The following is a 72,089-nucleotide window of genomic DNA, read 5'->3' as shown; positions in this document are numbered from 1 at the left end:
ATGAGGCACTAGAATCTCTTAAAATTAAAGAAGAGGTCTAGTTAAAATGCCTTGATGTTTCTTCTGTATTCAAACTGGGTGTTTATTTAGATTTGGCTTGGAAGCATTCTAGACTTTCTGTGGAGAAATACTGTTTAAAGAAATACTTATTGGGCCTGCTTTGAGATGCTACTTTGAGTCTAATGTGTAAGGCAATGTTTCCATTTACTTGTATTCTAGGGCACATTTAGAACCTGATCAGAGCCCCAAAACTTCCCCACTGAGCTACAAATGGTGTCAAATGAAGATGTGATCATTTATGAATAACTTACGTAAAGGACATCTTAAAAAAGTTCTCTTGGCCTTCTCCCCCTGCCCCCCCCCAGCAGCAGATGTGGCATACTTAAGAAACCTATTCTAACCTGTAAGACTTCCATGCTGTGTTTTTTCTGGCTATATTTCCTTTATCTTCCTAGACTGTTAGGCAAGTGTTTTCTTCAAAAGCTACAGTCCAAAATTAAAGGATTGTAAGGCTCTTTTTTTCTTAGAGTAATCTACTATTCAAGAGAAAATGATAGTTCTGATTAAAAAAGGTATTAAAACCTTGTCTTCAATCCCAGATCTGCAATGAGTAGTTATTTTAAATATTAAGGCATGCTGAACATGAGCAGCAGTATTGAAAAGGAGTAAGCACATCAAGGGCCTCAGTACCTGAAGATTACCTTCATAATATCTTACCTTTAAAAAAGTTTGGTGATGATGAAAAACAACGTTATTTTAGTGAGCACAGTTATACGGAGGAAGTAAACGTTGGTAAAGAAATCACTGTGCTGAGAATTAGAAATGAAGGTAAAAAATTATGAAATGAAGGAGGAAAAACCACCTCTAGCCCTCAAATCCTGTAACATACAAACAAACACTCTGTTCCACAAGTGCTGAGGAATTCTAACTCAGCTAATACCTTAAACTATCATGCCCAATAGCAGATTAACTGTATACAGGTGATAAATATAAGGCTGTTTTACTTTCACATCTCTTTTTGACTGTGCTGCACATTAGCCACTATGCAGCTGGAAGTATAAACTGTCTTTGCTGAAGTAGAGTGAATGGATGACACGTACTTACTCTTTGGGCACACTGTTCCCTCACACTCAAGCAGTTATTATATTAATTATAGCAGTGGTAATTCTGACAGCAGCAGGTGCAAATCTTCATGGTAACTGCTGGCTACCTCTTTTATCAGGACTGGGGACAATTCCCCAATACCCTTGGTTAAATAAAACAATATAAATGGCACCAGTTTCTAAAAGGGAAAACTACTGTATATAAATTAAGATCTACTGTTTGTCCTTGACAAGGGCAAATCTAGAGGACAGATTACAGATAACCCAAGTACCTTAGGCAGGGAAATAGGGTTCTGCTCTTGACTTCCTTATACAAAGGCAAGGGCCAGGATTTCATTTTGCATGTGCACTGCAGGGGACATGCACAAACCTCTTTGTGGAGTGCAGTTACGTATGAGTCTGAAAAAGTCACAGAAATATAATGTACAGTAAAGACCACTATATCCTAGATGCTATTGCACAATGAAGGAAGGGTTATTCTTTGCAGATATGTCCCTCACAGTGTGCCTATTTGCTTTTTGAGATTTATTGATGTTTCCTTCCCACCTCAGAATGTATCTGAACAAATGGAAGTACAGGAATGGTAAGGGAAAATGGTGCACTGAAGTTAAAAACTCTACCCTCCCAGTTAGGAAATAGAGGATAATTAGAAATAACGTCACTGTCAAATAATTGCAGTGATCACCCAGCTTGTTGTGATTACTAACTCTCTTTTCTTTCTCCCAAGGAGAGAAAGAATTAATTACAAAATAAAATTCAGAAAAATGGCACCACAGTGTACCCTTTAGGAGGAAACCTATTACTCGAAGATTTTTTTTTTAGAATAGATTTTAAAACAAGAGAATTTTAAATTAAATGTTAAGTGATGCTGTGATTCCTACTGCCAATAAAAAAATTAAAGAAGCTATGAAACTCTAGAGGCAGATTCTTAAAAAGATTATGAACTAAAACATGAAGGGGTGTTGTACTAGCCTGGAAAATTTAGAAGGGTGATCTTGGCATTTTTCTAATGCATGAATAACAACAGTGGAGGTACTCAGTGAAAAATGCACTCATCAGAGCTACAGAATTTTTTTCTGGCTATTTTATGTGCAGCACCATGACACTCCAGAAGTATGGTGAGCTTTCTGTTCTAGATTTGAAGAGCCACAAAAAGAAGGCAGTTAGGTTGGGATTCATCTGATTGTTGGCAGATGTATTTGAGCTAATGTCCCAAAGATCCCTTCCTAGTCCATGAAGAAAGACTATCTTCTCTAAGCTGAGCTCATCTTATCACAAAGTGGGTGACTATTACAGATCAGAAGAACCCAGCTTTTTCACTTTCACCTAAGATGACTAGCTCAGATATAGATGTCCGCAATGTAAACATCCACAATTAGGTGAAATGACTTTCCCTTATAATTTTGATATTCTGTGTTCAACTTCTGCCATCTCCATACCCCTCCTTTCTTCTTGCAGAAGTTAGACATTTGGTATTATGTGGACAAACACTGATCATTTGTTTTCAGTATTGAAACTTTTCATCCAGAAAGGAAGGTCTTGCACTGACTCGTCTGCGTGAAGGAAGTGGAGGGAAAATAGGAAACGTAGTCTGGTCTCCTTGAGTCTCTGTGGCTTTGATGTCTATTGGAGTAGAGTTCAAGAAATTTTTTTTTAAGGTGGGCCAAGTTTGCACTGCATACTGTTCTAATAGGTCACCCCTGTAGCTAGCACAGTTCAATGACCATTGATGTTTCTGAATATACTGAATTTAGTAGTCGTGTGAGTCACTAGTATAGCCTAAAAGTCTCAAAAGCCTTCCTGATCTACAGCATATCCTTTGGGAAGAGGGGAAATCACTGGAGAAAAGCTTTTTCCATTCCATAGTGGAAGCATGGTTTGTCTTTTGGTCACGTAGGCTTTAAAAGCCACCCTGAAGTCACGGTGAAGCCAGGGAAACCTGTTAGTGACCCCGGCAGTTAACGAGGATGCATTTGGCCTGTTAGTTGAGGTCTCTCTACTAACACAACTCCAACAGAATTGGGACTGATCAGTGTTGACAGGTGTCATGATTTTGGGGCAGGAGAAGAACAATGCTGGTTGTGTATTACTGCTACTTTTTCTGTCTGGATTTTTTTTTTAAGTTATAGTTTAAAAACTTATACCTCCTAGTATAACTTGGTTTAATTTATTGACTCTAATACTATGAAAAAATAATCATGTTCTTCATAAAAATATAGGCTGTTGTGGTGCTTTTATATCTATCCCAAGTGACTTTGTTAGTCACTTGGCATGTAAAGTGACTGGATTTAATTCTGTCCTCTCCTCTCCTTCAATTCCTATCCGACTGTTTCTCTCACTGTCAAGATGAAGGTACAAATCACCAGCCTGGAGGTCTTTCTAGAGTGAAGAATTGTATGGTGAGTGTGTGTGGGATACTTTCCATCTGTCTTATTAAAGAGATCTCAGTTTCCATTAGATTATTTAATATCCTTTGGCATAAAAGGCAAAAAAATTGCCTGGGTACTAGATAAGGTACCTACCTGGAATAACAGAGACCAGTTTCTCCTTCAATGAAAATTTATGTAAAAAAATTTAAGATTCCCTAGAAAGTCATAACTAAAATAAAAGGAGTGCTGTTGAATGCTCCTATAGTATCTTAGAGGGCTGTCTTAACTATTTTCATAACAAAGTGACCACCAAATGAACATAAAAAAATCGGAGAATATTCATAACTCAGAAAAAATGTATGCATGAGTCAATGTTTAATTTTATAAAGGGGTTATCTTAGTTATATTTTAGTCATAACTGACATACATTAGACCTAGTTCACTTTGATACACAAGGGATAACTCTGGCATAAAACTGAAGCAAAAGAAGATAATCATGCCCCTTGATTCCTCTTATCCTAACTTGTTAACTCAATCCCTGGTATCTTTTGAACTTTAGATTTTCATCACTGCCCAATGGTACAGTGAATTTCAGCTCACAACAGAAAGATATGTCTGAAAATTAAATTACGCTCATATGCCACTGAAGTAAAGCTTTATTAAGCAGGGAAATAGAACAATAGTCCATAACCTTTAAGTGTTCTAGCTGATTCTACAACAACATTTTCTACGGCTGTTAGGACTAATGTCTCCCTTCTATCTCAGAACATTTTTATAGTATTGATTTTATTATTATTATTTTATGCTCAATAAATTTCTAGTTTTTTTTTTTTAACAATTACATGTGGTTTCCGTGAACGATAGATAGTCTCTCAGGAAAAGGAGGCTTTAAACAACTCTGAATGTGCTGCATACCAGAGAGATATACAGAGTCTATTATGTAGCTATTTCATTTCAACGTGCACTAGGAAGAGACAAGAGCGTTTTGTTTGATTGATACCATGCAAGATCTACTATCAAAATATTAATATCTTTTAAATAGGCGTACCCACTTATTAAATGAAATATCATCAACTTTCTCTATTGCCAGCATTGCACTATTTATCTGTTTCTCTGGTAATAGCTATAATTCTATGACCTAAAGAAATAAAACACACATATGATAGGACAAGGAAAATGATTTGAACTGTCTACTTCCACAACACTTTTTTTTCTTGCATTTATTCTTTCAGGTCTTTAGGAAGACTAAAATTGCAAAATTAAACAAAACTCAGCTGTAACCACAAATGGATAATCTGGAAACTGCCCCTTGGAAGTGAACATAACAAGAAGAAAAGCATACCTTTCTCCACCCTCTACAGAATGTTCTGAATACAATACTGTGCATTAGGAACAGAATCTAACAGTAAAAACATAGTAACCCCTAAGTTTACAATGCACGTATCTCCATAATTCTCACGATACTGCTTCAAATAATATATGCACTCAGAATCTGGGATATGATACAATATAATCAAAATTCAAGGCAGAGAGGGTTATGATCCTTCAGAACACAGGAATCGGGTGACTAAACACCAAGGAAAGAGGAGGCTACTTCAGCTGAACGACAATCCTGTCATACTGATAAAAAGCTGAAAACTGAGCATCACTTTTTGCTTGGAAATTTGAAAGGCTGTGTGTACTTCCGTCATCTGTAGTTGCTGTTTAGATCCAAGAAATAAAGTAAGAAGATGGCCTGAGACAGCCTTGGAACACAGGGGTTGTTCCCATGTATCTGGGGCACTATTTAAGTGCCACATTTTTGCCCAGCACATTGGATTTTCCATTCCTGAGGCTACAATAGGAGAACAGGAGTCTGGTGATCCACACCTTGTAACTGGTTTTGTAAAGGTCAGCAGCTTCCTCATACCCAGAGGTGCCAATGGTTGGTGGAGAACACCTAGAAATGGCTGAGACTATCCAAGTGAGCACCCCTGTGCATAAGGATGAGTGCTACATTTTCTAGGTGTGCTCAGAACAGTCCCATACTGGCAGTGCCTGATGACCAAAAAGCAGAGTGCTTTCATTTAATATAGCAATCCACAGGGGTTTTATACTGATTCCAGCAGACCAGGTTCTGTTCCTCATATAGCCTATGAGGATTCAAAATTACACACTCTCTTTCCCATATCCAAGGACAAGACCTCAAGACCTTATGGCACAGGTCAGAGAAGGCAAATTTCTAGAGCTCTTTGCTGGGAACAAAATGCTACAGACTTTGACTTTGCTGTGGACATTAGTAAGACCAAAGCAGACCAATGATACCTTTATCAGGTATCAAAGCCTTTTGTGGGCCTTGTTGGAAGTTGTGGATCCCCGAGGAACTAGACGGTGCTTGCTGCTAGCAGGAAGGGAGAGCTGGGCAAGGACTCCTGCAGGGGACCTTGACTTAACTTCTCCTGGGAAGGTCTAGTTAGGTGGGGCTGCTGCTAACGAGCTCTCTGGGCTGCCCTGGTCAGAGGGAGTTGGGGCTTTTGTTTCAGGTGGCTCCTGATTGGGTGGCTCAAGCACCCTTGTGAGTCACTGCTAGGCAGAGGCCTATGTAAGAGCCAGGCCTAGAGTGCAGCTCCCAGAGTGCAGTGAACAGATGCAGTGGTTTGTGCAGCAGTTTGTGCAGAAGGGGGCCAGAAGGCAAAGAAGGTGCCTTCATTTTCTGTAGTGGTGTGTCCTTTCCCTGGGGCATGGTCATGACATGCTACAGAGCACGTTCCCCAGTGGCTGCTGGAGGTGCTGCATCAGCTGTGTCTGAGGCTTCAACCCAGACAGACCCTCGGACAGCAGATGCAGCTCTACAGGTGTCAGGCTGCAGGGAGTGCCTGGGGCCTCTCTGTGGGGCCTGGGCTGACAGTCAGCTCTCCTGCATGAGGTGTGCTGTGGTTGGCCAGTTGCATCACCAGATAAAGGAGTTATGGGAGGAGGTTAGTAGGCTGCGTAGCATCCGAGAGGATGAGCGGGAGATTGACAGGGCGTTCTCAGAGACTGTGCAGCTCCAGGAGTCCCCACCCTCCACTGCAGCAGAGTTGTCGGAGGGCTCTGAACTGTGTGTAAAGGTGCATCATAACGCTGTTGAAGAGGGCTGGAAGCTGGTGACCTCTCGTAGAAGGAGAAAGGCTCTTGCTCCTCCTCAAGACTTATCCTTGAAGAACAAGTTTAGCGCCCTCCAAGCTGAGGAGGAGCTGGGTATGGCTCCAAGGGAGGCAGCTGGCCTGGCAGACCCTGTGCCGTGCAGGAACCCCCGGAAGAAGCGGCGAGTGATTGTTGTGGGTGACTCCCTGCTGCAGGGGACAGAGGCACCTATCTGCTGACCTGACCTCTTGTCCAGAGAGGTTTGCTGCCTGCCAGGGGCTTGAAGAAGAGATGTCCTGGAAAGACTGCCAAGGCTTGTCCATGCATCAGACTACTACCCTCTGCTGCTCTTCCATGTGGGCGCTAACGACACAAAAGGCAAACTGGAAACCATCAAAGGGGACTTCAGAGCTCTGGGAATGGTGGTGAAGTGTCTGGGAGCCCAGGTTGTTTTCTCCTCAATCTTGCCTGTGAGGGGAAAGGACGGGAGGAGGAGAGACGAGTTTTCCAAGTTAACAACTGGCTGCGCCGCTGGTGTTGGCAACAGGGCTTTGGTGTCTATGACCACGGAACCGTGTTTGAAGAGCGACAACTGATGGGGAGAGATGGGATCCACCCCACGAAGCGGGGCACTCGCGTCTTTGCCAACACGCAAGCTTGGCCAGCCTGGTAAGGAGGCCCTTAACCTAGGAAAGATGCGGGAAGGGGAGCGGTATAGTGGCAGGGGAGTCAGTAAAACACCGCTCAAGTCAGGATGCCTCCAGCGGGTGCCTGCAGCCAGGGGAGACAGCATGGAACATGGCTATGGAGGATCCTCTTGCACCTCTCCTGGGAAGCCTGCGTGCTTGACTGGCTCTCTGAAATGCATGTATACCAATGCACGCAGCATGGGGAATAAACAGGAAGAGTTAGAGATCTGTGTGCGGTCACAGAGCCATGATCTCATTGCATTTACATGCATGGTGGGACAGTTCACATGACTGGGATGCTGTCATGGATGGCTATGTGCTTTTTAGGAAAGACAGGCCAGGAAGGCGAGGTGGTGGAGTTGCTCTTTATGTGAGGGAGCAACTAGAATGTGTGGAGCTCTGCCTCAGGGTGGATGAATAGCAAGTGGAGAGCCTATGGGTAAGGATTAAAGGGCAGGCTAACATGGGTGACACTGTTGTGGGGGTTCACTACAGGCCACCTGATCAGGAGGAAGTCATAGATGAGGCCTTCTACCGAAAGCTGGAAGTAGCCTCACGGTCACAGGCCCTGGTTCTCATGGGAGACTTCAACCACCCTGACATCTGCTGGGAAGACAGCACAGCTAGGCACAAACAGTCAAAGAGGTTCCTGCAGAGGATTGATGATCATTTCTTGACCCAGGTGGTGGAGAAGCCAACGAGGAGAGGTGCAATGCTAGACCTTGTACTAACAAACAAAGAAGGCCTAGTTGGAGATGTGAAGGTTGGGTGCAGCCTTGGCTGCAGTGACCATGAGATGGTGGAGTTCAGGATCCTACGAGGAGGGAGCAGGACAATGAGTAGGATCGCAATGCTGGACGTCAGGAGAGCTAACTTGGGCCTCTTCAGGGACCTACTTAGGGGAATCTCCTGGGGTAGGGCCCTAGAAGGAAGAGGGGTCCAAGAAAGCTGCTTAATCTTCAAGCATCACCTCCTCCAGGGATGCTCAAGATCAGTGCATCCCTCTGAGTAAGAAGTCCAGCAAAGCGGGCAGGAGACCTGCCTGGATGAGCAAGGAACTCCTGGCCAAACTCCAACAGAAGAAGGAAGTGTACAGAATGTGGAAAAGGGGACAGGCCACTGGGGAGGAATACAGGGACGTTGTCAGAATGTGCAGGGATGCAACAAGGAAGGCTCAGGCCCAGTTGGAATTAAATCTGGCAAGGGATGTCAAGGACAACAAGAAGGGGTTCTTCAAATACATCAAGAGCAAAAGAAAAACTAGGGAAAATGTGGGCCTGCTGCTGAATGGGGCGGGTGCCCTGGTAACAAAGGATACAGAGAAGGGAGAGTTGCTGAATGCCTTCTTTGCTTCAGTCTTCACTGCTAAGGCCAGCCCTCAGGAATTCCAGACCCTGGGGACAAGAGAGGAAGGCTGGAGAAAGGAAGACTTTCCCTTGGTGGAGGAGAATCAGGTTAGAGATCTTTTGTCCAAACCTGACATCCACAAATCCATGGGCCCTGACGGGATGCACCCATGAGTGATTAGGGAGCTGGCGGATGTCATTGCTAGGCCCCTCTCCATCATCTTTGAAAGGTCCTGGAGATCAGGAGAGATACCTGAGGACTGGAAGAAAGCCAGTGTCACCCCAGTCTTCAGAAAGGGTAAGAAGGAGGAGGCAGGCCTGTCAGCCTCACCTCCATCCCTGGAAAGGTGATGGAACAGCTCCTCCTGGAGGTCATCACTAAGCATGTGGAGGACAAGAAAGGTGATCAGGAGTAGTCAGCATGGATTCACCAAAGGGAAATCATGCTTGACCAATCTGATAGCCTTCTCCGATGGAATGACTGGCTGGGTAGATGAGGGCAGAGCAGTGGATGTTGTCTCCCTGGACTTCAGCAAGGCTTTGGACACTGTCTCCCATCACATCCTCCTAGGCAAGCTCAGGAGGTGCAGGCTGGAGGAGCGGAGGGTGAGGTAGATTGAGAACTGGCTGAATGGCAGAGCTCAGAGGGCTGTGGTCAGTGGCACAGAGTCAAGTTGGAGGGCTGTAGCTAGTGGTGTCCCCCAGGGGTCAGTCCTGGGTCCAATCCTGGTCAACTTATTGACCATTAGTGACCTGGAGGAAGGCACAGAGTGCACCCTCAGCAAGTTTGCTGATGATCCTAAACTGGGGGGAGTGTCTGACACACCAGAGGGCTGTGCTGCCCTTCAGAGGGACCTGGACAGGCTGGAGAGTTGGGCGGAGAGGGACCTCCTGAAGTTCAACAAAGGCAAGTGCAGGGTCCTGCCCCTGGGGAGGAATAACCCCCTGCCCCAGTCCCGGCTGGGGTTTGACCTGCTGGAAAGCAGCTCTGCAGAGAAGGACCTGGGAGTGCTGGTGGACAACAAGGTAAGCCTGAGCCAGCCACGTGCCCTGGTGGTCAAGAAGGCCAATGGTATGCTGGGGTGCATGAGGGAGAGTGTTGCCAGCAGGTGGAGGGAGGTGATCCTGCCCCTCTGCTCAGCCCTGGGGAGGCCACATTTGGAGTACTGTGTGCAGTGCTGGGCTCCCCAGTACAAGAGGGACATGGCACTACTGCAGAGAGTCCAGCAGAGGGCTACCAAGATGATGAGCGGACTGGAGCATCTCTCCTCTGAAGAAAGGCTGTGAGGGCTGGGCCTGTTCAGCCTGGAGAAGAGAAGCCTGAGGGGTGATCTGATCAACGTGTACAAGTATCTGAAGGGGGAGTGTCAAGAGGATGAGGCCAGCCTCTTCTCCGCGGTGCCCAGCAACAGGACAAGAGGCAATGGGCAGAAACTGAACCACAGGAAGTTCCCCCTAAACCTGAGAAAAAACTTCTTCACTGTGAGGGTGACAGAGCATTAGAACAGGTTACCCAGGGAGGTAGTGGAGTCTCCTTTGCTGGTGATATTCAAAACCCACCTGGAGATGATCCTGGGCAATATGCTCTAGAGGACTCTGCTTGAGCAGGGATGTTGGATTGGATGATCTGCAGAGGTCCCTTCCAACCTAAACGATTCTGTGATTTTGGAAAATGGTCAACAGCAAGTGCATATGGAAATGTAAGAACTTGATGATGTGATACTTTCCCAAAACATTATTCCAGTCACCAAACACCAAAGTCACGAAACCTAAGACAGTTTCTATGTGTTTCAAAGGTTTTATCTTCCATTAATTTGACCCTTTGAATCTGGATAATCTTATAATATCTGCAAAACTCAGTAGTTATAGGCTGCGTGAAGGAGTATCTTCTTTTGATTATCTGAATCTGCCACTTGTCAATGTAATTTAATGCCCCTATATTTTTATATTGGAAGAGACAGTGAACAATCAATCACTATTCACCTTCTTTACACCACTCATGATTCTGTAGACTTTTATCATATTCTCCTTCGGTCATCTTTTTCTGGGCTGATGAGCTCTTCTTTCTGTAACTCAACGTTCTTATGGAAGTTATCCTCTGTAGCTCTTTCCAGGTTCTTTTCCAGTACTACTGCAGTACTTTACCCCATATTCAGGACAGGGCTTTACTGTAGTTTTATACGGCAGTGTATGGATGTTTTCCAGTTTTGTCTCTGTTCTGTTCCTAATAATTCTTAATATTCTATTTACTTTTCTGACCACCATTCAGCACAGATATTATACAGATGATATTTTTATAAAAATTATCTTTATATCCCAGGATTATAGCCTCCCTGTTCTTAAGAGCTAATAATCAGCTCAGTCCAGGTATAGGTAAAATCAGAACTGTATTTTCCCATGTGTTTAATTTCATTTTTATCTCTTCTGAATTTCATTTAGCCTTTTGTTGCCCAGTCACTATCAAAAGATACTTTTTCAGACCTTCCTGGTCCTCAGATTTACTAGTCTGAATAACTGCTAACCTCCAGATTACTCCAAACTGTTTTACCTGTCTATTCAACCCCTTTTTCAGATCACTTGCAGATGTGTTGGACACAGATCATGATGCAGAGGTGGAACAGTTTGGAGGATAGCTGTTTCCTATCTTTTAACTTCGAATTCTATTCATTTACTTTTTTTTCCATTATACTTTAGCATGATACTTATGTGCCTTAATGCAGAGCCCCATCTATGGAACAGTAATTAAAACACTAGGTAACTCCTTTTCTGGGGCATATCCCACTCAGGCGCAGACATAAGTTCCTCTGTTTATTCTCTTACTGGTACTAGGAATCGCACAGTCATTACTGCAGGTGCTTTAATTTGGAAGCATTAATTTCCTCCTGCTGCTTAGTTTATTCCATAATCTAACACAAATCTCGGTCCTATCTGCAAGAGAAGTTTTTAGCCCAGGAAAACTGATGTCAATTTGGTGTCAATCTCATAGCTGCAATCAGATCCACAACCCAGAAGAGATGGAAGATTTTATTTTTTGGATTTTTTCATCATTCCTAGCAGCTACTAACTAACTATGCTGAACTTCGTTCCTGGGCAGATAATGCATTTACAGCACTCGAGCTTATGAGGTCCACCATACATTGTGATGCCTAAAGCTGTGCTCAGTAACACCTCGGTTCTTTTCTGAACTTGACTTTCACAGATAACACAAATAAAAGCTGCCATTTTTTGTTCATCGACAGTTTGCTCATAATCCTTGGCAAATCCATGACATCTCTTATTCCCTAAAAGATCTTAACTTAACAACTTAAGTAAGCCAGAAACTCAAACACAGAAAATTTAAGAAAGCTGGAAACACAAACCACACTTGGCACTCAGAAAAATTATTTTTTTATGATTTTTCTCCTTATAGGTCATGTTCAAAAAACTGTTGGTCACTCTTGAGGCTAATAGACAGCATTAACTTGAGCTGGTGAAGTTTATGATCTCGCTATACGTCTTTTCTAGTCGGATGAGTAGGTGAATCTTCCAATTCAGAAGTACTTTGTGCATAAAATAGTGATACTTAAGATGATTGACACTGTAAAAGATGTACATGGTCACCCTAGAAAAATACAACAGTTGTGTAACTAATGAATAAAGTGTTCTCCAATAGAAGAATGTAGTTCTAGTGTTTGCTACTTACCTTTGTTTTCTCCCTACCAGATTATGCCATTCATCACATCCTTTCTCCTTTTGTCAAGTGCCACTCCTGGTATTTATTACTGTTTAATATGATAAAATAGTACCTTGGACAATCCTTCTTCCAGTCCCTCTGGAAGAATTGCCTGACTGCAAAATGTTGCAGTCTTGTTCATTGAACTCCTTATCTCTTCTCCATGACTTCAGCAAAAAAAACTTCTTTTATATTATTCCCCTTCAATCCTTTCAGAGGTTTCTCAGTAGAGAAGGCCAGTAACAGAGCTCTTATGAAGAAATAAAACTCACTCCTCCTTATTCTCAGCTGCAGAGAGTGTTACAGCAGGGCAGAGCTCTATGAGCTCTGAACCAGCATGTTTTATGATGAGCTTTCATATGACTGGTAGAGGGATTCTGGTCAAAGAACTGATACAGAAAATCTTTGTGCTTCACTTGTTCATCATTTTATGAGAGAAAAAAAAAAGCTGTTTTATGCATTGTGCCCTGACTGAATGTCACTTGGAATTTGATTCTTCCCTCCTCTGATAATAAGGGATTGAGTGAGGATCAAAATCTGAAATGGTATCTAGAAATCTATTGGCATAAAATAAAAAGAAAGGGATCATTTACACTACTTATCCCTTATCCTTTATCCCTACCTAATTACTCATTTAGCACATATTCTTGTTATATAGAAACCTGGGATGCTTAAAATAACTCTTCCCTGTTATTCTGTTTGTTCAAGTGGTCTTAGGCATTATTAATGGAGAGGATGAAAATAGCAAAGCCTTAATGTGATACATTTTCATCAGAGTGCCATGAAAAAAAGCTATTTTTTTCAAGTGATAGCACATTGTTACTTTCACTGCATTTAAATGCACAGCTAGTCATTTCACAACATTATTTACATTTTAAAGCCCTTAGTGCCATTTAGTGCAATTTTATATTACAATACTAATGTTATGCTAGCACTAAATTCAACTCCTTTTTCAAATGCAGCATTGAATTGCTCCTCTTTCCTTGAACTGATCTTTCTCCTACCTCATTTTCAATAAATTCTTGTATACATTAAGTATGCTACTGCTGCTCTCACAGAAATACTTATATGGCACTTTCATTCTGTTTTTAGACTAATAATATGACTTAATTATAAATGATGCCAAAATTATAAATGATTGGGTTGTCTTCTGAAAATGCAAATTAATTTATCCTGCTTTTTCTCCCGCCTCTTTCCAAAATAGACTTTAAGTTCCAGGCTGGAACATCTGTTTTCAATAAAGTCCTTCTATATTTTACCAAATGATTGCACTCACAGTGTGGGGATTTCTTTCATTCACATCCATTTCCATACTTTTTCCTCATCTTTGTTTTCACATTTGTAAGAAGGGGAGCTATATCCTTGTACGTTTTATCCATTTTGGTGTTTTCCTTGGGATGAAGGACTGAGCGTAAAAGTTGTTCATGACAAGGCATGAGCCTTTCCTAACAGGTCACCCAAGAAGCGTGAAGTCTGAGTGAGATCTGCTACTATAGCTGTGGGTCATTTCTTACCAGGAGGAGGGAACAAAGTTAACTACTAATTCTCGTTACAGGGAGAATTCCCTCTCGTTAGGGAGGGGAAGAGGAAAAACACTTGGGTAGAGTGAAGAAAGGACTAACATATATTTGAGCTCCTTTTGCACAGAAAAGCCTTCTAAACCTACATTGTCCTCATACCCATGTCAAGGCTAGTAAATAAGCCAGACAGTCAGAAAAGATCAAGTTGAATGTGGCTGTACCTATGTATAGACTTTTCAAGTGATTTCTGGAATGTCAATTTATAAATCTGCCAGAAAAGCAAAACACAACCCCCTGCAAAAAAAAATTGGATTTAAATACATTCTTTTTATTATAATAGCTTCCAAAGAAAGTACCTACGGAAAAAAACCCTGAGACCGTTTACAGTAGCACTTTAAAGTGTTAGTGTTCCTTTATCTTTCAGTTTTATTTCTTCCTGGCTTCCATCCCAAGCTCTTCATGTAAGCTAGATGCAGGCTAAGCAGGCAGTTGCCTGGAGCAGCAGAGCAACAACAGCTTCAATATGTATGTTTTCTTTGAAAAAGCCTTGCAGATCTTTCTACTGAGGAGAGGACAAAGTATTCAGGGCAGTCGTCACTAAGCAGCAGCTGCTAATTCCACCTCTTTCCTCTGTGCGGTCCCAGCAGGATGAGACTATTAGGCTTTTAAGACCTGTCTCCCACCTTCCCCATAAACTCTATCAACTGTTCAACCCAGCTTTCTCCCTAACTTTGCCACTGTAAGGAACAGCCCTAACACAACACTCCTGGAATGGGAAAATTCAGTTTTGCTCACTCTTTTGGGAATCACTGAACCAATCCCAGACTCCTGAAAAAGGAAAAAGGAGGAATCCTTTTTTTTTTTTTTTTAAACTCTGCACTGCTGAGGTTCTGCTGTGCATTTGCCTTTTGTTCTGCTGTTAGCCAGATGATTTCATTCTCCAAGGCTACACTCTAGAAACTATCCTGAACAGCAATATTTGTTTAAAATGCCTTTACACTTTTAGTATCCCCTGACTTGCTGATCAATTCCCAGTCTGTTGCTATATATTTGTCACCATATATCTGTACCATATAATCTTCTCGTGATGTTTCATTTAATAGGCTTTTTTCCATACAGTTGCTGTCTTTATTGAGTAATACAATTTCTAAGAACTTTAGCCATAAAATTCCTATCATATACTCTCATTTGCCGAATACCAAGAATTTAGTTTTTCTATTTCCATTCCTCTCTGCACGTTTAAAAAGAAAAAGAAAATTGAAGAAATAAAATACTGGATCAGTGAATCAGCCAATGAAGAACATGTTAATACTAGACACGTTTTGATTTTGTGGGAATAAATAGTTAAATACAGTCCTAGATATTCTGATAACTATTTGAATTAAAAACTAACCATAATCAACAGAAAAATTAAGACAACTTTGCTGTCTTACCAGCACAGTGCATTACAGCACAGTGTATTGTGTAAATGAATTATCTTTACAACTTATTAGTACCATGACCACCTGCTCCATTCTCTTGTGCTGCACGTAAATATCAGGAGTCAGCGTGCTTCCACCTTTGGAAGTGCCTGGAAAGTTACTTTCCCATGGAAAATCAGAAAACAATGGGAAAAGCCAGAAATAGAAGCTGGCTGAACTGCTGTGTTTGATTTCTCTGGTTTTCCTTTACTAGTAACTATTCTTTCCACTGTTATTTTTCAGGAAGGAAAACAGGATGGTTTTAGATTTTGCACCATATTTCCTTCCAATATTACTCTGTTTTGTTGTGATTAGAATTTTACATTAAGTGTTAAGGCTTTTTACTCAGAAACAGGTTATTTGTATCATCTAGTTTCAATTAACTCTAATAGAGTGTATGTATAGCTTCAAAGTCTATTGTGCATGTCCTCACATAGATGGGGAAACAGAGTAAAAGCTATTATTTTGATGTCCTGATAAATTATGTTCCATATTGTGTTAGATTAGCAAAATGCATGACTAATGTCCCATGTACACATGAGCTGTGACAGCTTTTCTGAATGTTAATAAATCTGAGTACTGGCTAATGTCCAGTCCTTTTTTTTTATGACTAATGCAAATTAAGTCCAGATCTTCTCATTATACTTAGTAATTTACCTCTAAATGCTCAAATTTAGTCATTATTGTTTGCAACCTTCATACTGTAACTCTCCAGACTGAATTAAAAAATAAAAAAAGAAATAAAAATTATATCTAGATTGGTGCCTGAAGACAGTTGTTCTTTCTGAAAGCACATTGCAGCCACAATAAGGAAATTAGTGATTACAAGCAGCACTTATTTGAAACGCATCAGATTTGTAGAGGATGAATTTGTTTGCAGACTTCACCAGTATTCAAACTAACAAAGAAGTTTTGCCGTACAGTGAGAGTTATATTGCCCCTGTGTTATAGCTTACGTTTTGCAGCTATAAAGTACTAACCAGACCAAAGACGAGGGATAGTGCTGGTAACTCAGCATGGCCCAGCTGCTTTACAGATGATGTGCCATATATGAAAGGCATAAATAAGTCACAGTATTGTACCTGGAGTATAGAGTCTGGCAATGCTGAAGAAGGCTATGTGTAACGGGAAGGCTAAAACCCCATGAGCTCTCCTGATAAGTCTGTGCAACACACCTCTGAATACTTGGGGGTTGGGCCGTAATGTACAATGACTTATTATTTTTTATTATTTTGCACCTGTGTGACATTAGTGAGTCATACAAATGAGGGCTGCTGTTGTTAACTCAAAGAATTAGGTCAATTATACATACATCTCCCAAAAAGGCTTCTCTCTGAAACATCTTCATCGTCTATTGGTAAATGATGAACAAATTAACAAATTGAACCTGACAGAATCATACGTCAGTAGCCATTCTTAACCATTTTTCATGTCAATATGATTCTAAAGAAGATGAAATAGCAAGGGGAAAGAGGAGTAGAAATACAGTTTAATCTAGGGACAGATATTCTTAGCTGCTTAAAGAATAGTATGTCAAAGATAGAAATAACTTGACCTTTTAAATAGTAAATATATGCTGCATATTGTAGAGGCAGTAAGTTCCTTCCTGGCAAAGGTCCAAATTATTTCTGTGGAAGCACAGTGCTTGGAATTGAGTTATTTAACAAAGAAAGAGTTGGAACCTTTGCATTTTTTTAACATACTGTATGCAATTAAAGTGGGCAATAAACAAGTTTATGGATACTGATTAGCTACCTCCCCTGTCCTAGAATTTTTTGTTAGTGCTCTTGAAATGCTTAACTATGAGAGGCTTCTTTAAGGAGCGCATATGTAGTTTTCCAAGAAGGCAATTCATCCCACCCAACTTAAATGCCTAAAAATTACTTGAGTGTAAACTCATCTCCTTTATCTTCCTCTATAGGCACTTGAGAAAAACAGATCTCTGGAGGGGGTGTTTCATCTCATCCTAAAATAGGTATCTATCTATCTAAGATGAATTGGCTTCTGACAGTTTTGTTTCTCACCACTGGCTTTAGAGGGAACTTAGGTTGATTAATGACTAATTTTTAGGTATTTATTGACATAAATCTTAGCACTGATATATTTTCATTTAAAATTTCTTTGCGTGTGAAAGTAGGCTATGCACAATAGTAAGCTTGATTCTGTAGTTTTGTTAGTATGCGATCAACTATTAGATACTCAGATGACCCCAGATAATGACAGAAGTAATGACACTACTTGTACACCTAGAAGTGGTCTTTTAATAAAGAATGTAAAGACCTGCTCAATTTTCCTTTAGATCATTATATGACAGAACATCTTCTTGTGATTAAATTGTAATAACTTTGTAAGCAAAAAAATTAACTATTTATCAAACTTTTATGGCAGATCCATCCATGATTAGACAGAAATCACCAAAGTTTTTTCATATATTATAAATCGTCCCAAATATGTAGCAGAAATATTAACATTCTAGTAATGGTTATCTCTGATTTGAAAAGCTTTATTTATTTCTGAGCACATGGAATGGTGTTCTCTGCAATGGGGAAAAGGGAGGGCTGCTTTTTCCTCCTCACACATTACAGGCCTGTGTCTATCGTGGGTGAAGTTTTCAACAGCAATCACAGTAATCAAATCAATGTATGAATTTCATTTAAATATAATGTGCTCTTAGGCCATTCCAGCTAGACACCTGAAACTGTTTGTCTCTGCTGAAAATCTGATCTAAATAAATGAAATTTAGAGACAACTGAACTGCATAGCTCTATATTTAGTTCGTATCTAACACAGATTATCATAGATAGCATACATTATTCTAGAGATGCACATTAAAATGATGTAACACATAGCAAGTGGTTACAAGACTAATACAGGCTCTGATTAGTCAATGGGGTCATTTAGATGGGCATCTACCTGACATTCTACCAAATAAATTTTCGAAAACTATTTTATTCTTCTATCACATTCTTCTAGTTGTCCTGGTCTATTTAATTTTATGAACTTCCTCCCTCTATTTCTAATCATTATTGCTTATTTTATTACAGATAATACTTTTCTAGGTGGGCACCAAAGGTCTATTTCAGCAAAATACTTAAATGCATGCTTAATAATAACCACAGTCTAGAGCTTTGAGGTTTTAATGGGCTCATTCCTCCAAGTCCAGATATTACTTTCTTTTTCTTTTCCTTTCTTTCCCTGTCAAATCTAATCTGAGTCAGAACTTCCTAAATCCTGATCTACAACCCTATTTTTTAGTGGTTTAAAATTACATATTGCACCCTATGGTGCTAATCCAATTTTACAGTTTTATGCTTTTATAGAAGCAAGTGATTGTGATGTAGGTTAAAGTGCATTAAAATTCTGGTTATGTGATATGCAGAGTGTAAAGTTGTGATGGATCAGGTAAGTAAATGAAAAGTGAATTTTTCAGGGCAGAAAGGACTGTCCTATCCGATCTAGGTGAAGCAGATTCATAACAAATAATTCATGTTTTTCAAATAGAAGCTTGCCACAGTCATATAAGAACATTTCCACTGGAAGTTCTTCATTAAAAGCAGTTTCATATGACTTTTAATGCCTTAAGGCCATAGAGTGTGAGAAGTGATAGCTTCTCATCACAACCAGAAGTAAATGATATCCAAAGTAATTCATTCAAATCTTATTTAAATGCATCAGATGGAAAGAAAAGATGCCAAGTCAATTGGCAGCATGGTTTGTTCAATCTCATGAGTTAAAATTTTTTACCTATAATAACACTGAGGAAACAAAGTGACACTGTTACTTTTTTACCCTTCAATGGGTGGAATGAAGATTGGCCACCAGGAGTTAGCTTGATTATTAGTGAAAAGGACAAGAATGAAGGGGCTGGTCTGGGAAAATCAAAACTGGTAACTCAAGGAAAATAGCTATGAATTCTGCATGAGGACTGGCATTATTTTTTCGGTCTGTCTTGTCTGTTAAGATGCATAGCTCTCCAGAGTAAGGTGCTTTAGAGAGTTATTCCTATGTGTTTATATAGTACTTAACACACTATGCCTTTAAGTGATGCATTAACAAAACTAGTAAACTGTGTCAAATAACCTGCACTTAAACCAATTTTGGATTAGTAATTTGTGCTGAAAATTTGTCCTATTGAAAATTTTGATTTTGTAAATTTCTGGAATAATCTTTAAATAGAGTGAGAAAGGTAAGGTTTCTATTTTGTGTTCGAGTGGCTGCAATGGAAAATGGGCAGAAACTCTTGTATATGTCTCACACTATTCCTTCTTCTATCTTTAGACCATCATATACATTACTAATCAATGTATTAGTAACCAGCACAGTGCTATTTTATATTTGCATGCAATTTACTTCCTAGATGCCCCATCAAAATATGTTTGGGTGCTCCTTGCTACAATTCAGAAATACAGCTGAATATCTCTTTTTATGTTATTGCCCTAAATCGAACTCCAGTAGCCAAAGACATATTTCTGACCTTTCTGATCTGCCTTCAGAATTCCTCCAGGTTCTATCAGCTCAGGAAATGCGTTTTAGCATTTCCTTAAAGTTGACAAATCACAACTATCTGGACTGTGGATGATCAAAACTGAAGCTGCTGGAGTGAATGAACCAAGTGGATTTTCATGCTAGTCCACAGTTCTGCCACATTTTGCAAGAATTACAAGCTCAGTTTGCTACACAAGCCCAAAGCGTGCTCTCAGGAAGCAAAGTAGTCAGCGTCATATGCAGATTCATTCCCCCTTGCTTTTGCAGTGTATTACCATTGTCAGCTCTTTTAGCCTTTACTGATACTAAGTAAATTTGAGATCCTCATGCTAGTTCTTTGAATGGTATCAAATATAGGTATTTTTGGCTCTGCTTGTTCTAGGATGCACCAAACAGGTGTCCTTTATCCTTTATTAGGTTTCTTCTGGGAACTCTGCTGACAAAATGAGTTAAGTGTGTGCTGCACAAATCTATCACTATCCTAATGCACATGCTTGTTGGTGTGCGTGGTCCCACCATACGCATTGATCTGGGCCCACTCTGTGGCATCACAACCGTTTTACAGTCTAAGCAGAAACCAGATTCTATACCAAGAACAAGAAGGGTAGAGTCAGTAGCTCTCAGAGTATATGAGCCTCCCTGGCATTCTGTGTGATTAGGTACTTATTTTAAGTGAACTCATACCTTGCAGCAGGGAACGTGAGAACATGCAACAATGTGGAAGATCTGAAGGGAACAGCATGCACCAGGCAGTGTAATAGGTACATATCTCTGACAATCCTGGGGACAGAAATAAGATAGGCAGGTAGTTTTCCCTCCCGCCTGCAAAACTTCTGAATTCTTCAAAAGTGAAATGAAATTGAAATTTTCTGAAGAGTTTTGATGGTTGCTGTTTGTAATGAAAAAAATCAAGCCACCAAAAATTCCCTTCATGGAAGGCCAAAGCCCATGATCAGGAGGCTAACCAGCTGTGGGAGAAAAGGAGTTTATGATGTTCTTTGTCCTCTTATCTTATCCAGAGGTTGAACCTCACCATCCTGCATCTTATGCACATGCCCGGCTTGTTCTCTTAGTCCCTTATTTTGACAAGAATTCTACCGTGTACTCAAGAAACAAATCTGAGTAGGAAAACTTGCTGGTACTCAAAAAGTGCTTAAATTCTAACAAGGCTGTATTTCTGGAATGAAAATCTCGTTGCTGAAATTCTCTGTATCTTATTAGGTCGTTACTTCACAGTTACAAATGAAAAATCAGTGTAGATATTATTGCAGAATGCTGTATTGAAGGGATTAAGCAAATTATACTAAATATGCACACACTCTTACATTCACTTTATGAGAACCTGACTCTGAGTTTTGAAGAAATAAACTATCCACATTTTATTAGGCGAATAAATGGAGAGTAATTTATACCTGAACAGCGTACAGCAAGGGAGATAGCATGGTATTTGTGTGCTAGCTGCTACTTGAACTGTCTTATACCAGTTACTTACATTTTGACACTATTTACCTTCATATTCCTAATAACATTTCATCCTCCAGTATAGATCATTACAACATCAAGCCTGCGTATGAACCGGAGATTTTTTTGTTTTAACTTCTATCTGCTATACACAGTAGTGTCCTGACTGAAATAGATTAATTGATTGAAAATAAAGCTATTTATATCTTAAAGGTGGATGAATGTTGTTATATTACATCAAAAATAAAACAGTGATTAATGTGGTTAAAGGTAAGTGAATATAACTTCGGGGTTTTTGCCTTGCTATGCTTGAGCCCAAGACATGACACAACCATGTCTAAGGATTTATTATCATTACACAAGAATTGCATTAAGAACACTCACAATTTCATATTAGCACAAACTCTTCAGTAGTTGGTTATTATTGTTACACAATAGGTTGATTCTTTGTGTATTCTTGTTTTTGGAGTGATATAATATTTATTATAATGATTAGTTCTTACTGTCATACTCTGGGAAATATGTGGAAACTATTATTTGAAAATATTTCCTGTGTTATGCACAGACACACTGCAAAACTATTGATCACTTGTAATTTATACATTGAATGAAACAGACATGCTGTCATGTTCTTTGTCTCTGAGAGATTCTTGAGAAAACATGGTACCATCCCCTTTATGAGAGAGGCTAACCTCAAGAATGGAAAGATTTTACTTAGCTTCTTCAGCACAGTTCATTTTCTTGAGAAGCCTTTCATATCTCCCTTCACCATAAGTTTTAAATGCATTTATATTCAGTGTTAGGCAAACTCCGTGAAGGTTTAGTTAAACGTTGAAAGTTTGGGACTGCTGAATTGTCCAAAGCTCTTGTGTATTTAAAAATTGGGGGAAAAAAATCTTTTTTCACTCTAATTATTGTGCTCTAGGCACTATTGGCAATGCAAAACTAAAAATATTTTGATCATATGTAGCGCTGTAAATAATGTAGTTATAAAGATGCTCACTTCAAGTTATGGGCATGCCACGTAATTTAATATGAACAGAACCATTCTTATAAAGGGGCCATTCGGACCAAGATCTTGATACCAGTCTTCCTAGCTTTTTTTGTCTGACTGAATGTCTCCTGTTGTAGTAAATAACAAGAAGGTTCATCAGTCAGTTTGGGCATCAGTATATTTTGTTTTGAGTGAAAAATATAAAATATCTAACATGAAGTTGAATGACTCAAATACAGTGCCTGTGCCAGTAAGACTTAAAAGGGGCAAAAAAGAAGAATCTCCTGCATGGCTCTCACACCAAAGACATCTTAAATAATTATTTGGATAACGTATATCCTCAAAAATATTGTTTCTGATGCAATAATTAAAAAAGGTTTAATTTTATACATATAAAGAAATATATTAGTATTAGTATTTAAGAGTCTGCTAGAAAGTTAGCATATATTTCCTGAATAATGCATCCTTTACGGAGTTCTTTATAGCGTTACTACATATACAAAGGATTTTCCTGAAAGACGTGTATATATGAGGAGCACATATGAGTAAAAGAAATCGAGCAGTTAGCATAAAGAATCACTTGTAAAATTATATTTAGGTTTCACTTATTAGTTACAATGGAATCAATTTCCTAGGATGTTCATTATTCAGGTAGTGCACAACAATCCAATGACAACTTTATATTTATGCTGTATTCCTCATAAGCTGTCCCACTATAATCCAAAATTATAAAACACTTATATAAACAAGTTTAAAGTAAATTCAGTCATGTAGAATAGGAAAAGAAAGTGAGATTGTGTCTTTTTTTAGGAAATTTAATGAAAGAACTAATAATTCATAGGAAAACAATTACCTATTTCAAGCATTCCTATAATGCTAAACCCTTGAATCATCAAAAATTATAAATATTAAAGCTATGTAATTGCTTAGGTTATTATAACGCAAATTCACTCCTGGGCACATTTTAAGTGCCATAGAGTTTTTCCTCCAAACTGGACTAGACAAAGCCATTGGCTGTTAAACTGTTGTCATTTTGACGAAAAAGCAATTACTTACAGCAGAATAATGTGAAGAGTGGCCATGATCACAGCAGGTTAGGTTAAGAGTTTATTAGAGAAACACAAGCCATTTAAATTAACCCAAATGACCAACATGTCAGTTCAAAAGAAACATGTGCTTTAATTTGTTAAACTGTAACCTTTGCTACATTAGAAAAATACTTCGACACAAACACTTTACAAATGTCAGCAGAAAATCCATACTCCATTTCTTCACATTGGTTTTGTGACACAGTGTTTGCTGATATTCATCAAGGGATAAGTTACGATTGATTTCCTTCCACCCATACTCTTTTCTCTTGTATTACAGGGAATTAAAGGGCAAAAATGATCTATTTTTTTCCCAGACCGTTCATATGGATATGCTACAGTAGGTAAACTTAACTGCTGCCTGGAACTTAAAGGTCAACAGCATCTCTCAAAAAAGCCTCGAATGGTAATAGTTAGAGAAGGCCAGAGCATCTTCAGAATGAGCAAAAGTAAGGCAGAAAGTGGAGGAGCCAGCTTAGAAGGATATTCGGAGGCACTCACTTCTGTATCTCCCCTCTCTAGATTGTTCCTGTGTATTTGCATACCAGACTGGAATAGCTGAAACCAGTTTGCTTTAAGCAATCAATAGTACTTCTTACTTCAGAATGCAGTCTTTTCATTTTCAAAACTCTGTTTCCATTTGTCCCTTTCAAACGCTTTTGTCAACACAAGTTTTAAAGATTCCCGTGTTTGTATATTGGCGTTGTGTTCCCATGTTAAAAAGGCATTGCTTTTTTGTTAATGCATTTTGAATTGCACAAGAAGATGTAATAAAGACACTTTTTAAATGACATTAAAGCCAGATCTTGGAAATGATCCATGCATATGAATTGTTTCACTTCCATGCCTATAGTTTGAAAGACCTGATCATGAGCTGTTAATATACCTGACAAATGAATACATAAATATATGTATGCAGAAACATGCACGCACATTCACACATGCACACAGGTACCATATATAAGTACACATCAGGTGTTTTATTTGTTATGTGGTTTGAGAGATATTTTTCTTGAGAAAGCTTATAAGAAGCAGTAAATAGTTTTGGTGACATTAAATCAAGAAACTGTAGAGGAAGAAAATGACTGTCTTTCACAGCGTAAAGGGAACAAACTAATACAATCCTGTTTTTAATGTGAATTTGGGGCTTGCATGTTTACTTTTCCATTGCCTTTAATTCCCCAAGAAATGATGCAGTCAAAGTGAATACTCAAAGGAGATAATCTCATACCAGACCCCACAGACTCAGCAAAACTTTATTGATTTAAATGGAATTATGCCTCATTATACCAGCAGAATTTCTGAGATGATTCAGCAGATATTCCATCTCAAGGATATTTATCCTTTTGCTTTTGATAAAGACATGCAAGGAGAGCATTCTAAACATGAGGTACAACAGATGGAAAGATAATGGAGACAGACACTTTTCGTTTAGACATAGAAAGAATCTATATGTAATTTTTAAGAACAGGATAACAAAATAATATTGTATATATGTCTAAAATTCAGGGGACTGTTATGCTGGGATATGCTATGTCTGGCAGTATTTGTGTGGGGCAATATTTGCTTGTTTCTGAAAACTTCCACAAATTGGTAATGTGGGCTGTCTACTACTCTTTTCTGACATATGCAGATCATATTTTTAGATACATTCCTAGATCCTGACTGTAGAGAAGACTATTATAAACCTGCATTTTCATATGTGATTTAGCCAAAGTTCTGACTGTGTTGAATACGGCCTATAGTTAGGAAAGAATATGAAAATACCATTTTTTGCTGGTCTGTGTACACATATTTAAAGGAACATGTCCTGTTGATTCATCTATGATGAGATGCATCAAAGGAGTTTCCAGTCATTTCACAAAATACTTTTTCTATGCATGCATAACAACAAAAAAATATAATGTAAGTTTGAATACAGTTCAGAGTTCATCAGAGACAGCACACTGTCTAGGTAGTTACCTACCTCACAAGTGAATTTTCACTGTTACAATGCAAAGAAAATCCAGGTCATGGAATGTAATAAACAGTGCGTTTAAATTTTAAACTATTTGCTTTCAAACTTACAACAATGACGATAATAAGAAGTCTTAATCTGAGACTTCATTGTCTGCTTTAGTTTTTTGAATGTCATTCTTCTCAATGCAAAATGGTAACAACCTTAACCAAATGAAGAAATCCTCAATGAATGAAAAGGAAGAAAACAAATTTGTTGTATTCATTACAGCAAAAACTGACATCAGAAGTTCCAAGGCTCTTTTTAAAGTAGGAAAACAGTAAAAAGTTTACTTTGGTTCAACGACCAAATAGCTTAAATATTTATTTCCTGAGATGTATACTACCATATTGCTTAATAGATGTCAGTGATGCGATACATGAACCTTTTTGATTAAGCTCCTGTTGAACTTTAGAATGCAATAATCAACAGTCTGTGCAATTTAAATTTTAGATTATTTAAGAAGTCTTCAAAGCACAGACATTATAATATGAGATGATTATTGTCGTTCTTATGAAAGAGGCTGCTAAATCTAGTGGGAATGTTCATCAGCATACTGTAATCAGCAGCTACGGAGAATGCTTAATTACAGTTATTTAGGTGACATGTTGATGCAGTAGCAATGGTGCTGAAAGCAGAAAAGTTGCATGAATTAGCACTTGTAGCTATGTGAGAGGATATTAAAAGGTATCAATATCAATGCAGAATGTCTGATTATGTGGCTTTTTATATTAATTTACCTTACTACATAAACTACAGTGCTCAGCATAAAAGACCATTGAGCTTATATTTTTTCTTATTGTTAGAACTTATTCAAGAGGGAAACTATTGCATTGTATTTGATTGTCCTGAATTGAATGCTCATGGTAGATTTAAATAGTTTGAATAGATAAACTAGAGAAACAAGAAAAGAAAATACATATATGGATAGTTCTTGTAATTCTAAGCTTCGTTTTTAGCATCATTTTCCTGATTAGACTGGGTGTCAGAATTGCTATGGAAGAAATTATGAATGCACATTTTTGCATATTCATGAATGTTAATTATATAGATTCATGCAGCATAGTAACAATTATTGTCTTGGTTTACTACTTAACAGCTTCTAGACTTGTGATCTTACAAGACTTAGGCTCATCAACCATGCAGTAAGTTTTGCTTTAACACAGGAAATTCTTCAAGACTTAATTAGCGCATCCGTATGTGAAGAAAGGGATATTGATATCCCACCTTTCTTGTAACTAAAGTACATTCTCTATTCAGATAAAACAAACCCTTTACTATAAGATTTAGGCTCCGTACAAAACCAGTGTTAAATATACCACAGTGTGAAAACTGCATTTTCTATACTTTTTGAAAATTCCATTTCACTATTTAAAATAATATATCTTTAATGTCATAATAAATTATAACTATAGTTAACAAGCAATTGGCAAGTGAATATCAATTTTCTGAACAGCCGTAAATATTAGCACTATTGATTCACTAGCATGTTTTTGTGGGTATGTTATGTGGAATGTTGCCAGAAATCAAAGAATAGACTGTAGACTAGCATAAGTTGGAACACTGCAAAAGTTGTGAATCTCTAGTGCTTTATGTTACATTAAACAAAGTGTAGATGACTTGTGAGATATTTACTGACATCTTAATATTTTCCTGAGAGTGTATTTAAAATAAAAGGTTTTACATCTCATGCAAAGCGGGTGATATCTTTCTATATTTTGCATATTCAGCTCAGTTTCCGGGAGGATTTTTTTTCCCTCACATCATATGAGCAGCTGTATGAATGTCTTAATCTGTTATATGTACGCAGAGAACCTGAGCAACTGGAACTGAGAACTCAAAGTGTGTGACTTTTTCTCAAAAGGAACAAGTAAGTATATGCAACACATTGAAGGAGAAACAGGGGAAGCTACATCCATCACCCTGCAATTTTACATGTGTGCCTCCTCGGGGATTAAAATTAGAAAAGTATCTGAATAGATTATTAATTCTAACTATTCAAAATCTTTAGCACTAGTGCTTAAAGAGGCTTTTTTTTTTTGCCACTGAAATACAAATAGGTAGTAAATTATTCATTTTACACTGCAGTTCAAGTTCAAGGTTGGATCATCTAAAATTGAAATAGAAATATTTCTTGGTATGGCATGTAATCATACATAAAAGGTTAGGAAAGAAGGAGAGGACAGGGGTTCTGTTTATTTGCTTTACGGATTCATTCCCTAGGTGCTTTCTGCTGAATGAAGAACTAGAGAAAGGACTTTAGGACAAGGATGGAAGAGTGGAGGTAGAGTTCCTGTCTGTAGTGCTAGACTCCCCAGTTCTTAAATTTTTGTACCCAGTGACTGTGTAAACTTACAAATACTGCAAGGAGGAGGGAACGGAGCCTTCCAGCACTGCTATGGATACAATGGAAGGCAAAGCTCTATCCGTATATTTTAGAAAATGTGTGCCACATAAGCAGAGACACATGTTGGAAAAGCATCCAAGTTGCATTGGAGTTTTAGGCAAGATATATGAGCTTATTTCTCTAGACCAGTGTGCATCCAGGAGACTTCCACTCAGACCAGGAAAAACTCAGAGAATCTGAGGCTCCACCAAAGCTGGACTATATTGTGGGCCTTTTGGATGACAGTCTTAGGGGAAATATCTAAATCTCTTCTGGGTTCAAGAAGACTTTCAAATCCTTGTGCTGTTACAACACAGAGTAAGGCACAGTCTTAGCACAGAAAACCCAGCTATGCTATGGTTAAAAATTGCAGGAGGTTGTGTTGCTAATCTAGGTTTTAGTCTACTGATGACTGCTCCTTTTATTGTAGCTATTGGTGATATTCAACATACATTGGTAAATTTAGTTCCTTTCAAGAGTACTTGCTTTTGTGACAATAGTCTGACTTTCTAATTTTTCCCCCTATATGTTTTCTTTTATTCCACAGCTGGGGGAGGGTGTCTCTTTATGGGTATACTAACTGATCATGAAATTCTAACTTTATAAATATGAGGCCAGTGGAGACCATCAGAACACCAAAGAATTTTACCGAAGTAAAATTTTTCTTCTCTATTGAGTCTAGCAACTTGCCCATGATTGATGTATATATTCCAAGATGTTCAGATAAAATACAAAGACTTCGAGAAATGACAATCTACTGCTTCCTTTGGCAATCTTTTGCAATGATTAAATGTAAATTCTATATTCTACTTTCTTCCTTCAGCATGGCTGAATGTTTGAAGATTTTTGAGCCTCCTTTGTAGCAGCTTCCAAATGGCTTTGTTTTTTAGTGAGCTTCTGCAGCTTTTCTTTCAGGAAATGATAGATAATGTGTAATCATAATAATAAATTAAGTCTCTGAGACCTTTCATCACCAATTTACCCTCTTTCTCTACTGCTATTATTTAGTTAGCTCTGAAAAAGAAAAAGGAAAAGAACTAAAAAGATCAATGCAGAATGAATAAGAGACAGTGATCTCTCAGGCATATTTGTTAAGAGGATGTGTCAATGGTACAAACTGTAGTTAAAATATAATGGACTCCAGCTGCTACATAATCTTAAGGCGTTTGCCGCCAAAGCAGAAAACAATAACACTGAGGAAGAGCCCTATTACTATGTCTTTATGTTATTTCTGAAAATGTCTCTGGCAGATATTATCACCTTGTTGAAGGATGTTAGTCATGGTTGCTCATTCTATTGTTATTGACTCATATTCAGAATGGTTTGAATAACAAATCCCCAGCGTATCTCCACCAATAAAATATCTGATCGTATGTAAACAATAAATTAATATTTGATTATGATTTCTGATGGGCCAGTGCTCATAATGTGCTAAGTTTATGTTTTTCAATATTGAGCTTCTAAGGCTGGGCATTTAACTCGCAACATTTAGTTGCAAAGTGTTCCAACAAGATCCTTGAATTCTTCAAAAGCGGTCCAAATCTTTAGATTTGTATTTACATTTGTGCTCAGGTATACTAGTCTTCTTCAGAGCTATAACAGTGACAACTACCAAACCATATGAACAGTTGCTATAGATTCTATTTAACACTGTATAGGGTAATCAAATTTTCTGAGAGTTCACACTCAATTTACAGAAACATGAAATCACAGAATGGTTGAAGTTGGAAGGGACCTCTGGAGATCATCTAGTCCAACACCTCGGATCAAGCAGGGTCATCTATTTGCACAGGATAGTGCCCAGGTGGGTTTTGAATATCTCCAGAGAAGGAGACTCCACAACCTCTCTGGGCAACCTGTGCCAGTGCTCTGTCACCCTCACAGGAAAGAGGTTTTTCCTCAGGTGCAGATGGAACTGCCTGTGTTGCAGTTTGTGCCCGTTGCCTCTTGTTCTGTCACTGAGCATCATCAAAAATAGTCTGGCCTCATCCTCTTGACACTCTCCCTTCAGATACTTATACATGTTGATGAGATCCCCTCTCAGGCTTCTCTTCTCCAGGCTGAACAGGCCCAGCTCTCGCAGCCTTTCTTCAGAGAAGAGATGTTCCAGTCCGCTCATCATCTTGGTAGCCCTCTGCTGGACTCTTCTCCAGCAGCACCATGTCTCTCTTGTACTGGGGAGCCCAGCACTGCACACTACTCCAAAATGTGGCCTCCCCAGGGCTGAGCAGAGGGGCAGGATCACCTCCCTCCACCTGCTGGCAACACTCTTCCTCATGCACCCCAGGAGACCATTGGCCTTCTTGGCCACCAGGGCACGTGGCTGGCTCAGGCTTACCTTGTTGTCCACCAGCACTCCCAGGTCCTTCTCTGCAGAGCTGCTTTCCAGCAGGTCAAACCCCAGCCTGAACTCGCGCCTGGGGTTATTTCTCCCCAGGGGCAGGACCCTGCACTTGCCTTTGGTGAACTTCAGGAGGTTCCTCTGCGCCCAACTCTCCAGGCTGTCCAGGTCCCTCTGAATGGCACAGCATAGCCTTCTGGTGTATCAGTCACTCCTCTCCTACTAAAGAGATTGCATTGTATATACACACTCTGCAGAAATCTGAGGAAAATTTGTATGTTTTTTTTAATTCATCCTCTCTAGTCACAATACAGTAAAGAAAAAAAAGAACTCTATATACATAAAACCTCCGAAATTTCAATAATACTCTTTACATGGAGCTTTTAAGCTTCATCAAATCAAACTATGTGTTAACTACAAATTAATTTCTTGTAGCAGTTTATTCTAGTTTCATCGTCTTTTGCAAATATGACAAATATGACAATATGACAAATATGACAAGATGCTTCAGTGATTAAAATACTGTTTGCTGTCTTACCATTTCTTTGGGCTCTTTTCCATTATATTTACAGCCTAAGGGAGACTTTTTACATGTCTGTCAAATGTGAGGCAGAATTTGATGCTCATCATATTACTCTGAAGGGAGACTTTTTAAGGGAGAACTAACAAACAAAATACCACAAATCCTAGCCCAAGCTCCTTCGTAGCTAGGGCTGAACCTACAATCACTAGCACATTTCCACCCCCAAGCTCTTTGACCACCTCTCTAAGGATATCATTAAAAGTACTGTATAGTGTGTATAGAAAAGTGAAGAGGCAAAAGATGTAGTCTGCAGTAGGCTGCATGCTTTAGTTATATAATAAACCAAGTCCAATTACATGGGATGTGACATATGCTTGGGAGAAAGCAGCTGCAGTTACACAAGGCAGGAAACTAATTTAGAAAGCTGGTGTTTTAGGAATAGATGGGAAGTAGGTGGCAACATTTTCTAATACTTGTTTTTTGGTACATTACAGGCTATTAAAAGTTTTCAGAAGAGTCTTTTTGACTTTTTCTCATTAAGATGTATTCTGTAGAAGATAAGAACCAAATCACAGCTTTAGTTAATGGATGAAACTGATTGCTGGCAGCAAGAGCAACGGGTATTGATACCACAGAAGACCTTGTCGGAGCACAGATGTCAAAAGCATTTTAGAGAGTACTATTTTCAGTCCTTTGAAATAATACAGCTTTGTATCAGAATTACAAGAAAGATTCCTGAATTACAGAAAGACCTTCTGTTCCATAAATTAGCTATACATTAGCTGTTAGATATTTGAAAGATCTTGGGGAAACATGCTGGCTCTGCTGAAATCAATGGTTCACCTTCCCCTTTTACCTTCCCAGTTCAGCAGCCATTCTGGTTTGTAATAAAGGCAAAAACGTTCTTGCTGAATTAGGGACTGGAAATTTTTGTTTGTACAGCTATACCACAATCAAATGTTGAATAATACAGCTTATGTATTCTGAAAAAGTCAGAACAGGTTAATAGTTGTATAAACTAAGTTGCATTCCAATGTTCCTTGGGACTGGGAGAGTTAAGTAGTGGCATAGCTATTCGTATCATTTTTTTAAAAGTGTAAATAGTATTTTCTACTGAGGATAAAATAGTGCTAAAGTCAATAATCTTTTCTGATAAAAATGTAATTTATAATAGTACTTGATGAACATTTTGATTTTCATGCCAAGCTTATCAGATAGAGTAAGATCAAGCTGGTATCACTTCAGGCTTCTAAAATGTGCATATCTTAACCTAACTTAGTTGTTTAGCATCAAAAAAAGGTCTCTAAATAATTTCTCATCCTTCACAGAGTCTTTAAAAATATTGATATTTTCCATCCTGTTACAAGAGACTGTCAGGTGGGCATTTATTTTTTAGTTTTCAGCATGAAATGTGTTGATATCCTGGAACATATGATTTTAAAGATCAGTGGTATCAGGGTGAGGTTTTTGTGACAAACTATTAATCTCTGAAAGACTTTGTTCAATGCATAGATATACTCTCGCCTAGCAATTGGTAGTCTTGGTTCAAAATCTCACTCGGAGAGAAAATTGAATGTTGTCAGACATACAGCAATTTGTGCCTGTTTCCAAAATCAGTGAATTATCTGGATTTAGGCTTCAAATTGGGCTAGGGAAATTAAAAGTACTCATACAGTATTAACAAGAATCAAAGGAGTATGAGAATTAAGGTGTTTATTCAAATTCTGTGATATTTATTTCTCTCTTGATCTTTATGAACTTCAGCCCTTTTAGTATTTAATTCAAACATCAAATCTTGGCAATTCTAGAAAGGGAAGAATCACGTTTGTAGGATAACTAGATATTGATATCACTAATGGTTCATCCCCTCCTCCTCAGGATCCAGATCTATTAAGTGATGGATAAACAGTAAGAGCTGAATCCCTCTTTTAACTGCCTAACAGTTAGGCATATTCTTTGCTAATTTTTTCTGTTATGAAAAGAGAGAGGTTTATCCTTCCAGAAGATGATTCATTCACCTATGCTGGACTCTTAGCTTCTAAATCTCAACCCATTACCTGAAATATAAACTCCATTAATCACTGAATAGGGTGCAGATGACTAGAACAGCCAGCAAAACCTGGTTTAAAAATGTATCAAGGATGGAGTGCTATCAATACCTCCTTCTCTCCCGAAGGGAGAAGCAAGACACAGTCATACAATTTTCTGTTTTCTGTGCTGAGATTTTGAATATTTTAGTCAGAACAGAAATACCAGAGAACAGTCTTCTCTGAAGTCAGCTTCCTCAAAATATAGTATTTGGTTTCTCCTATCAAATCCTTGGAGTACTTGTGCCTAGGGAAAAATGAATACATTTTTTAAATGGCTGTTAAAATTTTTAATTCCTTAAGGAGAGTTTGTATCATGGAAAATACGATGATTCAGACAAGTCTTTTACTTACCTGCATACGTTCACCAACCTCTAGCTAATTCTAAGTTACAAGAAATACTATGTGAGATACTGCTTTGAACTGGAAATGGATGATTTTCCTTTCAAAGGTCTGTCCTCTAGGGATGTTATTCCGTGTTTACAAGTTCTATTTCAGAGGGTAAATTATATCCAAGTGTATCCTTTTATTCTTAGGTCCTGCTTTAACAAAACTGAAGGGTTCTTACAAAATCAGGGTTCACAGCTGTAACTTCTATCGATTTCTGTATGAGAAGTGTAGGTACCCGAATAAGATCAATATATATTTACATACATGGATTTGTGACTGTAAGTGGTTTTAGTTAATCTGGGCTTGGAGCTGACTGCACCTATCCAGCTGTCTATTTTATTTAATACATGGTAGTCAGGATATAATTTTGTCTTCATCTGCTGGAAAAGTAACTCATAAAGGTTTAAAATTCTGGCAAAGCCTTTGGGCAATGGATCTAAGAAGATTTATTTCAGTATGTTTAGGATTGCTGATTAAGCTTAAGCCCCCGTACAGAAGAGTTGAAAGCTCAGCCATTGCAAATGACTGAAGTAAGCGTGATCTTCTGCTGAGGCAAGTGCACATAAGCACATCTTGTCTTCTAAAACAATTCATATTTGCTTATATTCCAACTATGCAACAAACTAATTTCTTAAAATCTAGTAATAGATTTTATGTGATGTACTTAGAGTCAAAACTTAGGGTGGTTAAGTCAAAACTTAGTTTGAAATGGAGTATCTAATTTGGGATGTCCACATTGTAGGAGTATGATCCAATGACCTAAATACAACCTTTTCTGCTCTTTGAGGCATCTGAACATATCCCAGATAGCCTCTAGTTGCCTCTTCAGGAGAGCATGGGTCTCCCATCAGTCCTCTGTCATATCTGCTGTCATATCATGAGGATCTCAGATATTCCAGAGCACCTCAGCTGACAATGGACAGATATTTTTAAGCACCTGAATTTTACTGTAGCTATCTGTACTTTGCACCAGCTGTTTAAAGTGGTTGGTGGCTAACACGGTCCATGAAGCCTAGAGGGCAATTCCACCGAGCAGCCACTAGATGGAATTAACTTTAGAGGGAATTAACTGTCATCCAAAAAAAGGGAACAAAACATGTTTTACTGTCTTGAACTTGAATTGAATCCACTGCTAAAACAATCTTGTATGGTATTTACAAGGTCAATGTATACCTATCATGGGACTTGTAAAATCAATATATCTGCTGATATAAGAGCTTCAAATTATGAATATCGTGTAAATATATGGCACACAGTATACTGAATAATGGAGCTGTTTGGAATTAGCCACTTATTAAGTAAAATGAAGTTTACCTAATTGCTAGTTTTAAGAACATGTGACAGTCTGAAATTTTTGCCTATGCTTTTTGAGAAAGAAAACAAACTCTTTTATTCCAAAGAAAACACTTTTTTGCCATTGCCCAAAATTATTTCTCAGTCTCATGAATTACTATTAGTCCTGTAAGACTTCTGTTTTCAGAATACTCAGGAATAATTGTATTAAAAAGTATGGGGAGCCTTGAGCTAATATGCAAGACTTGGAATTACACCAAGCAATCAGAATAATTTTAAATGGCGCTTTTGTTCCAGCTGAATCAGAGCTTTTCAAAGAAATGAAGATGTCTTGTTGCAGCAAATGCTTGACTGTAGGAAAGGCTCTAGATGGCTTCTTTAAGAATTACTTTGATCATTCCGAAATCTTGGTTTGGTCAGGTTGTATAGGAAAAATAGCCATGAAATAGGAGCAGGTTCTTTCCAATAAATGACAATGAATTCATCAGTGTTTGGTTTTAAAGGTTTCATTTCATGATCCTTTGCTTTTGCATGAAACATGCACTGGCTTGCATAGTTCAGTTGAAATAGTTTTATAAGGTAGAGTCTTGCATTGGGAAAAACAGTGAAAAATAAAATAAACACAATTATTGATCTCTCTGTCTTAATTATCCCTAGTTATGTGTTGTGTGCATGTCTTGGCAAATCTGTTTACATTAGAAGCCACTCCTGTCTCTTCTTCTTTGGACAGTCACACTGTATGAATACTTATCCTAATACCGAGAAGCATCACAGATGATTTGAGGCTTTGGAAGGCTCCTGATTCCTCTTTTTATTGTCTCCGTTGACTAGTGGATATTCTCTCCTAAATCCTTCCATACAGCAAAATAGCAATAAACTTTGGGTTTTGTTCATAAGAAGTAACAGAAGAGTTAATTAAATGCTGACTGTCTTTACTTGTCTGAAGATGGGCTCACAAGAGCTCTCACCTGGATTAAACTCTCCCCCACTCCAAGTTTTGAAGGAATAACGTTGTTTAATCCCCTATACTATAGTATATACTGGACATTCAAGGTGCATCTGGATGACTACAGTATGCTATAAAGCTGGAAGGGTTAAGTATTTCTTCTTCTTTTTATCTGTTTCATATTCCATCCTTTTCCCTTGCACCTGCTGTTGTTTCATGCAGGCAATATCTTGGATGCTATAATTTAATCTGGTCATATTTAAAATGTCCCTTGCGCTTCAGAGACACAGCACAGCTGCAAAGAAGTGCAACAGCAAACCCTGAGCCTCACAAATAACATCTTGTAAATCTTCATGCTGATAAACTTAATGTTTATGGGCCCTTTGACCTGCTTTCCTTCATCACCTGTATAATTTTGGAGATACCCTCTTCTCTGCAGCAAATTATCTATTGTAGCAAATGTACCTGAAAATCCCAACAACTATATTTGTAGACAGATACAGAATACATGTAGCCCATATTTGGAGGGCAATGCTGGGTTTATTTTTGTAGACCCTTAGGTGGCAAGTGCAATTCTAGGCACATCTAAAGCATAGTCTCTGGGACCTTGAGGCCCTCCCGTCTAATACATTGACATGAATTCTTGGAAACTTTGACTTCTGGCCTCCTAAGACGCATCTAAGTGTGCAGATGCTGGAACATCTTGAGTCACAGTCCTCTATCAAATACTGCTTAGATGCAATATTTGTATAAAGAAGGAAAATGCATTTTTGCATGGACGTTTGTGTGTATGGATGGAGCAACACTCTGAATATTGCCTTGTAGATCAAATCCATTTCAACTTATGGTTAGAGGAAAAACTGCTGTCAGATTGTACACCTTCTGGAGTATTTCATTTTCATGTATACCCAAACCAGTACTCCAATCCTTATATTCACGGAGCATTGGGAGAATTTTGTGAGCTTTGAAGAGCTTTCTAATGGATCCAGTTGAAAAAAAAAAAAAGAAATTTAATACTTCTTGAATGCTTAAAATTGCCTTGTGACTCTAGTTTTTAATATCTATGCATCTATCTTTGCCCACCCACCTAAGCAACTTAAATATCATACATTTATGTGAAATCCAAACTCTTTCCTTGTAAAAGTTCTGGTACCAATAAAAGATCCAAGTGTTCATTGTAGAATTTCTAAGACTTCTCTCTGATTAAATTTAAAAGATTACTCAGAGTATTTTCTTTTACTGTAAAATATTTTATTCATTCCTATAGTGTTTTTCCCCCTTTGTTGTTTTCTGCGATAAGGAGATTAGGTGTACTCTGACACCATGCAGTTAACATCTTTGATTCTGAATTTACGTGGACAGGTATTAGGACAGACTAGTTCAAATTACTAAATATGTTGTATTCTGTACAGTGTCAAAGAATTACAGTACAAAGAATTACAGTTCTTTTGCAGCTCCTGCAAACACTCGTATTTCTTTGCTAAAAATGATGGTTGTTCTATGTGTGAAAGCTGCAAGAATTGATAAATAAAATCAGATGAACTACAAAGTAAAGTTCGAGTCAGCATAACTATAGTACAACTGTAGTACAACTGTACCGACTAACATTAGCGCTATGAAGGATGTAATTAACTGGATTGCATGATTAAACATGATTGAAATACTGCTTGATGTTAATGTTTAAGAAAGGAATATGCTTATTTACATAATGTTTTACAGTAATATGACCATATATTGCCACTCATGTCCACTTACTACTTTTACAACAGTAATTTCAATAATATATTATCTTTAAAATTGCAAGAAAAGAAACTGCAAGCATTAAATGATAAACTATATTTCCCCAGAGTACATTAATGCATAACTGAATGACAACTTAAGACTTAAAGAACTTCTAATATTTTTAGTAGCTTAAAAACAAAGTGCTATATCCATTTGTGGTTTAAGATAAGGATTGTGGGCCTTATGCTACTTTAAGGGGAAGGTTCCTCTTTCATTAGTTGATAAGTTCAATAATATAGCATTAACTTGAGAAAGATAAATTAAAGCCTGCATTTTCATTTAAATAACCAATTACACCCAGTTCAGAAGATTTACTTAACCATAGATGTTTTTTAATGTTTTTTAAAATTATACTTCAGAACAAGATTATTTTTTCTTTGCTATAGGAGAAAAGTGACAGTGAATAAAGAGCATTTTTAATTTTTATGTTTATAAGCAGGGGCTAATTCTGATTTTACACTGGCTTTAGATTATAAATAATTTTTTTAATTTTTAACCTTTAGTTACCTTAGATTGAATGAGAACAATACAGGCTCAGAAACATAACAGCTATTTAGATCAAGGTGTGGTATATTGTATCCCATTAGTTTTTAAAATATAAAAGGGATAAATGTGTTAACATTTGTAAACATATTGATTATAAGGACTTGATTATAAGGAAAATATAAAAAATATTTAGTACATTATATTTATAGACATATATGTAAAACAACACAAGACATAAATTATTTATTACTTGTATGGCTTCCTTTCTGTTACTGTACATCTTAGAAGACGAGAATGGAAATCTGTCGTGTATGAATGTACTGTCATATCACATCCATAAAATGCGAAGCCCAAATTTAAGTTAAAAGAATACTATTTTCTCGTAGCTGGTGTGTTTCACATATGCTGGAAATCCTGGACAAATGATGATCCATGCTAATTAACTGTACAGCAGATATCTGCAGAGACAATGCATTTGGGATATGATGAGTCCACTGTGTGTGCACTGTTCATCAGTGCAGATTGTGGTAAGAAGGTATGATACAATTGCACCACTTGCACTCACATTTCAGACTGAGAAATTTGATACAGAGCTAGACCCTCCCAGCATGATTTAGGGAGTGCTAGAGCTCAGTAAATACAGAAAACTCTAAAATTATGATAAAAATGACTTACCTTAAGTTAGATGTCATGAAGAAGACCCAGATCACCTCGGTTTGCCCAGTTGCTCTTCAGGTCCAGAGTCTTCCCCACTATCTGCGATGGGTCAAAGCATTCTTTAACGGTGATGGAGGTCCTATCAAGGGGCAGGTCTTCGGTGCCATTTGCAAAGACACGTGGTTGTTCTAAATGTCGTTTGCTCGACTTTGACTTTTTGCTTTTCTTTCTTATGCCCAGTTTTCAGTAAACTATTTCATAATACTTTGTAGTGGCTGTTTTCAGTTTTGTTTTAGTGTATCTGCTTATGCTGGAGTTACAAGAGAAGGAAAACTCATGTAATAAATCGCTACTGTATGCGATGGCATTTAACATAGGGGCAGATTACTGCTTCTTCAGTATCAAATTCTGTTCAAAACTGAGAAATCCTTCAGAAAATAGAGCAATTGAGATAGTCAAGATCTTAGTTCATTATTATATCTTTAACAGTGGAAAGCATCTGGTCCTTCAAAAGAATATGAACTTATGAAATTTCTTCAGACCTGGAAAATATGGGGTATTTTTTAGGTCTCCTCTTAATTTAGATTTAAATTAAATTGAAATCATTTTAGGTCTCCTCTTAATTTCTGTTAATCAGTGGATTAAAACTGAAACAAGAAGCATATTATTGTGTATGTCTATTATTTTCTGCTCTCAGAGAAAATCTAACTTTCTTCTTAAAACATTTTCAATTTTTTTTGTGAACTTCTAGTTATGATAGTTGAAAGAAATTCACTAAGGACTTGTGGAAATGAAAAATGAAATGAGCTTTTAAATTTTGGTGACAGTATTTTAAAGAAATGTGAATGATAGTTTAATGAAAATCATACATTTACAGATGGACTTCTTGTTTATTACACAAACTTTAAATTTAATTATACCCATTTATAAAATACAAACCTGGAAGCTTGAAAATAAGTATTCGTCTTCTTTCAATTACCCATTTATTAGCAATACTCGGTTACTTTTCTTTTTTTCTGGAAGAATAAGGTAAATTACTTATTTAAGTATTATTCATCATAAATATTGACAATGTCAGTAGGATTATGTAGAGCTTTACACAGAATATTCAGTTGCAAATGGTGAGCTTTACAGAGTTTTTAAAGACTAATGCAGAGATATAATCCAAAAATTACTTTTTATCATTATAATCCCAATAAAGTCGATTTCACAACCTTTCACTCTCTTAACACTAGGCTATGTCAGATTTATTTCCAAATATTTTAGAACTAGATCTGAGCATGCTCTACAGCTACCTGTCTGCAGAAAATTCACATGTAAAAAGAAGTACATTTTTGTTCATCCTAATTTTGGATGTAAGTTATTTTGTTTATTTAAACATGAAAGACTTCACATGAAAACATTGATTCAAAAATTTTAGAATGGTTATTTACTTGAAAATGTTGAAATATTTTAATTTTCCAAGATGTAATGCATTTTGCCGTCTTGTTAAACTACTGAAATGGCACAATATTAAGATTCACTTCCTAATTAAAAGTGCTAATATTAAGTCTGCTTTTGTCTCTGTGGACAGTTTTCCTTCCTGATGCCTCATTTAGAGTGAACCAAATAACATGATCTTCGTAAATCAGCAGATGAGAGCTAGCTCTCTAGGATGCCATTGCACACCTTGAATTGACTTTATGGTCAGTGGCATAACATTGCAGAAGTGCTACTTAAGATGGAGCTGACGAAAAAAGAAATTTCTGGATTTGTTGCACTGTGATTAGACTTTAAGAAATCAAAAATAAAAGCTTTTTTTTTTTTATTTCTTTACAGAGGGAATGCAAAATTTTTATTGGCAAAGTGAAAGTTCCTGTGAAAACTAACTGTCCTTACAAAAATCACTTAGATCATAAATTCGGTACTCTGACACAGATACAGGTTTTTAATGCCTCATTAATATGCTTCTGAAACTACAGTTTGCTTATTTTGCCTCCACTCCTTAGGTACTGGGAGGGAATCAGGCACAGTGACTTTAATGGGACTTTACTCATTTTATTAGCTACACTCCAGCCAGCCAGACCTGTATTCCAGCTTTATTTTGGCCTTTAAGATTGTGGGTAGTTAATGCAGCTTCTTCTTACATCTGAAATCTTTTGCAAATACTAGCAACACTTTGAAGAAAATTAGAAAGAGAATTCAGATGAAATGCCCTAGCATAATATAACTAATGTGAAGGTTTATATAGCATTTGATAGGATTTATTGGATATAAAGTTTTGCAGCGGAGAAGGTATATATTTCCTACCCTGAGCTGAGATTCTGCTCTCAGCTGCTTTGAATTTGTAGTAAGAGTGCAATGAAAGTATAACATAGATTTCTGTTTACATGTGTTGTTATACAATATTTAAAGTCTAAAGAATTTGAAAGGTTGTTAATAGATGGAAGTGTTTATGCTAGAGGAGATGGAAAAATGGAATAAGGAGTAGGAGGCATATGGTAACTTAGATGAGAAACATTTCATGCTGGGAGAAAAATTCCTCTTCCATGGTGTGTTGAGTAATCTGGTGTGGGTATTTTTCTTTGTTTATATGATGTCCTAAGAGCAGCGCAATTCCTCTGAGGAAATAAGTTTTCTAATGAATTTTTGGCAGACGTGCCCTACGGGAAATATGTATCTAGCTATAAAATATGCATAGGTAGCCCCAAATGATGATGGCTTCATTTTTAATGTTCTGTTTATTGTATTAATATTTTAAATAACTCAGTCAAGATGAGGAGCTTCTATTTACATGTGTATATCTATACATTTTTAATTGACTTGTAGTTTTTCTAGGACAGTACTTCACCTGATGAAAAACCTTTCAAACAAAATGGTGAAATGAGTTTTTCACTTATCTCTTGAAGTTGTGTGAGTGAATTTGTGAAAAACGGTGAATTCGGGAGAGCAGGATTTAAAACTTGTTCAGAAGAAAAGACTCAAATGTTGTTATGTGGCATGCAACACCTGCAACTCCCTAGCCTGATCTTAAGAGGGGAATTTGCAAAACTGATTTCATTTCGGGGCAAGGTGGGATTGACTGCTGCCATTACACTAAGCATTGGGATGCCTAAACCAGTCAGTAGGAAATGTGGGAGAAATGGGTATTTCTGAAGCACTGTTTCCTGCAGGAACCTGTTCTGGTTTTTGCACCTTTCCCTGATCAAAACCCTTGCATAGTAAATGGTGTTCTGCTTCCTGGGCTGCTGATGGAGTTTTATTTGGTATTCACTGGAGAAAGAAATAAAAACAAACTGAGGATAATTCTGAGAGCAGTCGCTCAAGACATCATCTTTCCCACCTGACCAGCTAAACTGCTACCATCTGCTCTCCTTTGACCCGTGCAGCTTTTGCGCTTCTTGCTCAAGGTGGCACTGGCTCCACGAAAGGAAAAGAGGCAATTATCTCCTATTGCTCTGTGAATAGCACAGTCTGTTAGGATGCACTGACTCCTATCCCAACCTTTCTCCTCCTGTGGGGGGGGGTGCGTCAAAATGGGTCTTCTGGAGCACATGCTCTAGCAGACAAGTTTAAGAAAGTAATGGTATAAGTAGTCTGTGTAATCAGTGAACCCTGAGCAAATTGGCTCTGGAGAGACTTTTGGGATATTGGTGGAGGAAAAATGCCTATTTTATGGATGTCAGAACAGGAGAGATCATGAGGAGATAGGTGCCCTGTAATCAGCTCAGAAAGGCCATGAATAGTCTACGTTCGAACACTTTGATGAGTTACTGTTCAAAACACTAGCATATCTCAGACACTAGTGCAGGCTAGTTTTCTTCCTCTGTCCCCCTTCCCTTTTCTTTTCCATTGATATGTGACGTATTTCCATTGTGAAGGTTGGGTGCAGCCTTGGCTGCAGTGACCATGAGATGGTGGAGTTCAGGATCCTACGAGGAGGGAGCAGGGCAATGAGTAGGATCGCAACGCTGGACGTCAGGAGAGCTAACTTGGGCCTCTTCAGGGACCTGCTTAGGGGAATCTCCTGGGGTAGGGCCCTAGAAGGAAGAGGGGTCCAAGAAAGCTGCTTAATCTTCAAGCATCACCTCCTCCAGGGATGCTCAAGATCAGTGCATCCCTCTGAGTAAGAAGTCCAGCAAAGCGGGCAGGAGACCTGCCTGGATGAGCAACGGACTCCTGGCCAAACTCCAACAGAAGAAGGAAGTGTACAGAATGTGGAAAAGGGGACAGGCCACTGGGGAGGAATACGGGGACGTTGTCAGAGTGTGCAGGGATGTGACAAGGAAGGCTAAGGCCCAGTTGGAATTAAATCTGGCAAGGGATGTCAAGGACAACAAGAAGGGCTTCTTCAAATACCTCAACAGTAAAAGGAAGACTAGGGAAAATGTGGGCCTGCTGCTGAATGGGGCGGGTGCCCTGGTAACGAAGGATACAGAGAAGGGAGAGTTACTGAATGCCTTCTTTGCTTCAGTCTTCACTGCTAAGGCCAGTCAGGAGTAGTCAGCACGGATTCACCAAAGGGAAATCATGCTTGACCAATCCGATAGCCTTCTCCGATGGAATGACTGGCTGGGTAGATGAGGGCAGAGCAGTGGATGTTGTCTACCTGGACTTCAGCAAGGCTTTTGACACTGTCTCCCATCACATCCTCCTAGGTAAACTCAGGAAGTGTGGGTTGGATGAGTGGAGGGTGAGGTGGATTGAGAACTGGCTGGATGGCCGAGCTCAGAGGGCTGTGGTCAGTGGTGCGGAGTCTAGTTGGAGGCCTGTAGCTAGCAGTGTCCCCCAGGGGTCAGTCCTGGGTCCAGTCTTGTTCAATGTATTCATCCATGACCTGGAGGAAGGGACAGAGTGCACCCTCAGCAAGTTTGCTGATGATCCTAAACTGGGGGGAGTGGCTGACACACCAGAAGGCTGTGCTGCCCTTCAGAGGGACCCAGACAGGCTGGAGAGTTGGGCGCAGAGGAACCTCCTGAAGTTCAACAAAGGCAAGGTCCTGCCCCTGGGGAGGAATAACCCCAGGCGCGAGTTCAGGCTGGGGTTTGACCTGCTGGAAAGCAGCTCTGCCGAGAAGGACTTGGGAGTGCTGGTGGACAACAAGGTAAGCCTGAGCCAGCCACATGCCCTGGTGGCCAAGAAGGCCAATGGTCTCCTGGGGTGCATGAGGAAGAGTGTTGCCAGCAGGTGGAGGGAGGTGATCCTGCCCCTCTGCTCAGCCCTGGGGAGGCCACATTTGGAGTACTGTGTGCAGTGCTGGGCTCCCCAGTACAAGAGAGACATGGCGCTGCTGGAGAAGAGTCCAGCAGAGGGCTACCAAGATGATGAGCGGACTGGAGCATCTCTCCTCTGAAGAAAGGCTGCGAGAGCTGGGCCTGTTCAGTCTGGAGAAGAGAAGACTGAGGGGGCATCTCATCAATGTGTACAAGTATCTGAAGGGAGGGTGTCAAGAGGATGAGGCCAGACTCTTCTCCGTGGTGCCCAGCAACAGGACAAGAGGCAACGGGCATAAACTGCAACACAGGAAGGTCCACCTGAACATGAGGAAAAACTTCTTCACTGTGAGGGTGACAGAGCATTGGAACAAGTTGCCCAGAGAGGTAGTGGAGTCTCCTTCGCTGGAGATATTCAAAACCCGTCTGGATGCGATCCTGGGCAATATGCTCTAGAGGACTCTGCTTGAGCAGGGATGTTGGATTGGATGATCTGCAGAGGTCCCTTCCAACCTAAACGATTCTGTGATTCTGTGATATTTTTAATTTTGGCATCTGCTTTTCTTTAAATGAGACTTAAAGCTCCTAGCTGCTGTGCTTAATATATTAACTCCAGATCCTCCAGTTAGCTAAAGAATTGCATGGTTTGCAATTTCATTTACTATTGCTGCAGTAAGAATGCAAACTTTATTTTTTCCTCAAAAGTGACTGCAAGAATTAATTTTGGGTAACTTGAGATGTATTTAAAATGATATTGAGATGAAAGTTTCTCTATTCCTTTGCCAAATCTAAGCCACTCTCCAAAAGTTCCCCATAAAGCATGTCAACAGAAGTCTCTCACTTGTTTAGAGCATTCAGAGAACCGCAATGCAAACTGCAAGTAATATGTTCATTTCTACAGTAATTTCTTCTCTTACACTTAAAATAATGTTAAAGTAAGGCTTAGTAGGTAAGTCACAAGTCTAGAGATAATATCGCTCCCAGCAACAGACCAGTAGTTGATTGATATGTTATACATTAGCTAAAAATAATGATGGTCCCTACATTTTTCCTCCTACAAGCTAGCTGTTCAATCTTAGCCATGTTCTGATCTAGCTCCCTCTCACAGAAGCATTCCAGAGTTTAAAAATTAGAAAACAATCTTATATCCTGTTCTTTTTAGTAGCAGAATGTCACCTTTTCCCAGTTAACTACAGAAATATACATTTCTACCATGCAGAAAATATTTGCAAGAAGAACACACAAAATAAAGCAGAGGCAAGAATATACTGTATTTAGTGGGTAAGAAAACCTATATCATTTTCAGCTTGAACTGTGTAAGCAACAGCATGCTGTATACTTTTTATTTTTTTATGATTATCATTTATTTATTTCCTCTTTGCCAGACAGTATCTGAATGAAGACTTCACTTCCAAATTTTATTTAAACTAGAATATCCAGAGAAGCAACTTTATTTATCTGAAAATGTACAGGGTTCATATTTCTTTCTTTTTTTTTTTTTTTTTCTGTCTGCTTAAAGTTTGAATCCCTAGTGAGCAGCTTTCTGGTTCTGCAGCAAATATGCTGCAGCTATATGGAATAACACCAGGACACTACTGACATTTTATTGATAAGGTTTGCATCAAAATATACTCACAGAAAGCTTGCCTTGCAAGTATATATCACTGCAGAACCTTTATCAAGGTTCAACCTTTCAGACATACCCAGTCTTCACCATGCATAAAACTTACAGAAAAAAATTACCAGGAACAACTATCCTAAAAGAAAAAGAGAAAGGAGCTAAAGCATTTATAACTGTTCCCTGTTGTGTCAAGATGGAGAAAAGAATCAAACACAGTAATAAATTTTTGTTTTATTCATCTGCGTTTATTTCTTTGCAAATGTCTTATGCAAATATAGATCATTAACATGCTCTTTGTCGACAGCCTGACTCATATATCTAGGTGTTTTCTCCTCATCTTTCTATTTCCTGCTCTTCAGAGAAACTAACTGCAAAAATCTCCTATCAGTTTTTTGTTGCTGTTGTTGTTTCTATTCCCTTCAGAGTCAATTATCTTGTTTTCTGGATTATGGAAAACACATCGAAAGCTGCAGTTTAACATTTTTATTTATCAGTTCCGGGATGCCACTTAGTTTCACAGAGGAGATACATAACCATGGACAAAAAACCTTGTACAACAGCATTCGCACAACAGTTTGATATTATTCAATTGATTACATAGAGTAATTCTGATCCCATCCAATTCAGCTGTGATTCTTTTTCACTGAAATGAGAGTTAGGTAGTGAGAGTTGCTAAACCAAAATCAAAGGATACAGTGCTGTGGGTCAGCTGGTGGCATGAAGGGTAGATGCAGTCTGTGAAACGTTTCAGTCTCTCCTCTGTTTTCTCTTTAGTCCAAGCGGCAAATAAAGCACAGATAACTAACTCCCAAATCCTACAGAAGTTAGAAATCTGAGTCTTATTGCTGTGATTCAGTTTCCCTATGGGCCGGCAGACCCTCATGTGCCTGTACTATTTTCCGTTGAATTTTTCCTTTTGGATGAGAGAACAAACCTGCCTGATAATTTTTTGTTACAGTGAAAAGAAGATGGAGGGACTACTACTAAAGTGCTACCCGTTTCTTTACACTGGCATACATTTATAAGTTCAATATGGTGCTCTAGGACATTTTGTAGTGCTTTTTTAGATTCAGCTGGAGCACTTACCCTTGACTTCCCAGTGCCCAAATCTTTTGTGGATCTGCATTTTGCCATCCCTATTGTGCAAGTGTACCAACATGTGAGCAGGTAACCAGTCCAGGTCCTGAGGTAATATGGCCATGCTGATGCATTCCTTAGCTGAAGTGAAGGCTAAAGCATTAATTAGCTCAGGTGAAGCACCAGATAAAAGCTATATTTTTATCTGGTACATCTGCATGTTGCTTTAACGCATTGCCTTGACTTTTTGAGTCAGGTCAGCCTTAGGATGAAATTGCTTCAGAGTGTGCTGAGACACCAGGTAGATGTTGTGCGGTGTTATTCCTGCCCAGCTGCTGTGCTGAGCACCAACTTTATCTTTACTAGTAAATGAAATGTGCCTTGGACTGCTGTCTGGCACTGAGGCTAACTACAGTAGAACTGTTTACAGCTGTATGAAAAGACTCTTGCCTTCCAAAATAGGGCTGCTGCAGGCAAATTTTCTATTGGAAAATAGGATGTGTGCTAACTTCTAAACTGTCCTCAAGCGCTGTTTGGGATTGCTGTTTGACACTGCCCGAAAGCATGCCAGGGGCAATCCTAATAATCTACTAGTGCAGAGAGCTGAGCTCCTGCACCCTAAAATGTTTCCTGTCCCTCTTATACACATACTCTTGGAGCGCAGACTGCACAGCAGCCCTGCATCCTCTCTCTTCCTTAGCCTGCAATCCCTCCTGAGCTCCTTGCTCGGACCAGGTCTGTAAAATAGCGGGAGGGGAAGAGGATTTTTTTTTTCTTTTTCTCTTCCTTAATCTCAAGATAAGACATCTCTTAAAGGTTTACCGAACTTTTTGGGTATCTCTTTTTTTTTTTTCAATCTCCTGGGCAAAGTATTACTGACTCTAATAAGCACAGTATAATTGTCTATTTTCAATCTAAAGAGGTTGATGACCACCAAGTCCTGCCTTCCTATCTCTCAGATGCACTCCAGAGGCTTTTAAACCCTAAACTGCTTGGCTTTTGTAGGTTTAAGTCGTTTATTTGAACATAAAAGTTTTCTGCTTATTAAATATATAAATGTTATGTCTACAATTTCCAAAAGCTTTGCTAATCATGGAAAGGTCTAAGAAAGCTCCAAAGCAATTATATCTTGTAATTAGAAGAAATAAAAGTTCCCAACTAGTTCTTAGTGAATCACAACATTTACCAGTTTGGAGCCTGCAGCTATGTGGATGAGATTAGCTGTTAATTGGAGGGAGGAAAAAAGAATGAATAGAAAATGAATTTTAAAATAGCTTGGTCTTGTATCTGTTTTACAGAGAGAGAGAGAGAGAGACTCTTTTGTGTTTTTTTTTTCTTCTCCAGAAGCCAGGAAAGGAGTTGAAATGTGCCATTATATGTGCAATAAAGTGCTTGCAAATCACAGCTGTTTTTTGAAACGGAAAAGTGGGGTAGGCTGCTAAGGCCTCTCTGTTCCTCACAGTGGCTCTGACATAACAGCTCCCCTCTGTACATGCTGTGTCCTTGCCCCTATCATAAAAGTGAGGAGTCATAGAGACTTAAGGGTACACCCGAAGAAGGAAGTGCAGCAAAAGTGGAGTGGAGTTTCGGTCTTTCACCACTACAAAGTCCCTTGAAACTGTTTCCTCAGCTAAATAAACTGCTCTTGGGTACCTCCAAAGGTTACATTTATGAGGCAGACTGATATTTAGTTTTAGAGGTGGGAGTATATCCCTTAAATATTATACAGTTACAGATCTGGTTCCCAACCAAAACTCTCATATAATATGCAACGTCTATACAGAAAGCCTGCACAGCTTGTGCAGGCCGGTACAGGTATATTCACAGAGTGGAGCAGTAACTGGAAAGCACAGTTCTGGTGCTGAAAGTGATGGAGGCATGTTAGCACAGCGCCAGCCCAAGGTAAAATCCTGTACTTCTCAGCTGGGCTAATTAGTTCAATGAAGAGCAGTGCAGCTGTTTGCTTCCATTCTGGTACTAACGTAATCTTCACGGAATTAGAGCCTGGGGGGGTGTCCTATTCTGATTTCTACTGAACTGTATAGAGGCACTTAAAGTACAATTAAGAGCTTCCATACTGGTTTGCATATGGAAGAATATGGGGACACAAAATTAAAGGCTGCTTAGAAGGATCTATGCTTTGTAACATTTTACAATATTAATTTATTTAGTAATTTTCTGTATGTTTAGATGTTGATAGCTTGAGATTTGATTCACCAGCCCCTCTTCCTTACAGCAAAAGTAATGCCTAATTAATATTAGTTTGCCTCTTTATAAAGTTGGTTAGGATGGTGGATGATATTTTAGCTGACTGTCAGGGAGTGGAAAAGACAGAAATAGCAAATATCTTAAGCTAAACAGAATTTGAAAATGGTGTTTCTTCCAAGGCTGGCACATTTCATCCATATCATGCCTAAAGAGAGGTGCAGTAGCATATTTCACGGAAGATAAGATTACCATGCAGGAGAAGGGCTATAAACAGGTGCTCTCGGCAACTGTTAGATTTTAGATTGAAACCCATGTCATTCTCAAAAACTGAGCTAACCATTTCTCCACAAATGCAAATAATTGCTTAGATGAATTACTGCAAGAACAGGTCAGCTTCTTACTAAAACAGCATAAATAAATAAATATAGGTAGGAGTTCCTTTTTTTTATTGGGTATGATAGTTGAATAAATATGATTAAGGTATTTTGCTGCCAGCATCAACAGCCCTTATCCACAAATTCTTTCCGTGTTATTTCCAGCTACAGTGCTCATACACAAAGGATCCTAAGAGTTTCTGGAAAAATTAGGAAAATTTCTCCAATAAAAAAACATTTTGATGGGAACCTGCTTGTTTGCCAGAGTATGAGATTTGCATGCATTTTAAATATAAGTTTTAAAATAAACACTGCTTGGCCACACATGTCTGCGTTCCATCCAGTTGACTAGTCAAGTGCTTTTTAGATTATGTCTGTTTCTAGCTATTCTTGACCATTTCAGCTGCAATTTGTCCTGATACAGAACTGCACAAATTAATTTTTACTGATCAAAATTTCCCCTCAAATGCAGTCCTGAGTCCTTTGATCTTTTTTTGAAGTTAGCTTGAGTTTTATATATGTTTTGATTCAAAAAGGAAGGCAAAATATGGAAAAGTTAAGATATTTCTGCTGTTTGTTTTGACACAACATTGTCTCCTTAAAAGGAAGTGTGTGGTGAGGAATCTTAGATAGTTCAAATTTAAAGAAAGCTTGGTCAAAGTGGACATTTCAGTTGCCCTAAAAATAATTGGTTTTTTTTCCACTGGTTTGGCTATGCTGCTAGTTGAGTCATTTTCACATAACCTGTATTCTCAGAATACTAAAATGATGTGGCTAGTAAATACACTGAGATCAGAGTCCTTTTTAAAAAGCACCAGGAACACAACAGAACTTGTTTTATGTCTTCACCACATGGATATAGCCTTATAAATGTTTGAAGAAGGACAAATATTTTTTTCCTTTAATGTAAACAATGGCATTAGTGAAAATATTGTAGAAATATTTTTGTTGTTATTTACAATCACCCTCGCTATTAAGTTCTACATGAAATCTGCTTTTGCTTAAGCAAGGTGAGACTGCAGGTTTCAAGAAGTGATGGAAACATTTCTGAGACAGGGGAGATGAAATTTTGGTATATTATTGCCTTAGATCCTTTGAAACTCTCAGATCAAATACTTAAAATAGCAGTAACATCTTGGAATAGGATTGGTTCGAAACAGTTGTCTTCTTCAATATTGTATCTGTTGAATTATAGTAAATAAAGAAAAATGATTGATATTGGAATATTCTAGTAAAATATAACTTATAGTCCAAACAGCTTTGAAAATATACACATATTAGTTATGATTTTGATTACTGTAATCTTCAACAAGATCCTCCTTTCGAGTGTTACTCATTAGTATTGACCGTTGTGTCTGTTTTTCGATGTTACAAAAGTCATTGGCCACTTCTTTCTGCTACACTTTCTAGGACTTCAGCAGAGCTACTCTCAACATTGTTCTCTGTTGCTCACATTTTTTGGTAAATGTCAGGTTCCCTGACATTTCTTGGTGGTCATCTTACTGCTTGTATCACAATGGCTTTGACCTTACCACCTTTTAAATATGGAAGAGGCAGGGGCATGGAGCATTATTTTGAAGCATTTCCTATGTTATTAATTTCCTGCAAGTATTCTTCTTTTTTGGATTCTGGAATACGTTCACGCATTTATGTATGCATATGCATTATGACAAATTGTATTTGGGAATGCCAAGAAATGTCACTGATGTTAGCTTGTTAGCTATGGTATGTTAACTTTCTGTCCAAAACCAAACTGACATATCAAGAGCTTCTGCAAGACAGGATACGCCAGCTAGATGGATTTTCATCTGTTACCTCTCCCAGTAGGAAGATTGGATGGATAGGGGGAAATTAATGCCAGGATATGTGGTATTTAAAAGTGACATAGTTATTCTATCACCACATCAACTGATGCTCAAATATATGAATTATTTGTAGCCTTTATGAATAGCCACTTGAAATATCTCTTGAGGCTTCTACCATAAGGCTGCCTATTACTCTTATTCCGTTACTAAGACATCAATTAAGCTTGATAAAGCAGAAAAAATGAATGTCACATTTGGTATACTTCTGGCTGACTGCATTGATTTTTGGCTTGTGAATAGATTCAATTACATGGTGTATTTCAAGCTTTTCATGATTGTAATTTTGTTGGATCTCCTCCTCCAATAACTTCTCCATTTTCTAATTTCCCATGGGAGTTCGAAGGTCTCTCTGAGAGCTTCATTTTCAAAATAGCCGGGCATTAGATTTGTTAAAAACATTTAGTAAAAATAATGAGTTTAGTGAATGCTCTTACACAGAGTTGTCAAAAAATCTTAAAATGTTATAAACAGCAGGGCTGAGATACCTTCGGTGCTGAAGAACATCTTGGTGGCAAACACTGGCCTCTTGTTATTTTCTGAAATTCTATGCAAGCTTGCAGGGAATGGTACTCAAGGCCGTATTCTCCTTTCAAGCCCTTGATATGTGAGTCTGGCTTCATGTGTATTTTTATGCTAACATTCAGATGTTGTCCTTCATGCTCAGTTTCCACCTGTCTCTTATGTTCCAAATCAGTCCGGATATTGCATGTAAAGTGAGAAGCAACAAGTGAAACAGGAGTATTTGCCTTAAACTACTCTAGCTGAATGAATGTTATTGCTACAGTTGTGCATTCTCTGATATGCAAACACTGATATGACTCCAAGTATTAACAAGTACTTTCTTGGGTATAAGGGCAGCCTGTGCAATTCCTGTATCTTCGTCAGGTTTGTGGGCCAGTTGCTTCAAACAGCATTTCTTCTTGAAGTCTACTGAAATAGGCAAATGCTGTTTTCTGTCAAGCTAGCAGCACAGATGCTGAAAATAAGAATATATTTTGTTTTGAGAAGAAAAAAAGCTTTATTTATTGTTAAAACCACTTGTTTAAATTTATGTTAATGAATGGTTATCATGGTTCCCCCCCCCCCCAAAATACAGGCAAAGAATTAGTGATTTTTTATTTTTTAGGGAATGATTGGCACCATAAAATTGCATGCTTGACAAACGGTTCCATATTCATAATTACCTTTTTATTTTTCCACATCTTGGAAAAGATACATGTGCAAGAGGTTATGTAAAACTGTGAGTGCCACAGAGGAGGTGAATGTGGATCAGTTGTTTATTATCTTTTCCATAGATGGTTGGTTCAAAGTGGATAGAAGGTGGCAATTGCTTACAGGGTTTGATAGTCAAGCTGTGGAATTCTGCACTGCAGGACATTGTGGGTGCAAGGTATCTACTGTCAGCCAGTGTCAAAGATAGAATTAAATTGTTGGCTAGATTTTCAGTATTTCTAGCTACGGGTGTTCGTATGACCACATGAGCAAGTTTCCCACCTTCAAAATACGATAAAACTGTGGCCAGCTCAGATAGAAGGTGACAAATGTGCCTATATTGCTTTTATATGTGCTGTTGGAGACCATGAAGCTGACCAGATGGTAATCGCACGTTGCTTGACTCCTCTACTGAGTGGCATTAGTGGTAATACCCAGCTTTTGCAAGCTTTATGCGCGCTAGGAGAACCCTATAAAATGGCAGACTCGTGTATGAAAAGGCCTGGCCCTTTCACACTCCTGTGCCCTCTTGGCTAAGCTTCACATCTTAGACCCAGTATTGCCTTGCAATAATGTTGCATGGCTGATGTGAGTTAATGGGGCTGTTTCCTAGGAAGGTCTACACTGTCCTTTCTGCAAGGCCAAATGAGAGTCAATACAACTTCTGGGATCATTTGCAATGCACTTCTTGGGGCTGTCCCTTCAGCTACAGCTCACTTACAACAGATTGTACTGTAAAACACATTATATAGCAGCAAATCACTCATGTTCTTGGGTTGTGTGATCTGGCTTAGTTTCATTAAAATAAATCTTGATTAATAGGCTGTTTGCATGAAAAGTATTTAGATAGCAAAGAATCCATTTACTTAAGAGGCTTTGATGCTGTAGGCTGAAGCTAATAAAAATCATACTAGAGCTAACAGAGTGACACAGGTGACATTAATAAAGGTATTTTGTTTCTCACTGCAGTTTTGTAGTGAATACTTCATGGGATTAGCTGGCAGAAAAAAGGTTAATCTTTTAATTGTAATGTCTAGCAGTTAATTTTTTTAAAATGAAAATGAATTAACATTGCTGAAACTAACCAGTTCCTTACCCAGGGAATCTAATTTAATCCAAGAATGGCATGGAGAAGGGGAAGTGGGAATGATTATTCACTATTTTTCATAATACAGGAACTAAGGCATCCAATTAATTCATCCTGCAGTGGCTTTTTCACACAAGATGTAATTAAATAGTAAAACTTAGTTCTACAGGATATTTTGGATACCAAAAATACAAATTAGATTAGAAAAGAGAAGTTCAAGAGAAATTCATGGCTTTGTATGTTTTTACTATTAAGTATTGCTGTCCAGTCACAGCCACAATTTGCAGAAGATAGAAGGTGAGGAAGAAGGTGTTGCAGAGGAGGATCACTTTACCATTTTCCTGTTTCCTCCTGCCTTATCATAAGCATCTGCTGCTGATTTCTATCATAGACACAAAACCAGGCTAAGTTACCTTTTAGGATGTCTCAGTGACAGTATCTTCACCTTTTTATCCAAGTATTAATCCATTATTATCGTAGCCATACCACATGGTCCTACTGTATCTCCCCCACTGACTGACATTCAGCACCAGAAAGGAGTTCAAGGACTTGTTTCATGTTTGATTGTGATGAACTGTGCTCCTCCTCTTCTTCTCCTCCCTCTTCATCCCCATGTTATCCTGTGGACTCCCCTGAGCCAGCTCCCTGCAGTTTGTACGGCCAAATCATCACTCAGGTCGTTTCACCTACTTGACTCAAACATATTCCTCCCCCTCCTTATCATTAACTTTCAGTCAAATTAGTGAGTGGGTCTGACTTGCAATACAGTGAGATCAACTTCAATGCGATGAAAAGGGTAGTGGGAGCAGAGGGTTAATCTTTGCTTAGATTATCGATCCATTAATCATTATTACATTTCCCTCTACACACATTTTACTGCAGCAATTATTCCTATCCTTGTTCTTTTAAATCAAATCTCATCTAAGGAAGAGATAAGTTAGAACTGAGGCTGTATATACATGGGATAAACTGTCCTAGGTCATTTTGGCTAGGGTCTTATCCTCAGAAGCAGCCTTTACAGTCTCGACCAACAGCCTTTTTAACATCAGAGTTACTGCTCCTTTATTTTGACTAAATATCTGTACACAGTTTCTAAATCTGGACTTTGACTGAAGTACACTTCGAAGCAATATCTTCAGGAGATTGTCTGCAATCAGCACATCTCGCATGTTAATATTCAGTCTGTGAGTCTGATATAGTATTTTCAGTGAGTGCTAAACTGTCAGTGACAGCTAATGCTGTTGCTTGACGAAGCTTGATAAATGCTATTGCTTTGAGTAAAGTTACAATTTCCTTTGCTATGTATTTCCTTTGCTAAATGTATTTTAATTACTTTTTTTAAAAATGCTTAATATACATAAGCTGCTGATCAATAATTTTGATCATTGGTTCTTAGCCATGAATTTACAGCTGTTCTTTGGAATTGCCGATGTGCAACCTAGTTTTGAGCTTCCTGTCAAAGTAATTCAGGATTAGGGCAAAAATAATAAATTGTTTTAGTGTGTTCGAATTTTTTTCTTAATGTTTGCATCTCATATCAACCAGATATCTTTTTATAGTAGCATCCTCAAATTGCTGATTTGGGCATCTAGATTGGTTGCATGTTTCCTTAAAAATATGTGAATTTTAAGGATTCATTATACCTATTTCTCAGGTACAGGTAGCTTCAGACTTCCACGTACCCACTGTAATTTCTTCCAGATAAGACAAGTCTATTGTTTATTAAAGTGCAACATAGATTTGACTGTTTCCTGTAACTTTTCCTCAAATGACAATATGAACTATGTAGATTTTATTACATTCTGTATATGATCAAATAGCTGATTTTTTTTCCCTGTAAAACACCATGGCTTTGTGTTATTAAACTGTGAACTATGAGAATTCTCAGCTGGATTTTATAACTGTGGTGAAGCTTTAATATAACAGCAGATAGCTCAACAAATCTTACAGGAAATTGCCTATGTAAGAGATGGAAAGAGTCTGTGCGTCTTTCTATCAGTCAGTCTGCTAAAACTCACTCACTCTTAAAGCACCTGGTCTATATTAGGATATTTCTTACGATGTTAAAATTCAGCCACACCTAGAGTGCAAGCTAGAGGTACTGATCTCACTATCAGTCAGTATGCTAAAACTCACTCACTCTTAAAGCACCTGGTCTATATTAGGATATTTCTTATGATGTTAAAATTCAGCCACACCTAGAGTGCAAGCTAGAGGTACTGATCTCAATAAAAAGGCAGTTGTCTAGGCTTTGTTTATGGTCAATCTAGAGGAAAGGGTGCTTTCTGAACATGAGTCATCTGACCAGCTTTAAAAGTCTACAGCAGGATGAGACGAATTACTTTGTTGCACTCCACTGAGCATGAAAGAGTCCAGATGACTGGTGCAGATATATATGTCAACATGAAGTAAGATGAATTTCATCCCCAAGTTCTACCAGAATGCTAATTATTGAAGATGGTAAAAAATAACATCTTCTATACAATTATTTTTGTTCAGTGATTTAGGTAAAGGTTCTTTCTCTTTGGTTGGGTTGGGTTTTTTTGCCTCTCCATGGTTAGACAGCATATGCAGTGCGAGTCTTCTGTCTGTTTCTGTGAAACCCACAGCAATGAGCAAGAACTTGGTTATAGCCTCCATCTCTCTGTCCGTGCTCATCTGAAAGATTCTAGCTCGTGAAAATGTTTTCAAACTCAACATTCATTTTTTTTTCCTTTAATAGCTTGACAATACTTATCATTGAATTATGAATGCTGTTTCTCCAGTAATAGTATCAACTGCACTTTTCCTGAATTCTTCTTCATACAGTTTACTTATTCTTTAGTGTAGATAAGATCAGTGAGTAGATAAGATCAGTGAAAGCTTCAGCTTTAGTACATTTACTTCTGCCTGAAAGTTTCTCTAATATCACCATTTCTGTCATCACTCATGTTCATTTTGAAAAGTCTAAATATTTCATTTGATTTCAGGCTGATTGCTTGTTCCTTTTCTAATAAAATGTTGTACATCTCTCCTGTGGAGTATTCCATTTTAATGTCACTGTTCTCATGTAATTTGTGTGTACAGAGGTGGTACGTCCAAACTCTGCAAAGTAATGTAAGTCACTTTTTCCCTTTGGGCCCTATCCTGAATTACTGGTAACAGTCTGCACAACTTTCTGTGCATCTTCAGTAACTCTTCAGCCAAACTGCTCTCTGGACGCTGCATACAAGGTATGGCAAAAGTTTAATGAGAGGCTTGTGCCTTCTTATAAGAGTATCCAAAGTCCCAGTGGGATATCCTAGATCATCTCAAAGCCTGCTATCTGCAGACAATTAGATTGTGTCTCATAATTGTACTGACCATAATGAGAGTTTAGATGGGTAGGCACTTAATCGCAATTCAGTTTCTCACTTAGATCTTTGGGTTATTTCATGAAATTTTCCCAAACCTTTTTTTTTTTTTTTTCTGGAATTCTTTGAGTTCTTGCTTGAGCCCTATTTCTTTCTGTGACCCCCATCCTCCCATTCCTCAGAAATCATATACTTTCAGGTCTGCTTGTGTCTCATCTTGTCACCTCAGTAAATGTTGAAGTCTTCATATGGCTGTGAGAAAGAGTATTTAGAGATGGGAGTGAGAGAGAGATATGGCAGCAGGAAAGAAGGAAGGGAAGGACAGAAGTCAATTGGATTTTCTTTGTGTACCCTTCCTTCCCACAGGGTGTGTCCTGTCTCACCTTTGTGAGTTCTTACGGGAAGGACTGCAGTTTTAATATGCTGATTTTCAGGCAGTGGAGTGGGTGCCCAGGACACATGGGAAACTAAAAGACTTTCTACATGTAGCTATATGTGATTTCCCTAGGGATATTCAAGAACACTGTGACAGGATGGGAGCTGAAGCATGCATGACCCAGCTAGTGCTCTAATTACTTGTTTGTTCTTCCTCTGCACATTTGTGCTGAAATTATGTTTGTTAAAACTGCTCATTATTGTCATAAAACTATTCAGTGCTTAGATCCAAGTGATATCTCCTTGGGGTAACTTGCAGTTTAACCTCCTTCCTTTATAAATTCAGATATAAATTCACGTCATCTAATCAACACTTAACAACACTACATAAATACCAAATGTACAGACTGCACACCTTCTTCTTGATTGCAGTGATATTTTTAAAATTCATATCAATAATTATGTTAATTAAACCATTCAGTGCCAAACTCTTATCAGAAAGCCTGAACATAGCTGAATAATTGCCTGGCAGGCATTCATAAAACAGCTTAGGGTGACCAAGCTGCTTTGCCTTTGACATTATTTGTCATGTCCGTGTATTGTTCTCTGTCTAGTGAGTGTACTACTACATGGTTACGATACTCATAAACATCAACACTGTACACTTTTCTGTAGGGATTTAAGAATTAAGAGCAATGACTCTGAAACATGTATTGCAAAGAAAAGAATCTTCTATGTCATTCCACAACTGGTCACAGAATATTTACCATTTACAAGAAAACAACAATAATATATTAATCTGTTTATTCCATTATACAGTGCCATTCTGATAATGGCAAACAGCTGAGAGGAGACACAGTAGAGTATTTTCTCCATCTGTTCATCTATCAACTCTTCCTTGGCACAAAATATGAAGAATCCTGTCCTTAGACTGCACTGCAAAGATGAATATAAAGTGATTTATATTTGTATTTATCTTAAAATATAGTACCAATTTGACCTTGGATATAGAAACAATATTATGTCTGTTAAATGCTAGATAGATTTATGCTAAGAATGTAGCAAGTCAAATGGTGATTAACATTGGTATTTCTATTACTCTTGCTCTATCTCACCCGCTTTAGAAATATGGGCTTTAATGCTGTTTCTGCTTTTGAGTGCAGAGAAATTGATAAGAAAGGAAAACCAGCAAATAGCTCTCCATGTCAGTAGGGGTTTGCGTGGTTGAGTCCTGCTGTGATTTTTGTGAAGGATGAATAATTCTGGTTGAGAAGCTGAGTAGAAGGAATTGTTATTTTCTACTTGCCAGCAGGTGAAAAATATGATGGATGATCACATCCAAGAGCAAAACAAGAACTCTGGAGATAGGGGTTCAAGTCACTTACTTTCTCTCCATATCAGTTCTCTATTTCTATAAAAGGAGCAGCAATATTTTCCTTTCTCATAGAACTATTGCAAGGGTAAATGTATTGCTATGTATGAGTCACTCAAAGACAGTAGTGAGCACTGTACTGTGCTAAAGATCAGTGAATACAACCGGCCTGACAGAATGCTATCAAAAATTTTTTCTTGTCCTTCTTTTCTTTTCTTCCTAGTCTTTGAAGATGTATGAGTACAGGGAACTGAATAATTGAAGACATGAATCAAGCATACCCTTGACAGTGAGAGCTGCTAGTGTTTAACATTCTGAAACTGTATTTCTAGGAGGAGCGTACAGAGCAGCACTATCCAAGTAAAAGGCCTCCCTGTTGTTGAAGTCAGCTGACAGAGTGGGGAATGCTGAGGAACAACCCTCCTAACACTTCCTAAATAGAGGGTTCTTTATGGGAAAGGTCTCCAATTATTAGCAATTTGTTGTGACTCCACAACCAGCTCTAAATCCTGTTCTGTTAGGATTGGACCTTTTTTCAGAATAGACCTGTCTGTTTTAAAATGAGGGATAACTCGTTGATCTTGGACAAGTCCCAGTAGCTTAATGTAGAGTAACAGTGGCTTCCGATAGACAATAAAAAAAAAACTTATGATACTATATCACATTGCCATCACTTCAAAGAAGGAGGAGTCCCTTGCAAAAGGAAGGACAAAAGGTCCTTACTCCTTCCTCTTGGGGAATGTATCTTGTGCACTAGAGGAATGTATTCTGAAAGTAACCATTCTTAAAATGATTTTAGTCATAGACACACAGCTGAATGTAAGCTCCTGATGAGCAGCTGTGGGCATTAAGAAATAGAAAAGGATTAAGAAATAGGAGTAAGCATTTTCTTGTTCTCAATGGCATGGGGAAGGGGATAGTTGGAATAGTATTGCTATAGAAAATCCTGGTAGCAATATTTTTAAAGGATACTAAAACAGAAGTTGAAACCCAAAAAGAAGATGAAGCACTTAACACTTAGTTGTTAGCAGTGCATCAGAGATGCCATGCACTATAAAGCATATTTTTAGAAGGAGAAAAAAGAGGTCTCTGACTGCAGACAAACATAACAAGTACCAATAGTTGGAAATGAAGGCAGACAAATTCAACTAGGAAGACTATATATAATCTATTGAATGGTGTGGAAAAAACTACAAAGGGAAAGGGTTGACATGTCTGTTTCTTGATTCCTTCAGTTCTGGACAGTAAAACCTTTTGGAGGGGATTCTTTTGCCCAGCACGTTATCAGGTTCACTAAATGGTAGTTTGATGAAACAAAGTCCCTGTTATGAAGAGGGTGTAATCATCCTTTTGTCTCTCAGCTTTGAAACTATAAAACCTATCAAAGTTTTGTACACAGGCTGAAAGGAAGACAGAGCTTAACCTATGGCCTCAACTATCTCAAAGTTTTATAAGGCTGGAGCTGTTCACAGTTTAGTAAGAAACTTGTTAAACTTGACAGTTTTGTGCAGATTCACTGAAAAGCTTACCCTTGCAGTGGATGGAAAAGGCTAAGTAGTTTAAAGGGTCAGCCTTAATGAAGAGATGTGAATGTGGAAAATCTCTCTGGGAAGGCACTTTCTGCTCTGTATTTGTACACTGATTAGCCAAATGGGAATTTGACCCATGGCTGAGGCTGTGACTGCTCTTGCAATGTGAACAGGTAGTTCTGTGAGCACTGGTGAAGTCTGGTTTGTTATGGATGTATATCTCCTGGCTAATTGTGTGCTTCAGTGCAAGCTGTATGTGTGATTAGAACTCCAGTAAGGTCTTTGTCATGAGATCTCTGGTGTCTAATTTTAGTCTTTCCCTGTAGGAATTATTCTGTGAGAGCTATTGAGAGTTATAAGGTCTTTCCAACGTCAGCTGCCTATTTGTCGCAAAGCCTTTAGGTACTTAAAATTGTCTTTAGATTTCAGCTCTTCTGTCATATCTGGCTGAAATCAGACAAGGTATTCAGAAGTTATTAGGCAAATACTTTTTCACAAACATAAACAGACACAGTGACCAAGCTGGATAAGCTTCAGTTTCTTTGGAAACTAAGCTAATAAATAGCAATGGTGAAAGATTGCTTCATTCAATGGCTTTGGAGTCTGTGATGACTGTAAAGTGTAATCTAACAGTATTTAAAAGGATATGAATCAAAAAGTGTGTACGTATACACATCACCACAACGGAAGCTATTTCACAGGATTTCCATACAGCTCAGGTTGGACCAGTAGAATTTGTCAGTGCTTTGGGGCAGTACTAGGATAGAAGCAAAAATAATCTGAGTTTTGCTCAAGGCTCCCTCTGGCTACTGGTGAGAGCAGTTTAGATGTACTCTTAAATGTCCTCGGGAGTCTAAATGTAACCTTATGAAGTAGGAGGAGAAAGTGTGGGAGGAAGAGGAGGAAACTCTCACAGGTCATAAAAAGAGGGGAGAAGGTCTGAAATCACAAACGTTACAATTATCTATGTTGGGACTCTATACGCCTGAAAATATCCTGGTATTTCTGGACAACGAAAACATTGAAGACCCTGGATGATATTTTATAATCCTAAAAAATAAAATATCAGATTTCTTATATGAGACGAAAGAGAGGTCTCTGAGTGAGATGGATTTCTTTTCAAGAGAGACCTTATTAAATTTTTCCAAAACAATGTTACTGTCTCTCCTTTATTTCTATACCTGGGACTTCTAAATGCAGGACACAGGAGACATTAAAATTGTTATAAATAGAATGATCCCTGGCCATCTGAAGAAGTAGTGAGGGACCAACTATTGAAGAAGAAATTTCCTACTCTGTTGTGTAAATATTATTTTCACTACTCTATTACTGAATTTTAAGGTAGTCTTGATAAAAACGTAAACCGTATAGCAATTCTTCAGTAGGTCAGCTAAAGGTTCCAAGCTGCATTCACCCTTGTGAACTCCTAGACTACAGCAAAGACTCTGATGGGTCTCGTAGTGGTGGTACCCACCAGAGGTCATACTGATCATACAGACAGAGCTGGTGAATAAAAGTCTAGGGAGTAGGGATTATGTCTATTATTCTCAGGTAGTATTTCATATAAACTGACTTTATTCTCTTCTTGTCTTTCTCTTTCATCATTTCTTCCATATTTTTTTCTTTTTTTTTTTCGTTCTTTATAAATTGTCTAAGATTGGAAGATGAAAATATTTGTCCTGGATCTGAACCTAATCAGAGTTGAGCTTGATTATCTTTACGAATCTGTTGTACAATCTGGGGCTTATCACTGAAGATATTCTAGCGTCTGTATGTGAGAATCTGAAAATTTACCTGTTTATACACTACAAAACCAAAATATATGTCTAGTAATAGAAGAATGCTGTTATTATTTGGCTTTTATCGTATAATTTGGCCAGATTCAGAAGTATGGGAAGCCAATATTGTAGTTTACTTACTGTGTCAGCTACAATGTGAGGAAAACATAATCAAATTTTCCTGAATCAAATATGGGGGAATAACCATATACTTCAGCTGGTTCCCCCGGAAAGAAAGAAAAAAAAAATCACATGTAGGAGCACCAGGAAGTAGACTTGATTCATCTAGTAAAAATATATAATTATGATCTAGATTTGAACCTTACAATTTTGTTGGCTACAACTCACTAAATTAAAGAATGATCTTTTGAGAGAGAGAGATTCTTTACTATTATTCTGGTTGCTACAGAAAGGTAGGTAGAAGCCAGGTAATACTGAGTATGAATTTACCAAATGTCACTAGAAAAGTTAGTAGAAAACATTTCAAGTTAGAGTGAGAAAAAAGAGTTAAGTATCAGAAATCATTCACACTTAAAAGTAGGCAAAAAATTACACAACAGTTGCAGCCATATGTTTTTCAACTTTGCTTCAAACCTAATGTGTTTTAAAGGAGCACTTTAGAATGTAATTTTCTTTGACACAAACAGATTTTTTCCTCTCAAATTCTTTACTGAGGCAGAGTTCTGTGTGATCATTTGCTCTGCATCAAACTAGATGTAACATGCTACCACATAAAATGAGGTAGCAGGTGGAAGCTCAGGGAAAATCATGTCCAGAACAGATACTTATATTATGGAACATCTGCTATTCAAGAACTGAAGAATATAGTTGGAATATTCATGCAATAAAATAAATTGAATCCAGATCGTGTTCAGAACAAGTGATATGAGGGACCTGTTTCCCAATGTGTCAATGACTCCATGCTTGTACTCCCTCAAGAAAATATTCTGAAGACACTGTAGTCTATAGCAATAAACAATGAAACTTTTTTACCCTCAATTAAAAGGTAAAATATAAACTCGTCCCGTCTGAGATTATATAACACCCTGTCTTGAAGACTGAAGTTCAAAGGTTTGAAAATCCCTGAAATGTCACTTTTTTTTTTTGTAATTGGAACATAGCAAAAAGAAGCCTGATTATAGTGACTAGCCAGACTTAACATCTATGATAGAGATCTTCTGGAGTCAACAAATGCCTCTGTTCCCTAGGTTTAAACCCAGCAACCTCATTATTGCAAAAAGATGTATCTAAGCTAAAAATAAGTAATTGTGTTCATCTGACTATTTTACAGTAGGATCATACAAATTAAGTGAAGATAATAATCACAGCTGGGCTTGTTTCTTTCCAAATGAAAGTAGGAATAAGTTGACTATATAAAACCTCTTTTAATTAACATGTCATTAAATAAGTAGTGTAGCCAGACATACTACTACAGAAAGTTAACAAGCTACTGTGTAATAAGTGAAGATTTTTAAACTCTAAATGTAGAATACTTCAATAGCAGAAAAGGAGTGTTTCGTGTTCTGGATATGGAAAAAGATCTCCCTACATTCAGAAAAAAGTGGCATTCCTCCCTCCTGTTTCATGGATAATCTGCTTTCATTAATTTTCAAGACAATTAGCTTCTGGTCATTTCTTCTTGGCTATAATTTGGATGTTAAATAGAAGGTGATCTTGCATTTCCTTCTCTGAATACACTTAGGACTGTATTCCACAGGCCAATCTGAACTTTTTCCACATCTTCTAAAGTAACAATTACTTCCAGAAAAATGTCATGTTCTCATAGTATGAAAAGCTTTGGGTAGGCCATGACCTATAGCTTCAGCTAACTAAGTTATTTGCCATCTATGTCAAATGATGCTTTTACGATTTTCTTGGGGGGGAAAAAATTCTTTCTGGAAAGGACTTCACGGTTCAACAAATCCAGTCCTTGCTATTATACACTTACATTACAGGGCACAATTGATCAGTTCATGTAGTTTAAACCAAATCAGGATTGAAAGAGTTTATGGATTTATCAGTGACGTGTAATTAACTGGCAACCAGTGACCTATACTTTCAGGATCGGTATCAGCAGTACAACAGACAAACTGCAATGCTAGACACTTACAAAATGATAATATACAACTACAAAATGCTGAACACCCCTCTGTGATTGATCCCCCAAAGCACTAGTCCCCTGACAAGGCCGTGTGAGCTACACACAAGCACAGCCCCTACACACCCCTCCACCCCCCATCCAGCAGGAGGGGTTCCCCATTTGCACAGTCCTCCCTGGGGAGATGCGGGTGCTCCAGCTCTACGGGCACCCACATCACCTTCTATGGCCAGTGACCCACACCCTAGTGAGAAAGCCCCCCTAGGTGGTCACACATGCACTCCTCTGGTGTGGGTCCCTGTGCGTGCCCCCCCCCCACCAGCCCATCCCCTCATGGAGACCCTGCTGCCAGGCCCAACTGGGTGTCACTGCTGCTCTGTTACCTGCTCTCTCTCTCCTCCAGTACAAATCTTCATGTTTCCTTTATACTTCTTTTCTAGCTTACACACAACTGTAGTCATCAGTCATTCAAGGTCTGTCCTCAGAACGATTAGGGCTACTGCTTCTAGAAATCCTCTGGCAATTCCTTTCCAGAATTTCTTCTTACAATACGGAATTTTATCTGTTTTATTTTCCAGCTTTAACTTATTCATTACTAATTTGCAACACTTCATTCACATATCAGCACTGCTTTGCAAATGATGAATTTCCAACATAAATTCTTGCTATTCTCCAAAAATATGATAGAAAAACTTTATTTAAAAGGTTTTGGAGCTTACTCTTTTAACTACTACTCTTTTAATCAACTACTCTTTTAATCACTTGAATATCTAAGTAAACCAGACCTTTCTGCATGTAAGCCTATATACTTAGATGTCTCAACCTAGAGCTGACATCTGCTTGTAACTTTAGTTATTATTATTGATACCTCACTTGACCAGCCTGCAGATATACTGCCTCACTAAAGAGAACTGCATGAAATAATGAAATAAGAAAAAATATACAGTTTTCAAAGGAGGAGTGGGATCTGAAAAAAAGGGTGACATCAGGTCAGATGCAGAAAATTAGTTCAACTCAGAAGGTTAGGCTGGTAGAAAATCAAAACATTTTAAAATGACTTATTTGATTTCTTTCATATAGAAATGGATTTTTTTTTTTATTAAAGGTAGAAAGTGTTACTTTCCAGGTATATCAAGACTAAATCTTTTTTTTTTTTCTTTTCCGTCTTTAATCTTTCCACTGAAACAATTGCTTCATTGCTTTGACAGTTCAGTGGCTCAGCAATGTATTCAATGATTTCTTTGGGCACATACTCAGATCTTTTAACAGTATTTGTGATATTGCGGTTCAGTTATCACCAGAAAGAGCCCACAGGTTTGATCCTAGTGTCACACAGTCTATTGTGTTTGTCATTTTACTAAAATCTAGAAAGTTCTATGTCTAGTTACATGTTAGTTCTCAGAAGAAACACAAAAATCAGGTGAGGAAAGTGAGAGTTTAGGAAGCCGTGAGCAGTGCTGGCTTTATCCTATATAACATATACTAGGTCACCTCCTCTTGTTCTTTGTGCAGCTTTGACACAAAAAGTAGGTCTTAGCTTTTGGATGTTATTGTTTTAGGTGGGTACAGAAAATGGGGAAAAAATATTCTGTGAAGCAAATGAGTTTTAAAGAGACTCTGATTATGTTGTTTATTCTTTGAATTTTCCTGTTAGTAAGACAGATATTCAGGCATTTTTTTCTCTCCTGTTCAATTGGCTGAGTTGCTTGGGCAGAAAGTCCTCAGTCTTAACTTGGAGACTGAACTTTTCCTGTTGGGATTCAGTGTTGTTCAGAAGCAAATGCAATTGACATTTGACCACAATTAATTCAGAGAGCATCAGCAAAAGACCGCAAGCAGAGACACTTTATGTCACCAGTCTTTCATGAGACTCCTAGGATCAACGGAGCCTAGGTTCCTTTCTGTGTGCCAGATTTCAGAGGTGATCAGTAAACCCAGCCGTCTCTTACTGTTTTGCCTTTTGAATATTACTAGGCATTACTGTTTCTTGAAGTCTGCCTGTAAGAGACTATATGGACTGTTTAACAAGAGAGGCAAATGTTTCTGTTTGTGACACAACCACTACTTTTCATCCTTGTCAGGAAGCTGAATCATTTGGTGACATGTCTTGTATTGTGATTTGATGCCCTAGTAAAAGATAGCAGTTCTCAGAAAGTCTTTCTTTCCCACAGTTCCCAATTTATTCATTGAGTTTATGAAAATACGCATCTCTAAAAAGGTCTCAGCTCTGCTATATCCCACCCTTTGCTCCCCACCAGGGCCTGTATGGTTGTTGGCTGACTCTGAATATTACAGGTCAGGACATCTTCCTCCTAGGGAGAAGGTATATAGGTGTGTAGCCAGATGAGAGGAAGTTGTTCAAGGAAGGACAAAGTGAGCCTTTATCAAAGAAACTTTGGGCTGAAAGAGAAGGGCCCCTATTCTAATATCAGCCTTTCAGGTACATTCAGGTACAGTCAATAAGAGGGAACATCTCATGGTTGTTAACTCAGAAACACAGTCCCTGCCTCAGAAATTTCAGTTAGATGCTGGTTAAAGGCCTGGTCAAACAGGATTTTACATGTAGAGCTGCCTAGTGAAGTCAGGCTATATTTGTAATATAGAAAGTCATGATATGGTGATGGTTATTTTGATCTTGGTGGGAGGGTTTGGGCTTGTGGATATGGTGCCCTGAACGCTGGTACAGAATGAACCTGACTTGGCCTAATAAAGACCTGTAGTGTGGACATATAAAATCCTGGTACAGTCCTGGTTTAGAGCAACAGTGACCTTTTGGAGAAAGTTAGCAGAGAAATGGAAACGAAGTTAGCAGTTATTCTCTTTTTGTAGTAAGAGTTTCGGAATAGTCAAAAAAACTTAAACTGTTCCCTTTCAATCACAGTTTTTATCACAGGGATCCTCTAATACTTGTTTTCTAGACACCAAGTTTATATGTACTATCCTGATCCTTCACAGGTGTATGTTACTCATTTTCTGCAAACATCTAGTATAACACAGTTTTTTAGTTTCTTCTTTGACTTCTTGGCACAATACAGTCTGTAAAGTATTTAGATAGATAGAAATAATTCAATTAAAAGTTGAAGATGTGCCACACTACAATCTGGCTGCATTAATAAAGCTTTCACACATGAGGATATAACTGTTGAATCTGAGTGAGATAATTATGGGAAAATGCATCAACAGAGAGGTGAATGTTTTAAAACTTCAGGCACTAACCGCCTGTTTTGGTTTGCTTTTAGTGGGTATCTTTTATTTTTGCCTTTGGAAACTCATATGCTTGCAGCCAGCTTTCTCAGATGTGTAAAATAAGAAGGATTGCCTTGATTTGGGATATAGGAAGCAGCCCCTAACATAAAAAAGACATATCTTTTTGTTTTGCACCACATAGATACTTTTTCCTTTTGACCCTTACCAATCTCCAGCATTTTTCTTGTTTATTACAAGGACAAAATACTCTAGGCACATTTACCACAATGCATGTTTACCACAAGGGCAACACGGTTCATCTTGGGCAGATGCAATTATGACCTGAGTAAGGGGTTATGCAGCAGTGTGAGTACATCTGCTGCATGTGCTACATAACCGCATACTGTGCTGGATGGGAAAACTTTCTTCTCAGTCCCCTAGGAAGTTTTCACCTGTGCTCACTGATATAGATTCAAGATACAAAACAATTATGGAATACACTTCTACACCTTCCTATGCCATGTGAATTCCTCTGAGTTGGAAGAGTAATGTTCTATTCTAATGACCAGTGCACATTCTATTTGGCCATTCAACTTCAATTTCACTGTGATGGTGGGCATCAAATAACCTTTCCTTATAACTTTATAAAGTTATAAATTTGTTATAAATTTGTTATAAATTTGTTATAAAACTTTAATAATTTTCAGATTTGTACCAATGACATTAAGGTTCTATATCCTGTTACCAATGTGGGTTCATCTGCCTGCCATACCAGTTTTGCCTTTTTGGTCTTCCAGGTTCTATATTGCCTCCAAATTTATCTGATACTGACAGGAATTTAGTAAATCTATATATTGAAGCCATAATTACTCTTTTAAGAAGCACGTTCATTTTTGCATTATTTTTAAAATATATATATTTTTTGTATTTTATGGAGGATAACTGCTCATCGATTTCTTAACTTGGTTTATGGTGTCTTTCATACAACAACGAGAACAAGATAATCAATCCTAAAGCATCAAGTCCAAGCTACCAAGAAAAAAAAAAGAATTAATATATTTGCTTTTGCTACATTTGCCTTTTGAGTTTTAACCTTTAGGATACAATCTAGATGCAATTTCTGTCTTTTCTAATTAAGAAAGATAAAATATTAGAGTGGAATCTTGCATGAGATTCTGCTCAAGATTATAACATCTAGAGCAAGGTCAGGTTGTCACAGTATAGGTACCTAAAACCATTTAGGGCACCCTATGTGAGCAAACACATCTTCACATGTCTGGCAGACATGACACAGGATCTATGGAAGACTCATTCTCTTTTGGAGTGAGAGCAAGAGGCCAGAGAGGCTTAACGCTTTTTGCTTCTTAGTTGGCACTAGATAGATAGCTATTTTTAGGCAATTGAATTGAGCCCTAACTGGCATAATATATGCCCCAAATTTTTAATTACCTGGTGAAATTCACCTTCTTGTATGGATACCTAAATTCTGATAGGGTCATGAGATCTTTGAAAGTCTTCAGACTGAAATCCTATTTGTTTGGATGGGCAAGTCCTGGAAGACTTCAGAGTCACTTAAATATCATTGGACATTTAGACATATGGAAGCACTGAGGCAATTTCATTAGAAGATTGTTTCATTAGACATTCTCAGTAGAACTGCAGGTTGCTGCCTAAGCTAAGCAGTCTGAAGCCTGTAATTACTTTAGTAACAAAATAAATAATACAAAGATGTCAGGAATTCAGACTTTATTAAAACTTCATGTATCAAGAGATTTATGCTTAAAATCATGGAAACAGATGAGAATGCAATAGGGAGTTAAATTCCTAGTCTTCTCAATGAGATTCTGTGAAGGCAGGCTTTGGCAAGTAATAACATGAAGAGAAAAAGTTGAGGACACCGCCGACTGCAATACAGAGCGATGTGTATCAGAAGTGGTAGTGAGCCACTAGCAGTAGAACTGGGGTGCAAATGAAGTAACAGATCAGACCTTGAAAAAAGAAAATAATATTAAGAAGAGCCGTGGTGAGGGTAAGTCAGCGCACACAAATTCTATTAAGTAAAATTAGTCAAAGCTTCAGATTAACTCCACTAACCCCAGGACAGCAACTCACCTGGAAATGGTTACTCAGTTTCAATATCCATATGGAACAAAGCCATGAAATGCTGACAGAGTAGGGACTTGATACTCTATCTCTCACATCCTAAATAAATATCACTGACCATTGGTTGCTTTCAGCCTGAAGAACTCTATTTATTACCCTTCCCCTCCAACTCTAGAAATTAATTACATTAGTTTTTGCTACGCAGAGTTTTCCTGCAGACCTTTTTTTGCCTAAATGTATATAATAGCTTTTTCCAGAATATTATCAAACTTTATTTTTTCTCTTCAGAATCACTGCTTTCTGCAACTTTAAATGTTTTGTATTAAAATGTGAATTAGAAGTAGCTTTTTAAAACTATGTTAATTACTAATGAATCCTGTTGTAGTCAAATTTATATCATTTTCTAACTCCAGAATATTAACTGGAGCTTCTTCTGTTATAATCTTTCCACAGCCAACTCAGAAACAGAACTCTGGTCATCTTTGAACTCCAAGATCTCTTCTATATATATCTTCTTGTTTGAAATATTGAACTTTTCCATTTTTTTTTCAGATAACTTGGTTTTCCTTCTCTTAGTTCCTCAACTGAATCCAGCCACCACGATAAACTATATCTGATTAGTCATTAATTATACTTCATCAACCAAGGACATTGTTTAGTGAGCTGATAGATTTGATAGTGATATTAAAAAATTTGCCATGCTTTACACGGAGAAGATATAGTAAAATGTGATAAAACTAAACAATGAAGATCAAAAAGAAGACAAACAACAAATAAGGTTAATATCCTTTGCAATTCTAATACATTTCTCACTGTGCTTAGTGATTCTGCTAGACAGTTCTGACTGGTAAGTGAAAGGATTTCCCAAGTGGCTGCATAGAAAACACCATGGACTTTTATTATGGAAATTTTTGAAAATTTGGCCCAGGAAGTGTATTCTGGAAAAATATTGGAGTAACAGTATATTCAGCAACACTGAGTAGCCTGTTTAATATCTTTGTACTATGCAAACCATTGCAGAAAAAATGTACATATTATTTTCTGAAAAGATTATATTTGAATAAATAGATTCTAGATTTTTGCCTACTAAAATATATTATGAGAAGCTATATTATCCGTTAGTTGAAATATGTTTAGAGAATACTCACATGGGATGTCTCACAAAATGACATGACCTCAGAAATTGCGATTATAGAAGGACTATTTTCTTGATCATTAAATTAAGTAAAGCAAATAATTTATTTGCCTTAAGTACCAAGGAAGTCTAATTATTAGAGTAACCTTTTCCAAGTCTACCTCTTAACAGACATTCTATATGTTTCTTGACTTCACTTTCAGTTTAAGATGTCTGCATTTTACTGCTCATTATACATTCAGCTTGTCTTGTGAGCAGGTGATTTCTACTATTAACAATCTTGTACACAGCTGACATGCAGAGTACATTAGCTAAGTCTAGCTAATCAAGGACGTACCAGCTGAAAAACAGCAAAAAAATCACCTCAGCTATACTGTTAATTTTCCTACCAATTTCAAGTAGGCTTTTTGATAAATTTTGCATAAATTCAGACATCCTTCCTATTCTTTATTACATTTTGGCATCCTAGGTAACGCTTATGACATGGAGATGCTTCCAGGAGGCTGGAAACTGTAGGGAGTTTATGGAGTAACAAACTCCTATTTTTCTGGATATCTGCACTGGATTTACATGCCAGGATAATGAAAATGAATGAAAGCTGCTGATTCTCATCAGGGACCATCTGGGCTCTGCCAATAAGAAAGGATTTTGGAAGTAGCTTACCTTTGTTTTGCAAATATAGAGGAGGAGAATATATCTGTTGGTAGCTGGAAATTTAGAGAAAGGTAAACCCACTGGAAGAGACAGGGGACTGAAGTGAATTTTTTTTTTTTTTTTTTTTTTTTTTTGTTAATTACAAGGATAGAGAAGATGGAATCCCAGCCTCAGAGAGTTAGTGGAATGTTTTTAACACAGGTTTAACTTTTGTATTTTACTTTATTATGATCATTGCATGAGGATGAGATGCTTCTGCTCAGGAGTCCAGTACTCATTACTGTTTTACGTGTATAAATTGTAATGCAAAAAGCCAGAGTGCTGTGAGAATGGTTCCCACAGTTTGTGAAATTCTGACTTGGAGTTTTAAATTATAGAAAAATTCTAAGCATGTCTATCACAATATTTTATGGTGCGTTTGCGCTCACATAAGTTTGAGTCAAAATGTAGACAGTAGGGATGAACAGTGGTTTGAGCTTTAACGCAAGTTCAAAACCTGAACTGATATCCCAATATGAACGTAGCCCGAGATGCTTTCTGTTAATTGAGATCCTGGGAAAAAATGAAACAGAGACTAATGCTGTTATTTCTTATCAAATCATTAAGCATTTTAGGAGGTATATTCCATGCCCACATGGTCTTTTTAAGCCTTTTTAACAGGGAAACACTAGAAATGGTGGGGAGTTATGAAATCTTTTCTGCATAACAGGGGAGGAATTAGAAGAAGTTGAATCTACTGTTGATCTCAGTGACAGAGTCTGTCTGATATGAAATTTAACCACCCATTCTCAAGTCATAGATGGAAATCCTTTTGGGAATACCTGGGAAGAGGAAATCATGGGGGAAAACTGGTTTGCTCACTGGACTTTGTTGCCAGACATTTTCAGGTTGCAGTTTGGATTTTGTCACCAACCCTTAGAAAAAATATTTCTATTCTCAGGAGAAATGCATGAGAGATACAAACCTCATAGGGATATTTAAAATTAAGCTATAAATGCTGGCTGACTGGTGTACTTGAAACACTTGCCACGAGTCACCTCCTGAGGTTATGTTTTATTCTTCACAGAGTTCACTTCAGTAAAGATTTTAACAAACGCTTCACAAACAAGAAAGAACCTTTTTTTCTGGTTACCTTCAAAAATTTGTTTTAGTTATCTTATTCTAATTGTAAGGTCAACGACTTCTTATGAGCAGATAGCCACATTTTTCAGCTACGCTTCAGCTGGGTGCAATGTCTCAATGACCTAAATGCTAATATATCCAGCCAAACTTTAAACTGAAAAACACAGCAGGAATAAAGCGATGTAATACTGATAACATCTTGGTTATAAATTTAAATGAGAAAACGATTTCATATATTGCTTCCTTTATTCTAATCCATTTTTTACTGCTTGGGCAAGATAACCGAAGTTTTTCTAAAAATATTGAAATTTCTGTCAATAAATAGTATCAGGTTGAATGAATCATCCATATATAGTAAGAAATTTAAGTTTTAAAAAATAGATTATTTCATTAAATCAAAACTCAGTTGCAATATTTTTCTAATATTTTATGTAAAACATCAACTGATAAATTGTATATGATCTAAAAATGAAAAATATATTGACAACAGGTGGTAATGGTAATGAATCTGCTAAACTCCAGGACGCTTGTGTTCTTTCCCAGGTCTTAG

Source organism: Struthio camelus, chromosome 3 (assembly GCF_040807025.1).
Source record: "Struthio camelus isolate bStrCam1 chromosome 3, bStrCam1.hap1, whole genome shotgun sequence".
NCBI lineage: Eukaryota > Metazoa > Chordata > Aves > Struthioniformes > Struthionidae > Struthio > Struthio camelus.
Note: the sequence above shows the minus strand (reverse complement) of the source record.